The sequence below is a fragment of the Perognathus longimembris genome, chromosome 12 (assembly GCF_023159225.1).
Source record: "Perognathus longimembris pacificus isolate PPM17 chromosome 12, ASM2315922v1, whole genome shotgun sequence".
Lineage (NCBI taxonomy): Eukaryota > Metazoa > Chordata > Mammalia > Rodentia > Heteromyidae > Perognathus > Perognathus longimembris.
The window spans coordinates 32,382,991-32,455,079 of NC_063172.1; positions in this window are offsets into that span (position 1 = coordinate 32,382,991).

Genomic DNA, 72,089 nt, shown 5'->3' on the forward strand with positions numbered 1-72,089 from the left:
ATGGGATCACTCCTCATAGGCTCCCACCACAGTGGGAGGTAAATAGCCAAACGACCCTCGCCTATGGCCAAACAGAGGAGGCTGCCCACTCTTCAACATTCAACCATCAAAACCCTTAGCTAAATAAATTTCTTCTAAAGAAAAAAAAACCCTCTACCACAAGACTTTTCAATCTGATCAACATTTCAAGCAAAATAACAGGATACAAAATTAATATGCAAAAATCAGTGGCTTTTCTATACACCAATAGCAAGCTTGGTGAGGAAGAAATCAAGGAAGCAATCCCATTTACCACAGCCTTAAAAACAAAATACCTTGGAGTGAGATAAAAATCTCCTCTAGAGTTCTTTGGTATATGTTATGATGTCCTCTTTCTCATCTCTAATTTTATCAACTTGAGACCTCTGCCTCTGCCCTTCTTTTTTTTTTTTTCTTTTTTTTTGTTAGTTTGGCTAAATGGCTTGTTTAGGATCTGCTCGTGGGTGTGGCATGGTGGCTATATAAATTTTTTTGAGGGGGGGTGTTCTGTTGTTTTGTTTTGGGGGGAGTTGTGTTTGTTGTTTTATGGGGTTTGTTGTTTATGGGGCTTGAACTCTGAGCCTGGGTCCCCTATGCTATTGTGCTCAAGACTAGTGCTCTATTACTTGAGTCACATCTCCATTTCCAGATTTTTGTGGTTAGCTGGAAATGAGTTTCACAAACTTTCTTGCCCAGACTGGCTTTGAACCACAGTCCTCAGATCTCAGCCTCCTAAGTAGCTAGGATTATAGATATGAGCCACCAGCACCACTGCAGCTGATTGCTGCAGGTTTAAACATTAAAGAAAGAGAACCACTTTTCCTATTCATATCTCTTAGGAATTTTAAGAATATTTGTTCCAGTTCTGTGAAGACTGTCATTGGAATTTTGTTGGAGATTGCATTGACTCTGTAGCTCACTTTGTCAATATGACTATTTTCAAATATTAATTCTGCCAGTCCATGAACATGGAATGTCTGCCTACCTTCTAGTGTCTCCTTTCGTTCACTCATGTTTTGTCATTTTTATTGTAATCACCTCTTATTTCCTTGAATTCATTTCTAAATACCATATGGTCAATGGGATTGTTCTCTTGGTTTCTTCTTTATTTTTTAGCAAGTTCCTTATTGGTTTATAAAAAGCTACTGTCTTTTGTTGGTTGGTTTCCTATGTCACAACTCTAACGTTCATTTCAGGGGTGCCTGATGTACCTCACCATGTAAGGCTACTTTCCCATTCCTGTTCCAGAAACCTGGCATCCACTAGCCACGGAGATAGACCCTGAGGGCTCTACTCTGGGGATTGTTATAAACACCCCTGTTAAAAATATATATAGGAATTCTGTCTCCTAGAAAATTATTCCAAAATACAATAGACTTTCTCTCGTGTTAAAAAAAAGTACAAGTACATTTAAGAAAACAATAGATAAAATACTTATTCTAAAATTTTTAATTCCTTTTTCAGTGACTCACTAGTCACAAAAACTGAGGTTAATGCTTTCCCCCTCCTGAGATTTTTTTCAGGAGAAAATTAAAGAGGCAATAAAACCAACTTGGAAAGCATATGAATGAAGTGCCATATAACCCTGGGGGCAGGGTAACAGATCACCATGCTCCCTGCAGCCCTCTGATTCTAGGATTTTTCTGGATGTTCCAAGAATAGAAAAGGCTAAAGTTTGAAATCATATTCCTAGAAAATAACAGCCCACATTTTTTCTTATTCCCTAACTATTCTCAAGGCAAAATGGTCATTCTTTCCTTCATCCACCAAGCCATTTTGACTACCATACTGGGGACAGAGTGATTAACAGTTCAATGAAAATCCTCTGGAAAAGTGTGATCGGCTTCACTGGCTGTTTATCTCAAATCCATTTCCCTGCCCTCTCTTGAGGGATCTTAAGTTTCACTTTTAAAAAAATTCTACAAGCCATACACTTCATAAGTAGTGAGAACAGTCCCAGACCCAGGGACTGAGTTAGGATTGATTTAAGTCCATTTTCATAATCTCATATCCCTTGCCAGTGAGTAGATGGGCAGCTCATATCCCTGGTCAACAAGATATATAAGGAGATCTCTTGGAATGCTTCAGAAAAAGGTTTCTTATTAATAGAAAACACCCAGGAGAGAAAATCAGTTCATTGTTTGTCATGTCTGAAAGGGACACTTGGAATTGCTGTAACCATGCCACACCTATGAGCAAACCAGTCTGAGGATCTATCTCCTCACTACATAGATTTTAGACATAAAAGGTGTAGATATTTGGATTGCTGTTCCAACCCTCTGGATCATCAAAGACTCTCTGATTAAGCATGACTTGCTAAGTGGTATCTTGAATAATCAAATTCTTTCAAATTATCCAAAATAAAGACATCCATGAGAACTCATAAGGCAAAATACATGTGAATGAATCTTCAGTTACTTGCTGAGCCATGTTTTAGTTTGCCTATCTAACAAAATATATCCATAACCCCTAAATTAGAGCTCAGCCCACTTTCATAGTCATTTGCAAATATGTACCTGCACAGATTGGATGGAAAAAAAGTGAGTCGCCTAACACATGATCAGATAAGGCAATTCACCTCCACATCTAACAATCCTTAGCAAGTCACATGTTACAATGCAGGGCTGGCCCTTTGCAGTCAAAAGGCATTAGAAAACAGCTTTTTCAAAAGCAGAATGTTCCAACAAAATTCATATCTTCAACCCAGCCCTGGCTGCTTTTCAAGGTTCCTCCCCCAAAGTGAAAGAACACACCTTTGTTAAAGTGTCACTGTGACAGAGAGTCTCTTCTGTAGTGCACGGGACAAGAGTGATATGTGCCCTAAACCTAGCATTTGAGTCCAGAGGCAGAGTCCATTCTCCATGATCTGGGAAATCAGTCACACGCTCTGAACATAGCATGTGTGTATGTTCGCCAGGTCTTATTGTGTCATCTTCTTCTTCATATAGTAAGATCTTGACAGCAATCCCATTCACATGGGTCTCTTCTACTGCTGCTAGAACCGTGCGCATACAGCAGACTCCTAAAGTGAACTGCCCCAAGCTGAAGGTAACACCCAAGCAAGCAGAAAGATGAATCTCATTAGATCTGGCCCTTTTCCCATGTTAGGACAGGAGGTAGAGCTGGGCTCCTGGCTGATGCTTTCTTCCCTAAAAGGCCAAATTTCTCAAATAATTTCTTCTCACTGAACATCTGCCTCTTCTCTCATAGTTCAGTTGGCCTCAACTTCCACTATGTCATCTTAAAACTTAGAAAAAGTTTTCAGTGACTTTCTGAATCAGGAGATTTGTCAGCCTTAGCCCACAGGCACTCTTAGCATTCAACATCGCTGCTAACATCCTCTTCCCCAAAGCACTCACTTCTCTTTGCTTCTTGTTTTTCCCTCGCTTCCTTTGTTCCATTGAATCTCAGGCACTTTTGGCTTGCTCTTCTTCCTCAATTTTCTCTTGAACTCCTCAGTACATAGAACTAAGCCCTTTTTCTCCCCCAAACAACCCTATCACCACACATGGCTTACTAAGCATGTATGTAAAAGGGCCTAATTTTAGCCCAGACTTTTTGGACTTGTACATAATTAATACTAAGTTCTTCACATAGACAGAATTCATTTGGACCTCCCAGGAGACTTATGAAGTACTGTTGTTATCCCCATTTTACAGATTAAAAAAAAAGGGGGGGACACTGAAAGGCTAAATAACTTAGCCAAGATTACACAGCTACTGGTCCTGTGGGCTCCAGAGTTTTATAAACAGTTTTAACCAGTATACTATACTGCCTGTCCGTTTATTTTTGCTTGATGAAAATTACTATTTAAGCCAGGTACTTGGCTCACACTTGTAATCTCAGATATATAGGAGGCTGAAGTGTGAGGATCAAGTTTCAAAGCCACGCCAGGGAAGAAAAGTCTGTGAGGCTCTGATCTCCAATCAACCAGCAAAAATCTGGAAATGGAAATATGGTTCAAGTGGTATAGTACCGTCCTTGAGAGAAAAAAAGGTTAAGCAAGGACAAGAGGCCCTGAAATCAGACCTTAGTACCAACATACACACACACACACACACACACACACACACACACACACACACACACACACACACACACACACACACATTACTAGTTAACAGTTTATGAAAAGTTAAACATGAAATGTTTCTTTCCAGATCTAGTCTTCCTCCAGTATTCCTTTATTTGGACAAATCTCATCTGTTGATACTTAAAAGACAGTCAACATGATAGTAATAAAAGCTTTTCTGGGAGTATCAGAAGCTGGGAGACAGGGATCAGGGGAGGAAATAGTAATGGTAAGAGGGGCAATACATAGAATGCATGAAAATATCAAAATGAAACCGACTGCTTTATACAATTAGCATAATAAAAATAAATTTTAAAAGAGCCTTTCTGGCAGTGGCTCACACCTATAATCTTAGCTACTCAGGAGGCTGAGGTCTGAGGATCTCAGTTCAAAGACAGCCAGGGCAAAAAAGTCTGTGAGACTCTTATCTCCAATTAACCACCAGAAACCCAGAAGTGGTGCTGTGGCTCAAGTGATAGAGCACTAGCCTTGAGCTAAAGAGCTCAGGGACACCACCCAGGCCCAGAGTTCAAGCCCCATGCCCAACAAAAATAAATAAATAAATAAATAAATAAATAAATAAATAAATAAATAAATAAGCGAGCCTTTCTTTTCTAATCATGCTTGCTTCTCATTAACAAACCACCATGTACTACATCTGAAACTAAACTTTTGCAAACTCTATCAGATTTTGAAACAACTACCTCACCTCATGAAATGAAACTTCAAAACACAGGAGAAAAGAATCTCAAGGTTCTCTGGTTCTAGAGACTGGATTTATCAAATAATCCGGTTGTGATTATAAATACATAATAATACTCATCAAAGTCACTAATGAGAGAGCTTCACCTTAAAGGTCTTTATTTACTTTTATCAAAAAATTTTCCATTTTCCACACATTGTTTAGCAGTAAAAAGTTCAAATTACCCCACAAATGGGATGTCTCTGCACCTCTAGGCTTTGAGGGTTCCTCTTTAAGTATTAGTGGAAAATGTATACTTTCCAGAGTGCCTCAGCTCTAAGTGGGATGTGTGTAAGTATATAAAATGTCAGACTGCATTTCCCTGACCTGGCCTTTTGTACTTAACTACTAGTTCAAGAGAATAAAATGGCACTCAACACCACATTCTATACAAGTATTTTGGGTGCATTATATCCTTTCTCAGCCAACAAAAGCTGTCTGAATCAAAATGCATTGGAAATTTCTTTTAAAAAATGTAACACTAGGTACAAATCTGCAAACAAACTATCAGCCCCTCCCCATTTCCCAATGAAACCATAAATGGACAGAAAAGACAAATCAGAGCTATGGACTAGCATGTGCCCCATCAACCAGCTGAACAGAATTTATTTACCCTGGCCTCCATGTGGTTAGTAGCTTTCCATGTTTGTGTGAGTGCCCCTCTTATCTTAAAACTCATGCTTTATCTGGATCAACTTTTAATAAGGTCAGTGGTTATGTCAACAAAAGAATGGTATCTGGTCTTGAAACAAATGGGGGAAACTCTAAGCAAAGTGCAATTAACGACAAAGCAATAATCTACTCAAACCAAGAGGAAATGGCTTGAATGAAAACAAATGACTTGAATTTTTTAAAAAAATAAACCATTTTTAAATTACACAAATGCAATTTCCCACTTTTGTTTACTTTGGTCATATTATTTTTCTATTTGCAGATAAGTCAACCAGGGACTGAGAGCTGATTTCATCATAGGAAAGAGCAAAAGAAGAGTACCATGACATAGTACCTGACCAGAAATTGCTTCCATCGGTGCTCATTAGGCTCAGTGGATGCAATTATCTTGACTTGACTTTTTACCCTAACACAGTATTCATTCTTGCAACAAGCCCATGAAATCAGTACTACTGTGCCCACTTTCCAAACAAGGAAAATAAGACTCCAAAAGAGGATGAGGCAATCAGCCAACAGGGGCAGGAGAGATCACATAATCTCAGGCCTCCGGACTGATATGATCATTCTCTACAGACACTACTATGTGATAAACACAGATCAAAATGTCCTAACTTCCTGATTCTTATCACAGATAAGACTCTCCATTGCCAAATGTGAGCAAGATGGCCACACTCCTCTTCCCACCCAATAAATTGAACATAGCTCTAAAGTTTACACTAATAAAACAAACCCTATTCACTCACCTCTAAAGAATGCTCCAAAGTAAATATCTAGATTTCTATCAACACTATTGACTGCAGATTTCATTCATCAGGTATTTGTTACATTTTGTTTTCTTTGTATTAACTTTAAGCAGTTGTACAAAGGAGCTGTCATTTAACAAAGCAGTTTATGAATACAGTACATCTCAGTCAAAGTCACCCCTTTCAATATTCTTACCTATCTCTTCCCTACTTACCCTTTTTCTCACTCTTCTTAATTTTCAGTGATATACATTGAATTCTTGACGACTTGTAATACCCCCAAAAATGTTATTTCCCCTTCTTGATTCACCTGGCATGGGTGACCACCTTCAAACTACGGCTAAGGGAAGCTATGTGTCTGGGATCAGGCTGAAACTCTTAAGGAATCTCACCTGGGTAGCCATTGTTAGAATCCCAAGGTTTAGTAATATCAAACTAAAACCACAAAACTCTATTTGCAACACTGTTCTGCCACAGCAGACAGCCTTTTCCTATAGTTGTCAAAGGACTGGAATAATGACTATCTGGTTTATTGATTTACTTCAGTCAGCAAACTTTGACTACACAGAAAACCACATGTTAAGCAGCATGCTAGGTCTTAGGGAATAAGTTAGTTTACATGTATAGATGTTAAAGGCTAAGATAGAAGCTAGGTGCCAGTGGCTCATGCCTGTAATCCTAGTTTCTCAAGAGGCTAAGATCTGACAATTGTGGTTTGAAGCCAGCAGGACAAGAAAGTCCATGAGACTCTTCTCTCTAATTAAATACCAAAAGGCTGAAAGTGGAGCTATGGCTCAAGTGGTAGAGAGCCAGCCTTGAGCAAAAAAGCTCAGGGACAGTATCAGGCCCTGAGTCCAAGCCCCAGGACCAGCACTAAAAACTAAAGTAAACTAAAAGCTAACTAAGGTAGAAAAGAATACGCTCTATACAAGGGGTATCTAACACAGATTTAGGAGGCACTTTCCTCAAGGGGAAAAAATAGCTATTAAAGACAACTGGGAATTGGTAACAGGGAGAGCTTACTGTGTATTAGGTATTTTCCTTGTTTTTTTCTTTCAGACTCTTCTCATTTGACATGTGGGGAAACTGAAGCTCTGAGGGATGTTATGATTTTTAAGGGCCAACTACTGTCAGAATTCCAACATTACAAACCCAAAGCCCATGTTTTACCACTCTTCCACCACTCTTCAAGCAGAACGCTTTTTTTACCAAAGCTTCTGTGGGAAGCCATGAACATGCCACAGTTCTAGGCCAAGATCCTCCCCCATTTCTCAGTGCCTCGTTGTGTAGAAGAGGGTCTTGTTGCCCACTGCTGTTTGGCTACCATTGAAAATACAACAGCAGTGATGATGAAGAGCTAAGGCACAAACTTGGAGACTGTGCCCTTCCTAGATGGCAGACAGCCCTAGCTCCTGTAGTAGCCTGAGTTCACAACCCCTGTAAAAATAAACATTCTATGACGTTGTCTATCAAAGCTATACCTCCTTTTGTTTCAAAATCAATGTTATAGATACAAGATTGTATTTTCTTCCCCAAACTTGAAACCCAGGAGAGTGAAATGCTTTCAGAAACCCCAGCCACAACCAACAAAAGATCATTTTAGGGGTGACATTGATCAAGGTATACTGTATTCAGGCCAGGTGCCAGTGGCTCACGCTTGTAATCCTAGCTACTCCGGAAACTGAGATCTGAGGATCACGATTCAAAGTCAGCCCAGTTAGGAAAGTCTGTGAAACTATTTTTTTTTTGCCAGTCCTGGGGCTTGAACTCAAGGCCTGAGCACTGTCCCTGGCTTCTTTTTGCTCAAGGCTAGCCCTCTACCACTTGAGCCATAGTGCCACTTCCAGCTTTTTCTGTTTATGTGGTGCTGAGGAATTGAACACAGGGATTCATGCATGCTAGGCAAGCACTCTACCACTAGGCCACATTCCCAGCCCCCGTAAGACTCTTATCTCCAATATGTTACTCAGAAAAAGCTGGAAGTGGTGCTATGGCTCACGTGATAGAGCACTAGCCTTGAGCAGGAAGAGGCCCAGGGACAGCACACAGGCCCTGAGTTCGAGCCCCAGGACCAACAAAAAAAAAAGATATATTGTATTCATTCACTGTTTTGTTAAATGGCAACTCCTTTGTACAACTACCTAAAGATAATAATTTTTAGAAGCGTAATATAAAAAATAGATGATAATTTGAATCTACCACAGATATTCAGAAGAAACTGCACGGGCCTTGATGATCAGTAATGGCAGGACCCTGGTAGTTACCTAGTAGAAAATAACAACATATTTCTCCATCAACTGCTTTGATGTGGATAAGCCCAGCTATGTGTGCATGTTCCAAAGTATTTGTTCAAAAAATAGTTTTGATTGAACTTTGATGAATGCTACTAAAGCATAAGAAATTTGGGGCTGGGGCTATGGCCTGCCTCATATACATGAGGCCCTGGGTTCGATTCCCCAGCACCACATATACAGAAAATGGCCAGAAGTGGCGCTGTGGCTCAAGTGGCAGAGTGCTAGCCTTGAGCAAAAAAAGAAGTCAGGGACAGTGCTCAGGCCCTGAGTCCAAGCCCCAGGACTGGCCAAAAAAAAAAAAAAAGCATAAGAAATTTAACCTCTCTTGCATGATATTTTCATTTAGGGAAGATTCAGTTGAACAGTATTGGTCTGTCTTCATACTCCTTTGTGAAAAACCTTCAGAAGAACTTTAAAGCACACAAGATACCCTGGCATTTCTGGTGCATTGATTCCTTTGCCTTCACAGAGATAAAAGCCTCCACCAGTCTCATCCTTTCTCATACCCAAACAAGACCTAGTTGTAAGTTATACTGAAATCCAGAGAGGAATACTGGAGATCGGCCATGCTAGGCATAAAGGTCTAAAAGGTGTCCATGAAGCTCATGACTTTCATGAAGGTAGACATGTATACAAATTATGAGAGTACAACATGAAAAAGTTAAGTCTTACTAGAGTCACACACAGGCTCCTACATGAACAGACTGACATAAGACTAATATTCTCCCTTGGCCAGGGAAGAAATTTTAGGAAGAGAAAGGAATATGTGCAAAACTCTGGAGTTATAGGAGTAGAAGGCTAAGGCATTCCGAATAAGCAAGGAACACCCAACCTTTATCCACAGCTGCGCTCCTGACTTTTCCAGTCAAAAACTGGCTCTAGGAATGGGGCCAAATAATTCAGCCTGCAAGATCAGTGAAGAATTACATCAATTTCCCAGACAGTTCACGAAGCTGATCAATTAAATGAGTACCAAGGGAAGGAGGGCATACCTCGCGTACACATTTTGGTTCTATTAATATTAGCTATGTGATTTGGGCAACTGTGTATATTTTCAGAACTTTCATTTACTAATCCACAAAATGGTGAGAAATGCCTACCTCCTCAAGTTGCCTTAAGCATGGAATCACAGGAGTGGTATTTGTAAGGCACAAAGCATGGGGAGAAATAATCTCAGAGTGCCCCCTAGGAACAAAGGGAGAAGTGACTATTCCCAACCACAGCAGCATAAGGCAATTCTCCGCATCCCAGCACACTGACACTAAGAAGCCCGAAGTGGACACAAGCATAAGTCCCTATTCATCTTCAATAGGTCCAAAGGCCACAGGCACATGATTCACTTACAACAGAATCTCATATCTACCCTTTCACTTTTTCCTTGAGCAATTATTTGAGCCTGTACTAGCTAATACTCTAATTCTGCAATAACCCTTGACAATGTACCAGGGGCTGGCGGGGGGCGAAAGGGGGGGTGGGGGGGGGAGATCTAAAGAGATTTGATAGAAAACCAGGACAAGCCCTAGCTGGTGCATTGGTGTCCCCTAGGACATAAAAGATACACTGAAACATACTTTTGAAAACGCATCTCTCCCCAGGATCTACCTTTGCCTTATAGTCTTAAGACCACCTAATGACTATAGGCAAAACATAGCTAAAACATCAGGCTAATTATTGAAGAAAAGACCTCTTTATTTCTCACAAGCCACTGCATAGATTTGTTTCTAAATTTTATTTCTTATCTCCACAAACTTAAACAACACTTGTGGTTTGACTCAACCAGTTCTGAGTAACAAGCAGAGAAAACAGAGTGGAACATAGAAAGAGGGAGGGGAACATAGCCAATGAATTCAGCGAAATTTAAGTGCCCATGTGAGGCGAAGCTGGACAAAGAGGACAACTGCTTATGGTGATATTTGCCTGCATCAGGGACTGAGTTCAGGGACTAGGAAGGCCCTGCAGCAAATTAGCCTACTACTGTTGGGTTTTGCTGATGCTAATACCAGTTTACTCACATCCTCTTGGGTGCTGTCAGAGGGGACCAGAAACAAAGCAGGGTTTTCATTCATCTATTCCTTCATTGGCTACCTATTCTGTGCTCAGGGCTCACCAAGGCCTCTGTGTTAATCTCCTCAGGAAGTTGAGTGAACCTATGAGATTACTGTCTTTGGTAAGAGTAGCCCTCCTCATTTAAAACACCCTTCCAGCCAGACTGCGAGCATGCATAAAAGAAGGATCGAACTCTGTCTCACTCTTTATAACTCCCATTACCACAGAGTTGCACACCTTTGAGGTGCTAGATGGATTCTTAGTCTTTAGGTCATAATCTAAAAGACAAAGTTTCCTATCTTCAGAATAGCATGAAAAGACAATTTAGTCCACAGAAAGGCCATTTCTAAGAGTAGATTCCCAAAGAGTTCCCATGTGCTCAGGATAAATACACAGACATGATGAAGTCCATGTTCAGGATGTCCTTAAAACGTGGGCACATGTGGTACAGGACCTGAACAGGCTCCAAGCTTGCAATTGCTTTGTTTCAACCTTGGCAGCCCTTCAGTTTGGCTCCCACATTCAAAGGGATGATGTATTTCCCCATATTTATTATTTGCACTGGACTACTGAGGAAAAAAGCAGAGCAGCAGGCGATGTGTCTCAGTGTTCCTGCCAGAAATAACAGAGAGGCCCTGCACCAGCGCCTCATTAGCTTATGGAAAACAGTTCCCTAAGGAAACTGCAGGGTGTAAATAAATTTAAAACATTTCAGCCTTTTGAGGACTGTGGATGCCAAATTTGTAAAACAGTGGTGGCTCAAGAACGCAGTAACATTCTGTTGCACATCTCATAAATTTAGTGTAAGCTCTATAGCTCTGTTTATTGGCAAAATAATGTCATATCATGGATCTACTTCATTAGCATAATATGCATTAATTTGTTATTTGTATGAAATAAAAATTATTTGGTGGAGAAAATTCAGTATAAAAGAACAGAATAGTATATACCTTTCTAACTCAAGACTGTATTTAAACTAAACCTGGATTGAAAATCAACCTTTCTAATAAAAGTTTGGGTTCTCTGTAGATGCTATAGCAAGCCCTAACATATGGGCAACACTTGGTTCAGATCCATGAATTATCCATTCTGCAAACATGGTGCTAGAGAATTGTGCATGAGAGAAAATGGCTCAGCTGGTACCATAGTACAGTATCTATAATCTCAGCCCTCAGGAGGCAGAGTCAGAAGATCACAAGTTGGAGGCCAGCCTGAGCTACATAATAAGTCTCAAAAAAAGAAAAAAGAAAAAAAGACCCAAACCCTAGTGCACAGTAGGCATTCAATAAATGATGGACATGGGCTAGATGATGGAGACACAAAGTCAAATGAGGTATAGTCTTCTTCCTTAAGAGCTTCACTGTCTGATAAAGTTAACTCTGCTTGAGCCATTTGGGAATTTTTAGTCCACCTCACCTCTAAGATGTTGACTGTGATCCATACTATTCCAACCGAGAGTCAGGAATGTAGCTCAGTGGCAGAGAACTTGCCTGTTATGTGTAAGGCCCCGGCCTCCCTCATCCAAGCACCATAAGAAAACAAAATGCATACTCCTAAGAACAGCCCTTACAGCCAGAGTTCATATAAGACATTCCAAAAGTGTCAACCCAAACATGATAGCTAGCACTTAGGGAAGCCCCACTGCAACGCTTTCTGGGAAGTCAGGACTACAGTGACCGTCTTCTCAAAGGACACACCCATCCCTGTACTCTGCTTTTTCCTGTTGTTCAAAAACTTTCCTTTGTTCTCCATGACCCATAAGAGGTAGTACCAACTCATATTTTGCCTGATATTCCAACCCCATTCTATTTTCCCTCCCAGCATGGTTCTCAGTCCTTTTCTACATCAGCTCCACTCCTCCCAAACCCATCCACACATGCCCCACCTTCCAAGAACTTGTCTTCTCTGATCCCTGTGTATTTCCATCAACCATTCATCTTCTCTGGAACTTTCCATACCTTCTGAGAGCCTGTCTGTAGAAATCTCTGATCATTTCAGAAGAATTTAATCCTTCTTTTACTTTTAAGTCCCTTTGAGTTCTTACTTCTCGTCTACATATCTGGAACCACCAAATCCCATCTCGTGTTGCTGTTTATATGGTTTCAAATACCTGTGTCTTCTCTCCCAGATGACCCACACACATTGTGACTTATCCTTGCTTCCTACCATGGGCCTGACACAGAGTTCGCACTTGGTAACTATTTGTCGCTGCTGCTCATGATGAAAAACAAATGCTTGGGTAATTCTGAGGCATCTTCCATGCCCAACCCACCGGCATTCCATGTCATCATCTCCTCCACTGTAGATAAACAATGTCTCTTCCCAGGCAGGTTCTCCCAGTTCCTCCCTGTGCCCCAACTAACCCCGATAAAAAGAAACACTTGTTTGCCTCAGCCCAGGTGAAAGTCTCCAGACTTTTCCAAACTCAAAGCCTCTCACATACACCTAGCAAGCCATCTTGGTAGACCTTCTTTTGATTGCCAGCCACACAGCAACACAGTCTTCTTTAAAAAACAAAATTACATCCTGGACTCTCTAGCCAGAATATCTCTGCCCTTCTACATTGGGTTCTTATTAAGATAAATGTGATAATAGATCTAAAAACGCTCTGAAAAGTTTAAAGTTCTATGCCAAGGAGAAAAGAGTTTTTTAAGAAACCCACTTAGCCCTTTTAGATCTCTAAGAATTCAATTGTTTGGTACCTTGGCATCCTACCCACTTAAAAAGATGGTCTCCCTTTCTTATTTTTATTTTTTATATCAGTTTGTTTGCTTCTGTTTGAGGGGGTTTTTTTAGAACAGAAAAAGACTAAAGCAAGAATGGAAACTGGCTCCTAGAGGAATTGTTAGGCAAGGAAATATTTTAAGAGTTCATTGTGTTATATTCTTTTCTCTTACCACCAAATTCTGCATTTTTATATAGAGAGATATATTTTTCAGATAGTTGAGAGGAGAACCCTAAGAAACACACAAGTAGATGATAAAAGATGATTAGACAGGCTTGGAAACCTCAGATCCACTAGCTGTGTCCAATGCCAGAGGCCACAGTTCAATGTGTAGACCACCACATCTCTCCATCAGCTGAATCAGGAAACACCATCCTAGAATGCTTGATAATTATTTTTCCTAGCAGATGCTTTGACTTTGGCATGTCTCCCCCACACACACACACCTCTCCTGAGAAAACAATGTTCTTGCTCCTCTACAGGAAATCCTTATATTGTTGGTGAGAAGACTTTGACATGATTGTCTAAGTTGCTTTCAAACCTCTATCACATGCTTTTTATATGTCCAGTAGGGCCAATAAGGCTATTATGGTCAGTTGTTTCTCATATCACCAAATTTATGTTGGAAACTGGGCACCAATGGCTCACATCTATAAACCTAGCAATTCAGGAGATTGAGATCTGAGGATCTGAGGATCGTCGTGTTTTGAAGCCAGCCCAGGCAGAAAAAGTCCATGAGACTCTCATCACCAATTAATCATCAAAAAGCCAGAAGTAGAGCTGTGGCTCAAGTTGTAGAACACAAAAGCTCAGGGACAGCACCCAGGCCCTGAGTTCAAACTCCATGTCCAACACACACACACACACACACACACACACACACACACACACACACACACGGTCATGTTGGAGCTCTAATCCTCATGTAACCATATAAGTAAAGTTCTGTGTGCATGTATGTGTGTGTGTACACTGTGCACAAAGATAGCACACACAAGCACACATCAAGATGGCAACCACCCACAAGCCTAGAGAAAGAGTCCTAGAGTAACACCCGCCATGCTGACACTTTGATCTTGGATTTCCCAACTTCAAGATTTGTAAAAAATCAATTTCTATCATATCAAGTACTCAAGTTCCAGTAGATTGTTCTAGTAGACTGAGAGCTAAGGCATGCCTGTTACTTTCATGATAAATCTGTGAGGTAAATACTATCATCTCTGTGTAACTGATATGAAAATCAAGGCTTAGAAAGTTGTTAATCCCTGACAGAAGCAGTAAATCCAGAGTTGGGTTCGAGTCTACATTCAGTGGAACCACTGAGTAAGAATGCTTCAAATAGAATAACCACTGCTGCAATAATAATAGGTGGGCATGACAGCACTGTGCTGTTACGGTGTCATGTTAATGCACTTCACATTTAAATTCCCTTCTTCCTCACATCAACTTTGAGGTAAGTGTCTTACTAGTCCATCTTAATAGTACCTACTAAAGCAGCCAACAACTGCACAATCCCCTTCATCTCTGATTCCTATCAGTATATAAGTGTTCTCTCTGTAACCACCATCATCCAATATTTAGGGGGAGTCATGTGTCATCTTACTGGGTCATGATGTCTTTCCAAATACCCCTCCAGCCTTTCTGGAATGAGGAGAGTGCACCCTGACTTTCCTTCTTCTAATAGACACACCAGCAAGATGTCAGAACCTCACTGGGTTCACAAGGACAGTGTTTGGAAAAGAGCCCAACAAGATGCTTTCTGCTAGTAGTTTCTTATTTTCTGTCAGTTCACATGGGAAGCCTGAGGTCTGCTACAAAGGGAAGCAAAAATCATATCCAGGCACACGCCAAGGAACCCGTCCAACCCTACTTGGCTGGCAGAGCGGCAGCCCCACCCGGCCCTCCTCCCAGCCCCCAGGCTGGGGTGCTGGGGCAGACTGCCAGCACCACTCTTCTCCAGTTACACTGAACCGGGGAGGGGCCACCACTACCACAGCCATACAAGCCAGAGCCCCTACTCAGCTTTCCCATCCTCTCCACAGTGTGACCAGAATTTGCTAGATTATGGTCCACATGGAGTCAGAAATCCAGCCCCTGCCTTCCAGCCTGACCTTCCTCCCACAACTCCTAGAATTGTCCACATTTCCCATAGATGCCCAGGCTTCCTGGGGCTGGCTTTATCCCTCTTCCAGGCTTCAGGGTAGAGTCTAACATCACAGCATACCCAGATTGTGAAGTCACAAGTAGGCTAGGTACCAAGAAAGTGTCAAGAAAGTGTCTTAATTTCATGCTGACCACCTCCCCAGCAGCCTGAGGAAGGGCTGGGGACCTCTGAGAAGGTGCCAAGGTTGAGAGCAGTATTTTCAGGCTCCTCACTGACCTCCATTCAAGAACCAGAGTAAAACTGACCCTCTGCTGCATCTAAGTGTAGGGGACAGGAATGAATTTTTCAGAAAGGAGAGGACACCTAGTATTTCAGAGGTCCTAATGATACCTAACTTAGTCATGGTGGTTTCCTTCATATGTGCAAAAAATAAAAATAAATAGTGGACTAGCTTTTCCTAAGGACTGGGAACTTTCTGGAGGCCCCTCTGACATTAGAAGGTTGACCCTGTCCATGGCCAGGGCAGTCAGGACTCAGGTACTTAGACAAGTTGGGTTCGGTACGGCCTGTGTGTGGTCCAATCTTTCCTCCACCAGCCCACTTGTCTTCCTTCGGGAATGTCCACCCTCAGGTCACTCCTGTAGGTAGGAAAGCCAACCAGAAGAAACAAGAGTCAGAATCTATCACCATTGTCAAAAAGGGCCTCAATTATTTTTCCCAACTGGCAATGTTGGTGTCAGGATCCTAAAGTCACACACTGCCATTCCAGTGCTTACTTCCTTTATGTTTTTAGGGCTGAATGAAGCCAGCTCAAAAGTCCCCCCCTCCAAAACCAGACAAAGTAGAAAAACGGTAATAAACTGGATAGTGAAGCTTTCTCAGGCTCTTCTCATTTAGAGCAATCTCATTTAGAGTGAATATTATTCTCTCAAAATTTAAGCATTCAAGGTTATTTCTCCCAAATAGAAAATACAATAGTGGGCACAAGGACTTAATTTTACATCCTTGAAACACCAAAATCAAGCATGTCCTAGTATAAGGACAACTGTGGTATCCCTCAAGATCTAATCTCATGATACACCTGTTGACATATACAGTTTGGCTCATTGGCCTAGAAAGGGCCCAAACCCCTTCCCTCCCAGAGGCTGGATCAACCCCACCCTAGCTCTTGCTATACTATTTATCCTGTATTAGCCACATGCTTCCTCTAACCTGTGGACCATCTAACACAAAGCCCCTAAAGGCTCATTTTGCTCCCTCACCATGATAACCTCAAGGAACAATCTCAGTGGTTTACAAGTCCTACTAAAAACACAGAACCCAACCACTCTGCACCCCCTGCATTACAGGCCAGGCCAGGCCTCATAGTCTACTATTAGGATTGCTATCATGGCTACTCAATAAGCCCCTTGCCTCTGCCTTCACTTCTACAGAGTAGACTCTGTAGAATACTTCAAAGCCATCCTTTGAAAATGAAGGATACCACTGTAGTCACATCACTCCCTTGCCCAAAAGCTTCAGTGGCTCTCATTAGTATAGTGAACCATTGTACAATGCTTGACCTCAATGCAGCACTTAATGTGTGCCTATTAAGGAAATAAGTAAATATAAGAGCTTTTTCTCAATAAAAAAAGAAGGCCCTCTGGGTTTAGAATATTAGAGACTTTGAATAAACACACTACATCTAGTTACTTCAGATTATAAATAAATGTGAAGGCATATAAACAAAATTTGGGGCATCTTCCTCCTCTAAAATCTAACCTGTGTTTCATGTCTTCATATATCAAGTTTAATAAGTAAAAGAACATGACCTTCCTCTATGATATCAACCTCATAACTTTAGTCTCTTACCTTAAAGATTCATTCTCCATAACCTCACTATATGTGTCACAGATCTATTTCCTAGACCAATGTATGCCTTAAGTCCACAAGCTCAACTACCTTGCTGGCACTCCCAGCACAGCCCCACTCTGATTTTGTTTTACAAGATTTTAATCCCATGGTGCTTCAATATTCACCTAAACACTCTTGATCATTTTAGTCACATCAGTAGATCCTGGATTCTTCAAAATGTCCTGTCCCATGTGAGACAAGTAGTATCTAAATCTATCTGCAGCTCCACAACAAAGATGTTTGAGAAAAAATGGCCAGCATGCTTTTTCTCATCTCCCACACATCTTTGTAAAGCAAATTTCACTCCCTGCCACCCCTGCTTCATTCTTCCTCTTCCTCTCACTACCCCATCCTCTAGGCTAACCTCACACTTCCCATAACACAAGTCCAATCAGAAACTTACACTTTAGTGTGAATGAATCACAGATGCTCTCCCAAATTCAAGACCAACCGAACAAGGAAGAAAGGAGAGGGCCTCTCAGTATCTGAAAGAACTGGTAGGAGGCAGTAACCAAGGAGAGGAAAGGTATCAAATAGGAGGCATCAAAGAAAAAGAAATAAGATATAGTGTCTATAGACTACGCAATGTGGTAAATAATTTTATGCAAACATTTCATTCAGTCCTTTCTAAGACAGATATTCTCTCTCTCTCTGTATGCGTGTGCACGCATACGTGTGTGTGTATGCACCTGTACCAGGAGTTGAACTTAGGTCCTGGACACTCTCCTTTAGCTATTCATTCAAGGCTGTCATTCTGTCACTTGAGCCATACCTCCACTTCTGGCTTTTAGTGCTTAATTGTAGGTAAGAGTTTCAGAGACTCTCCTGCCCAGGCTGGCTTGGAATTACAGGCCTTGGATCTCAGCCTCCTGAGTAACTAGGATTACAGGTGTAAGCCACCAACACCTGGCCATAATTATTCTCATTGTGAAATGAGAGAATTCAATGGGATTTAGTAATTTTTATGAGGTCAATCCATTAACAAAAATATAATGTACTCAGGGCATTGGTATCATAAAAAATTATTTAAGATATAACCCCCATTCTTAGGAGATAAAGACCTGCTAAGGCTTGAGTTAGAAGATACCACAACCAACATCAAAATATCTGGTGTTAGATGGTTTCTTCTATGCCTATTTACCTACATCCCTACTTTTCTGGAAGCCAGCAGACATGGCCCCATCATGTGCATCTCCTTAGCTCATCTGAAGAACTATGTTCTAGTACAGGTTGGCTGTGACCAGAAGCAGACACAGATCACAAGTGCCTTTGCCTTTCTTCATGGTACAGAATGCAACATAAGACTAGGACAAGAGGAAGACTTTCTGGAATACCTGATACACCACATCCCCTTTCTCCAAATTCCTCTACATACAATTTGGCCTGAAAACTTTAAGGTCCTAAATACCCCTCCAAATAATACCAAAGAGTATAACCCACAGTCATCCAATTAATTCTTTTTTTTTTTTTTTTCCGCCAGTCCTGGGCCTTGGACTCAGGGCCTGAGCACTGTCCCTGGCTTATTTTTGCTCAAGGCTAGCACTCTGCCACTTGAGCCACAGCGCCTCTTCTGGCCATTTTCTGTATATGTGGTGCTGGGGAATTGAACCCAGGGCTTCATGTATATGAGACAAGCACTCTTGCCACTAGGCCATATCCCCAGCCCCAATTAATTCTTTAATCTGGAGACAATTGTTTCTCAAGTCAAGGAACAGAGTAGACATTTGTTTCTATGCTGTCCATGCAGAGTTTGGGAATAACCCAATCAAGGAGTTGAATTGGGAGGTCCAAGAGTTTTATGACTCACTGAAGTTCAGAGTTAACTGATATCATTCAAACATAAGCCAGTGATTTCTGCTAGTGACCATTAAACCCAGAATTCAGCCTTCAGGAATCTGGAAAGCTCCTGGAGGCTCCTCCAAGCATCTTGTTAAAGACATGTCTATTGCCAGCAATTGATATTCTTTAAAAAGATCCATAGAGCTAGCAACCTTCTTCTGGTAAGACAGGATTGGGCAAAGTGGGTAATTTTTACCTTGAAAAGTCATACTAAGGGTAAGGGAAGGGATGACACTGTAGGAAAGAAAATGTACTCGTTACTTGACTTATGTAACTATAGTCCTCTGTACGTTACAATTATAATGACAACAAATTTTAAAAAAATAATTTTTAAAAGAAAAGTCATATTAGGGGCTGGAGATATGGCCTAGTGGCAAGAGTGCTTGCCTCATATACATGAGGCCCTGGGTTCAATTCCCCAGCACCACATATACAGAAAACGGCCAGAAGTGGCACTGTGGCTCAAGTGGCAGAGTGCCAGCCTTGAGCAAAAAGAAGCCAGGGACAGTGCTCAGGCCCTAAGTCCAAGCCCCAGGACTGGCCAGAAAAAAAAAAAAGAAAAGCCATATTAAAGTATTTACTGTAACAACAAAAAATAAAGTCAGTTATAGAAAATTCTTTCTTAAAAAAACAAGACTCTGGTACTTGAGTACATTGTGTGATTGTCATGCAATGACTAAATTCCTTAAACCTGAGCCACACCAGCCACAGACTCCTCACATTATACCCTACCTCAGTCCCTTCTGATCTGTACCCCAAAATGAATTCTGTGTATCCTCTGGAGACACATATTTCAACTAGGAAAGAAAACGAAAATGACAGAGAATTTTTCTAAAGTTCAATCACTTTAAGAGAATTAGGATAGAGGAAGCAATCCAAAAGTTCATATGGAATAATAAAAGACCCCAAATAGCAAAAACAATCCTTAGCAAGAAGAACAGTGCTGGAGGAATTTCAATACCAAACTTCAAACTCTATTACAAAGCTATAGTAATAAAAACAGCTTGGTACTGGCACAAGAACAGGCCTAAGGACCAATGGAATAGAACTGAAGACCCAGAAATGAACCTGCAGACCTATGGCCACCTAATCTTCAATAAGAGAGCCAACAAAAAATAAATAGAATGGAAGAAAGACAGCCTCTTCAACAAATGGTGCTGGTAGAATTGGTTAAACACCTGTAGAAAATTAAAGTTTGATCACCCTACACCAGAATCAATTCCAAATGGATCAAAGATCTCAAGGTAAAAGCAGATAGCCTGAAAACATTACAGGAAACAATAGAAGAAACACTAGGGCTCCTTGCAACAGGATGAAACTTTCTTAATAAAGACCCAGAAACAGAACAAAGCATTAAGCTGCAGAGCTTCTGCATGTTAAAGGACATAGCTATCAAAATAAATAGAAAGCCCACAGATTGGGAGAGTATCTTCACTAGCCATACAACAAACCAGGGCCTCATATCTAAAATATACTTAGAACTCAAAAAATTAAATCCCCTTAAAACAAATCCTCAAAGAAACTGTCCCATTAATAGGTGGGCTAAAGACTTAAAGGGAAACTTTTCTGAAGAGGAAATATGAATAGCCAATAGAAACATGAAGAAAGGCTCAACATCTCTGGCCATAAAAGAAATGCAAATCAAAACAACATTGAGATTTCACCTCACCCCAGTTACAATGGCCATTATCAAGAAATCTAATAACAAAGATACTAGCAGGGATGTGACCAAAAGGGAATACTACTTCACTATTGATGGGAGTGTAAACTTGTTCCAAAAAAAGCATTATGGAGGTTCCTCGAAAGATTAAACATAGAACTTCCCCAATGACCCAGCAATCCCACTTCTGGGCATTTACCCAAAGGATCACAAACAACACCATACTAAAACTACAAGCACATTGGGCTGGAAATATGGCCTAGTGGCAAGAGTGCTTGCCTCCATTCAACAGACAAAGGCCTCATCTCTAAAATATATGCAGAACTAAAAAAACTACCTTCTTCCAAAACAAAACCGCAAAGAACCAATAGCCCACTCATCAAGTGGGCTAAAGACCTACAAAGAGACTTCTCTGATGATGAAATGAGAATGGCCAAGAGACATATGAAAAAATGCTCTACATCACTGGCCATAAAGGAAATGCAAATCAAAACAACATTGAGATTCCATCTCACCCCAGCAAGAATGTCATATATCAAGAAAACTAATAATAACAATTGTTGGAGGGGATGTGGCCAAAAGGGAACCCTACTTCATTGTTGGTGGGAATGTAAACTGGTTCAGCCACTCTGGCAAGCAGTATGGAGATTCCTCAGAAGGCTAAATATAGAACTCCCCTATGACCCAGCAGCCCCACTTTTGGGTATCTATCCAAAAGACCACAAACAAAATCACAGTAATGCCACCAGCACAACAATGTTCATCGCAGCACAATTTGTCATAGCGAGAATCTGGAACCAACCCAGATGCCCCTCAGTAGACGAATGGATCAGGAAAATGTGGTACATATACACAATGGAATTTTATGCCTCTATCAGAAAGAATGACATTGCCCCATTCATAAGGAAATGGAAGGACTTGGAAAAAATTATACTAAGTGAAGTGAGCCAGACCCAAAGAAACATGGACTCTATGGTCTCCCTTATTGGGAATAATTAGTACAGGTTTAGGCAATTCATAACAGAGCATCAAAAGGCCCAATAGCTATACCCTTATGAACACATAAGATGATGCTAAGAGAAATGAACTCCATGTTGTGGAAACAATTGTTATATCACAGTTGTAACTACTTTCAACGTCCTATGTTTATCTGTAGCTTTTATTATTGATGATGTTCTTGTATCACCTTCCTGTGGTTGTACTTACACTATCGCTGTAATCTTATCTGAGTATATTGGAAACAGTGTTTATGGGTATTGGAAGTAGGAAATTCAAAGGGAATACCAAATTTGAGAGACACAGGGTAAAAAAAAAAAAAAGAGAAACAACTACAAAAGCAATACATGCAAAACTGTTTGGTGTAAGTGAACTGAACACCTCCGGGGGGGAGGGGGGGAAGAGAAAGTGGGGGAGGGAGGGGGGTATGAGGGACAAGGTAACAAAGAGTACAAGAAATGTATCCAATGCCTAACATATGAAACTGTAACCTCTATGTACATCAGTTTTATAATAAAAACTTAAAAAATAAATAAAAAATTAAAAAAAGAGTGCTTGCCTCCTACACATGAAGCTCTCAGTTCGATTCCCTAGCACCATATATATGGAAAACGGCCAGAAGGGGCGCTATGGCTCAGGTGGCAGAGTGCTAGCCTTGAGCGGGAAGAAGCTAGGGATGGTGCTCAGGCCCTGAGTCCAAGGCCCAGGACTGACCAAAAAAAAAAACAAAAAACCTACCAGCACAGCCTTGTTCACTGCAGCATTATTTACCATAGCTAAGATATGGAACCAACCCAGATGTCCCTCAGTAGAAGAATGGATCAAGAAATTATGGTATATATACACAATGGAATTCTATGTTTCCATCAGAAAGAACAACATCACCTCATTCACGAGGAAATTGGAAGATTTGGAAAAACTCATATTAAGTGAAGTGAACCAGACCCAAAGAAACAGATTCCACAGTTTCCCTCATTGGTAATAATTAGTATATATCTGGGATAATCCTAGCAGAGGATCACAATAGCTCAATAGCTATGTGCATATGATCATATAAGATGATGCTAAGCAAAATGAACTCCAAGATATGGAAACAAGAGGCTTTTCATTGTTGTTGTTATTTTAATGTACTATGTGAAATCATTTCTTTTTTTCTTTCATTTTTCTTTTATATGGTTTATCCCTGTTTTCACTGTATTTGATTTTGGTACCCTGGGTATTGCATATTCGTTTATCTGAATTCGGGAAAGGAAGGGGAACATCAAAATGGTGAGACAAAGAATAAAGGGTGAACCAATGCAACAGTGATACTCACAAGACAATATGTTGTAAATTAACTGTACAACTAGAGGGGGCTCTAGGGCGAGGGAAGGTGGGAGAAAAATGAGGGAGGGGATAACAAGTATGACAAGAAATTTACTCACTACTTTATGTGTGTAACTGTAACCCCTCTGTACATCGCCTTGACAATTAAATTAAATTAAAAATAAATAAATAAATAAATAAGAGAACCAGGATTCAAAAGAAAATATCAAACTTTAGGGGTGATCATGTGACAGGAACAGATATTATAAAAAGAAAGAACAAAAACCCATTCTTAATTCTTCCAGGAAAATACAGAGAAAATATCCTTGAGCCAGTTCCCTTTGTGTCAACTTCTATTTTTTTCTTTGCCAGTCCAGGCACTTGAACTCAGGGCCTGAGCACTGTCCCTGCTTTCTTTTTGCTCAAGGCTAGCACTCTACCACTTTAGCCACAGTGCCACTTCTGTTTTTCTATATTTGTGGTGCTGAGGAATCGGACCCAGGGCTTCATGTACACAAGGCAAGCACTCTACCACTAGGCCATATTCCCAGCCCCTGTCAACTTCTTCTCTAAAGAGTTTTTTGAGACAGTGTCTCAACCTGGCCTGGAACTCAGGATTCTCCTACTTCAGCTTCCCAAGTTCTGGGAACAGAGGTGTGTATCACTACACCTGGCTTCCTAAGCACTTAAGATACCTGAAAACATCTACATGGCACATGCCTGTAGCTCCTCAATGTCATTCCCACCTGTGTCTTTTGCACTTTCCTACTCTAGGGGATGAAAAAGGCCATTCCAAAAGGAATTCAATTTGCAAGCCTTCCTTGCAGCTAGAATGCTCATGAGACTCATGGGTGGCCAGAAAGGTGCAAAGGCACACCCACTGAGGGTTATTCGGGAAAGATTGTTCCATCCTAATAAAACAACAGAGGCTCATGTTTCCCTCAGGTTGCATGGCAGGTTACAAGAAATACTCAGTTACCTTATAGCATGAAGGGCAGATAAAGAGAACACCAGAGATACTGGTCAGCATTACAACATCACACTAGAAGTCGTCTACCAATCCTGGAACCACCTGCCTTCAGACTTATTGTTAATAAGTTTCCTTTCCCCTTCCCTTGGAGGATCTTTGTTACCTGAAGCCAGAGCCATCCCCCAGAATACAACAGACATCCTCTCTTCTTGCTTTTCAACCTTACTTCAAGCAAACTGGAGGCCTCACTGAAGCCCAAAATCATATTCTGTCAAGGACTACCAGTTGACATTGAATTTTATCAAAAATCTATTGGTAAAGTTTAATTTTTTAAAAACTAGAATACATTTATTTGTTTGGCTGTAAATTCCAGTTTTGTCCCAGATGCTTTATTTCCTCTTAATATTTTTTTTTGCTAAAGAGTTCCCATCTTTTTTTTTCCTTTTTTTTTTTTTTTGGCCAGTCCTGGGCCTTGGACTCAGGGCCTGAGCACTGTCCCTGGCTTCTTCCCGCTCAAGGCTAGCACTCTGCCACTTGAGCCACAGCGCCGCTTCTGGCCGTTTTCTGTATATGTGGTGCTGGGGAATCGAACCTAGGGCCTCGTGTATCCGAGGCAGGCACTCTTGCCACTAGGCTATATCCCCAGCCCCAAGAGTTCCCATCTTTGCTGTCTTTAGTCTACTGGTTTCTAGAAATTCACAATTTCTCACCTCTTTTTTCTTTTCCAGAAATTTAGTTCTCCCCTCATGAATCCATATATCCATCACCCTACTTGGAAGACAAAAGGCATTAGTCATAACTGTTAGAAATGGCATCCATGGATAGTAAACAGCAAACAATCCTCTTCACAATTTTTTCCCCCACTCTACTCTGTGCCTCTAGCAGAGTTTGGTCAGCTGACTAGGAAGGAGGAAAGAAGAGGAGAAGTGAAACAGAAGTATAACTTCCTCTCATGGCTTACTTTTCTACCATTACTCTCCACTCCAAAAAGAAAAAAAAAATCCTCTGGGTACCAGTGGGTCATACCACCTATTTACTCATGAGCCTGAGATGTGAAAATCCTGGTTTTAAGTTATCCCAAGCAAGAAAGCCCATGAGACTCTTATCTCCAATGAACCAGCAAAAGGCTAAATAGGGAGGTATGGTTAAGGTGGTAGAGTGCTATGCAGTGAAAAAGCCAAGTAAGAACACCCAAGCCCTGAATTCAAGCCCCAATAATGGCACAAAAAAATAAAAATAAACATAGATTTCACTAGTTTTCCTTCTCCCTGACTTTCCTTTTCCTTCTTCTGTTAGCTGGAAAGTATTCACAGAGCCCTACATACTGTCTCTCTTCTTCCTCTCAGCCACATCCTCACTTGGTCCATGGCTTCCACCTCCCAGCTCTACACCAGCCAGCACTGCTTCAATGGAGGCTAAAACCCTATGGTGCCAAGAGAACCATTTAAATGAAATTAAATTGCCATTATGACCATATGGTACTGTTTCATTTGACATAAGTCACTATTCCAAGCTAGGACTCTATCTTCCAGTATCTTTGGAATATAGCCCAGACTAAAGAACCAAAAATATTATCTTTTAATCCCCCATTACCACCAAGACATGCATACACTCTGGAGTCACTGCATTTTCCTATACAAATGCTGCCTGGTTGTGTCAATACTGGCTCAAACTCTAAAGACCCTGTGAGGGGTCGCATCCTGCCAGGACTCCCATGAGTGGAAATGATCGCAAGAAAAAGTAGACACTGTGATCTATAATACAATAGTGACAATCAAGGATGGTGCTGAAAAGCATCCTTGGGCTTTCAGGTTTTCTGGCACTTGCTACTTCTCTACTCTATGGGCAGAAGACTTATGAGATGCTGGGAGGACTTACACAGTGCCCCTCCCCTCATTGTGGTTACACACACTGATGTTATCTTCCCTGCTGTGTATTAAAAAAATTAATAAACTATGGGTTTCAAGAAGCTTGTGCCATTTTTTTTTACATTCTTTCATAAAGCATGAAACTTCCTTCTCCAAATTCAAGAGATTTTCTACACACTGGGGTTGAAAGTTGAAAGCCAAGAGTTTGGTTCTGGTCCGCAGACATCACCACCAGCTCTGCCCATAGCCAGAGGAATGAACATGGCTGTTGGGCCTCCTTCCCTGGGTTTACAAAGGGTGCTTGGGGCTGGGGGATTGGAATTTGGAATGTTCTTTTGTCTCACAATTGCAAATGGCATGAAATTGAATCATGTGGAAAGAAGAAGGAGGTGGGGGGTGGGGAGCTGCTAGAGCCACGGGGCTCTTGTCTTGCTATAGCACCATGGCTGAGCTTAGAGCAAAATGCCTTTTCCATCCCCTGAGGTCTCAGCTTGATCCGGTGACATATTGCTGGCCTCCTCTTAGCCCAGCCATCACTTTCAACTCAATTTTTGTCAGGCATCATGAGGCCAAGAAAAAGCTAGAGGGGTAAACCAGGCATCTGTTTATTCAAGTGTTTTGGGTTTTTTAAGTCTATTTTTTTTTTCATTGCACTGTGCTCTTTCCCAGCCCCACTTGTAGAAAGAGTAGCTCTGCCAGGAAACCTGCTAGCGCCAGCTGCTTCCGAGGAGAGGTGTTTTCAACAGAGCCCAGAGGCGGCCAGTCACCTGTCTGCTTGTCTGAGACTTCACTCCTCTGATTTGTGGGACGCAAGCTGCCATACAGGGCTCACTGTCACTCAGCTGATTTGACTTTGTACACATGGACAAACTACAGAGGTTCCTTAGAAAACCCACCCTGAGGCTATCGTATATATTCCAGGGCTGTTTTTCTACACTGTACTGGAAAAGGGTGCCTGGAACCTGCATGCTAATTAATTACAAAAGGAAAAAAAGAAAATGCTGAGTATACCCTGCACATAATCCTAGCACACGCAGGGAACCTCCTTGGCTGCCAATGGACAGTTAGATATTATAACACTATTGGACAGTTAGATATTATAACACTATTCAAGCCCCATATAAAATTGTCCAAGCCTGCAGATAGTCCCCAAGCAGCCAACAACCATTAGGTGTCTGTCCCAACCTGTACCAAATGGTTTCTCAGGCTAGGCCAGGTAGTCCCCACCCCTGTAAGCCTTACTCACCTTGCTTCATCCCTCCCTCTGTCTCTCCACGGACAAGTACAAGGTCTCCAAAGTTTTCCCAGGCCCCTTTTCTCCTGCATTGGCACCGCCTTCTAGGAAGCTACTAGAACTTGCAAGTGGACCTAGCTCCTGTCTCCAAGCATTCAGATTGTTCCCTTTGTTGTCTCTAACTCTTACAAGAGTCATATTTCAGGAAAATTTTCAAGGCATATAGTCTCTCACTCCAGAACACAAACTACTTGAGGACAGAGAGTACATCCTACATATCTTCTTCATCCTGCTTCTTAATTTGGCAATGGGAGGCACTCTACAAACCAACTAAATAGGTTTATGGGGTTTTTTTAATATTCACTAAGTTCTAGTCACCAGCTTAGCTTGTATCTTTAGGCATCTCAAATAATCAAGATTATATGTAAATAGGTTTATACATAAATATGTATGCAAGCACATATATTTCTATGTAGATATATGTATACATGTATAAGAATATATGCATATGTATATATATATATATATGTACATGTAGTCTTTCAACTAGATGGTGTCTGCACAAAGAAGGATCTCAAGGACCCACAAAGCGCATGACAACCCATAGTCTCTACATGTCCTAGGCAAGCAAGCTCACCAAGGTCAAAAATCCCCTTAGGCCAAGACCTGATGAAGAACTACTACGCTATTTTTGTTTTGTTCTATAACTTTGATATCAAATAAGAATAGAGCTGGCAGTACAGGGTCCCATGCTCATGCCCTCCCTTTACTACAGCAGAACTAATGGACTAGGCAATAAGACACAGACGTTCCTCTCCATCCTGCAACATACCTTCTCCTTATGCCCTGGCACACTGGATCGTGCAACCCCCATTAGAATGTAGTAGCAAGGTCTAAATGTGTCTTGCAGTCTAGTTAAAAGACTTCCTGGAACTGGGTACTAGTAGCTCATGCTTATAATCCTAGCTACTCAGAAGCCTGATATTTAAGGATTGAGCTGCAAAGCCAGCCCAAGCAGGAAAGTCCATGAGACTCTTATCTCCACTAAACTAACCAAAGAAATCTAGAAGGAGCTGTGGCTCAAGTGGTAGAGCACTTGAGCAAAAAGGAGCTCAGGGATATCCCGCAGGCACTGAGTTCAAACCCCAGGACCACTACCAAAAAAAAGGGAGGGGCCACCCAAGCCCACCAAATAGGCACATTGTTATTTCACCACATGAAATGGAAAGTTCATTATCTTCACTTTTCTTCATGCTTTCTTCTAGCGTTAGGGCATTAGGAAAAATGTTTCCTAACATGTTAGCTCCAATGGCATCGATTTGTATATTCTCACATTTCTTCAACACTCTGACAAGTCATTTGTCTATATATATTCCCTTACTATAGCTTTGCACATAGCAAATGCCTGATAAATGGTGGTGGACATAATTTTCCATCCCTGTCTCAACCCACCTGTTCACCATAATGACTCGTCTCTTTCTGCTGCCCATTTGCACTGAACTGAAACAGGTAGAAGTCTCTCCCAAGCCAGATATTACTACTACAGTATATATGGCCATCTCTGATTGTCTAAGAATGAATATCCTACATAATGTGGACCAATCAAATTATGTGTCTTAGCACACATAATTGGAATAAGAATTCTAAGGCTGATGGGACATATATGTGTGGCTGGGAGTGCTAGAAAGTCATATTCCATCATTTAGACAGAGAAAAGGAGAAAGCTAGTCTACAGAGAGAAAAATAATAACTAGAGTGGACAGACAGGAGATGGTGCTGCCGGAGCCTCACCTGAATACCTCATGCCTCCCCATTTTAGGTCCCCCTAGCCAACCTCCAACTGCCTGTGTTTGCCTGAGAGCTTTCTCCACAGCCTTCCTCAGCACCTGAGTCTCAACTGGGATTAACATGAGTAAACAGCCCAGTTTTTCCAGGACAGTCTTGACTTTAGCAATGAAAGTACTACTTGCCCAGAAACCCTTCAGTCTTGGACAAGCCTCTAATGGAGATTCAACATTTAGAGAATTCCAGGTTAGTGGGACCTTGGCTGGCCTCAGAGGACAGTTGGAGGTCTCCATTTGAAATCAGTGTGTTTATTTCATGAGAGTGGGGAAAGAGTGAGAATGAGTGATTGGATTTATGCACTTTCCTACACCCAGAACCTTGCTGAACCCCAGACGAGCTGGATGATAGATGTCCCTGTGGGCTTCACGAGCCCCCTCACCAGTGAGGCATCACAGCCTGGCGGTGAGATCATGCTTAGAAAAACTCCTGAACAAGTGAGCTGCTGAGATTCCTCATTAATTACCTATTAGAGGGTAATCAACTAGAAGAGCTGGTATGTACAGCCAAAGGCAAACCCCCAGTGGACACCATCTAGAAACTAAGAAATTGCTTCATGTTGGACTGACATCAGCCATCCTGAGGAAAGGGGACATGGTCCAGAGTTTCCATCAGCCTCAGGCCCTGGAGGACCTGAAGCAGCATAGTAGTATTGAGGCTGGAGAGCTTGAGGATTCCTTACAGAGACCACAAAGACAAGGACTACAAAAATTAAATGTGCCAGGCACTGATGGTTCATAATTCTAGCAACTCAAGAGGATGAGATCTGAGGATAGCGGTTCAAAGCCAGCCTGGACAAGAAAGTCAGTGAGACTCTTACCTCGAATTAACCTCCAGAAAACCAGAAGTGGTGCTGTGGCTCAAAGTGGTAGAGTGCTAGCCTGGAGCAAAAGAGCTCATGGGAAGTGCCTAAGCCCTGAGTTAAAGCCCTTATAAAATAAAATAAGGTAAAGCAAAATAAAAGAAAATGGAAACCAGGCCTGATGTTGTACACCTGTAATTCTGATGTCGGCCTGGACTATATAGCAAGACCCTGTTACAAAAATCCAAGCAGTACACTGCCTTACATTTGAAACTGAAACCTCTCTGTACTTCACTTTGACAATAAAAGAGAAAAAATATCCAAGCTGTAAGCTGGACACTTGTGCCTCACACCTGTAATCCTAGCTACTCAGAAGGCTAATATCTGAGAATTGTGGTACTAAGCAAGCTCAGGCAGGAAAAGCTATGAGACTCTTACCTCCAATTAACCACTTGAAAACCAGAAGTGGGTGCTGTGGTTCAAGTGGTACAGTGCTAGCCTTGAGCTAGGCACAGATAACCCAAGAAAAAGTCAAGATTCCCAGGCCTCACATGCATTTTTTATCAGAGGCAAAACTTGTGATGCTATCTTATACAATGAACAAACATCATAAAGGAGAAGGAAAGCTATAATATCATATGACCAAAAATATTTCTTTTAAGCTAATTTTTTACAGTCAGCATCATAACTAAGATATGAAGTATAGGAAAAAGGAAGCCTTGACCAGACAGAACCCTCCCCTCCAGGGTTAGATTGAGTCTAGGGAGTCTAACATAAAAAAGGCAGCATTTACCAGTGTGAGAAACAAAGGCAGCAACCAGGAAAGCATGTGGAGTCTGAATCTCAAAGGGTGGCTTACTCCCAATGTTGTACTATACAAACTGAAGGAAAACTGTGAGTGTATAAACTGGCAGTTTGTGGAACTGCCTTCATAACTACACCTATGACCTGCTGTTCTCAAACTTCCTTCATCCATTCACTCAATAAAGTCACCAAGTTCCCCCATGACAAGACCATAGAAGACCTAAGTATAGAACATCAAGAGTGCCTATCACCTCCACTTCCACCTTAGACTTCCCCAACCCTACCCAATTAACCATTATTGCTTTACCCATTATTCTTCATGTTATGTGTGTGTGTGTGAGAGAGAGAGAGAGAGAGAGAGAGAGAGAGAGAGAGAGAGAGAGAGAGAGAGAGAGAGAGAGAGAGTATGGACCTGAGCACTGTCCCTGAGCTCCTTTTGCTCAAGGCTAGCATTCTACCACTTAAGCCACAGCACTACTTCTGGCTTTTTCTATGATTTACTGGAGGTAAGAGTCTCACAGACTTTCCTTCCTAGGCCAGTTTTGAACCATAATCCTCAGATGTCAACCTCCTGAGTAGCTAGGATTATAGGTATGAGCCACCAACATGTATGGCTATACCTGGCTATATATGTCATTTCTTAGCTTCTTTTTTTTTTTGTTTCTGTTTCTCTTTTTGTTTTTTGCCAGTCCTGGGGCTTGAACTCAGAGCCTAGACACTGTCCTTGAACTTCTTTTGCTCTAGACTAGGACTGTACCATTTGAACCACAGCACCACTTCCAGCTTTTTCTGTTGGCGTGGTACCAAGGAATCAAACCCAAGGCTTCATGCATGCTAAGCAAGCACTCTACCACTAAGCTGCATTCTCAGCCTACATGTCATTTCTTCCCAAAATATTTTTCCCCAGTGATATTCTGTGTTTTATTCTGCCAACACCTTCCTGTGGCTAATCATTCCATATTCTGCCATCCTCCTATTCACATGTCTATGTCTTCCTCTGTTCTCTGTTGCACTTACGACACTCTCCTATTACATTTAACACACTGTGTAGACATTCTTGCCCATCTATCTTCCTTCCCTATTAGAAACAAGGAAATGGCCTGCCTGGGTGTCATTTATGCTATTTCCCAGTGTATTCCCTTAGTATAGTATCAGAGGTTTCTCCAATGAGTGAACCTCACAAATGAATGAAATAGAATAATTAAAAGAAATCACACCGATGCACTGGTGACTCACCGCTGTAAGCTCTGGGGGAGGTTGAGGTCAGGAGGATTGCTATTTGAGGCCAGCCCTGGCAGAAAAATTTGAGAGACTCTTCTCAACCAATAGCTGGATACATTTGTGGGCATCATCCTAGCTATGTAGGAGGTGGATATTTGTGGTCCAAGCCAACCCAGGCAGAAAAGGCAACAAGTCTCCATCTCTGTGGAAGAAGTTAGACACCCTGGTGTACGCCTGCTTTCCAAACTACAACAAAAAGCCTAAAGTAGCCAATCACAGTCTACAGATACACCCAGGTAGGAAGCAATACTCTGTCTTAAAAATTAACTAGCACATGAAAGGGTTGAAGGCACAGCTCAAAAGTAAAGCATCTGCCTGACAAGCACAAGGCCAGTTCAAACCTCAGGACTGCCAAAACTATCTTGAAAGGTATTCCCCAAAACATTTTAATAACTATAAGAGTTGAAGTCTATTACACAGAATGTGAGAGGGAGAAGAGAAAGGGCAACTCCAGAGTTCACTTTCTAAGCCATTTGGGCTTATAGATTCAATCACATCACACCAATCTGAGGTATTTATAGTGCCCAGGTGCATTTCACCTGATCAAAAATATAAATGCCCTTTTGCACACATAGGTATGCATGACCTGCTATTTAGCCTTTTAATCACAGGAGGGGAAATACATTTATTTGCTCAGAACTACAATGTATAAGCCCCTGAAGCACTTGTTAGCATCTGGAATTCATCATTGAGGTTAGGTTATTCAAAGAGCCACCATAAGGGAGATAAGCTAAGCTTTAAAACTAACACAAGCCTGGTGCCAGTGGCTCATGCCTGTAATCCTAGTTTCTCAGGAGACTGAGATCTGAGGATCAGGATTCAAAGCCAGTCCAGGCAGGAAAATCTGTAAGACTCTTATCTCCAATTAACCACCAAAAAGACACAACTGAAACTGTGGCTCAAGTGGTAGAGCCCAAGCCTTGAGCAAAACTGCTCAGAGACAGTGCCCAGGCCCTGAGTGCCCTGATATCAAGCCCCAAGGACTTGCACACACACAAAAAAAAAACTTCTACAAACCCAGCAGTGGGCTGAGGCAAGGTAGATTACAAGTCCATCTTTAACTTTTTTTTTTACTGCTGAATAATTAATTTGCAGGTCGATGTGCATTTTCTTATAGGACTGCGACTGACAAAGCCATTAAAAACATACTGATTTAGAAGCAAAAACCTAGGGGAGGGTGAAAAAATCCAGATATTTCTCAACCTATTAACTGCTTTTTCAGAATTAAGGGTATGGATAGAGGAGGGACTTCCCTTGCTTAAAATTTGATTCTTAGGATTACAAGACCTATATAATTCTTACACTATTAAGGCAGGCTTCATTTAAGTATTTTGTTTTCAATTAATTCCACCCTTATCTGTGCAATAATCAGGTGATATTTTTACAACAGCTAAGCTTCCTGCCAAGGCCAGGTGACCCAGCTTCCACTTCCCTCACTGGACCTTCCTGCCCCTGGCTAAGATGAGTTCATACATAACACATCATTCACAGACATCACACAGCCTTGTGCCATCTAATCCTCCTGATGGGAGACAGGTAGCTCAGGTGAGCTCTTATGGTACTTTGATTGCCAAAGACCCATACACTACCCATGACAGAAAATCTTATTCCCACTACAGAAGAGTCCTTGGGATCAACAGGACAAAGAAAGCCTACGGAAGAGCTGAAGCCCACAATGAGATCCCACGTCAGGGAACTAGAACAAAGAAGAGCAGAGACTCTGGTATTGGAGCCAATTTTAGATCCCAGCCCTATATATTTACAACTGGGTTGATTTCTCTCTCTCTCTGCGTCTTTATCACCTCCCTTTTCTAATGGAAATAATAATAACAATAAATATCTCTCTGGGTTGGCAGTGATATAAATGGCAACTATATAAAAAACAAGGGACCCTGGGAGTACGCAAACTTCAATAAACATTCCTTCTTAATGTACATTTCATCATGTGTCCTAGGCAATAATAATTCAAATTCTATCCTCCAAAACAAAACTGCAAAGACAGTCCACTCAACAAGTGGGATAAAGACTTAAAAAGAGACTTCTCTGATGAGAAAATGAGAATGGCCAAGAGACATATGAAAAAGTGCTCTATGTCACTGGCCATAAAAGAAATGCAAATCAAAACAACATTGAGATTCCACCTCACCCCAGTAAGAATGTCCTATACCAAGAAAATTAACAATAACAAATGTTGGAGGGGATATGGCCTAAAGGGAACCCTACTTCATTGTTGGTGGGAATGTAAACTGGTTCAGCCACTCTGGAAAATGGTATGGAGATTCCTCAGAAGGCTAAACATAGAGGTCCCTTATGACCCAGCACCCCACTTTTGGGCATCTACCCAAAAGACCACAAACAAGAACACACTAAAGCCACCAGGACAACAATGTTCATCACAGCACAATTTGTCATAGATAAAATATGGAACCAACCCAGATGCCCTTCAGTAGATGAATGGATCAGGAAAATGTGGTACACATACACAATGGAATTTTATGCCTCTATCAGAAAGAATGACATTTCCCCATTCATAAGGAAATGGAAGGACTTGGAAAAAATTATACTAAGGGAAGTGAGCCAGACCCAAAGAAACATGGACTCTATGGTTTCCCTCATAGGGAATAATTAGAACAGGTTTAGGCTAGTCACAGCAAAGGATCACAAGAACTTAATAGCTATGCCCCTATGAACACATAAGATGATGCTAAGTGAAATGAACTCCATGTTATGGAAACAAGTGTTATATCAGTGTTGTAATTACTTTCAACATGCCACGTGAAACCCTTGCTTCTTTTGTTGATGATCCTCTTGTATCCCTTCCTGTGGTTGTATCTGCGCTATCACTGTATCTCATCTGAATACACTGGATACTGTATATACTTATATTAGAACTAGGGAAGTGAAAGGGAATATCAAAATCAAGAGACAAAGGATAAAAAGGCAAATGACTCCAAAAGCAATACTTGCAAAACCATTTGCTGTAAAACAACTGAATAACTCATGGGGGGAGAGGGAAGGGGGAGGGGGAGGGGGAATGAGGGAGGAGGTAACAAACAGCACAAGAAATATACCCAAGGCCTAACATACAAAACTGTAACCCCTCTGTACATCACTTTGACAATAATAAAAAATAAATGATTCAAATTCTCACTGTCGCACTGTAGTTACAGATTTTAAGGTTTTGAATACTGACCACAAATTCCACCCTCCCCTCCAAATAAAAAAGTCAACATCTGAAGAAACCTAGGTTGAGAGTTTTCCAGATTCTTCTTTTAGACATAGAACCTATCCTAACTGGAAGTCAGTTCTGTCAACACGGAATATTCTCATTCCCTCATTAAACCTGTGTCTCCTCAACTATGGAATGGAGGAAAACGTTATGGTGGCTTAGAGATCCTTCAGGTCTAATTTTGTACAGACGTACATTGTTTTAAAGAACTTACTCTGTTGAGTAGAAGAGATCGTTGGCCTCCAAAACCAGGTGCTACTGCTCCTTCTGTACCTTGGTCCCTGGGAAGCAGCAGCCCAGCCAGGAACTATTCCCAGACACTCTAGCATCTGTTTTGTTTTTTGTTTTTTTGTTTTTTTGCCAGTCCTGGGGCTTGAACTCGGGGCCTGAGCACTGTCCCTGGCTTCTTTTTGCTCAAGGCTAGCACTCTACCACTTGAGCCACTGCGCCACTTCTGGCTTTTTCTATATATGTGGTGCTGAGGAGTCGAACCCGGGGCTTCATGTATACAAGGCGAGCACTTAACCACTAGGCCATATTCCTAGCCCCACACTCAAGCATCTGGAATGGGCCATGTGACCGGTTGTCACCAATAGAATATGAGTGCAAGCAATGTGTCAACCTCCAGGCAAAATGACGAAGATACATTTAACTTCTCCACACACGGTTTACCTCTCCCTATCTCTTAGCTGGATACAGTAGATTCTGAGAATCTCTAGCCGAGAGAGCTACAAAATAGAAGGTTCCTGAAAATAAAGAGTTACCACATGGAGAAAGCCACCACTGATGAGACATACTCATGGTGAACTGCTATATGAATCAGAAATCAATTTGTCTTGGCTAAAACCACTTGAAATCCAGTGGCTTACTTGCTATAAGTATCTATTCTTATCCTAAGTACTCAATGAAATACAGAGCTCTGTGGAATTTAAAGCTTCCGTGCAACCTGAAAAATGTTTATCCAAAACATTATGCAAAGGGAATAACTCTTTAAGGGGAATAGCTCTTTAAGCATGGAGAAAAAATACAGTCCCCTTGTAGGCTCCAACCTAGTAAAGTAGAGAGACATATATTCAAGTAACTATGCTATGAGGCAAGTTTCATAAGGAAAGAAAACAAAATATCTGTAGAGAAGGGAAAGGGAGAATAAATTAAGGCCACCTAACTCACCTCACTAAAGACTGCTCTAGAGAGCATTCAACTGAACCTAATTAGTCACAAGATTGAGTTGAAATTATTTGTTCCACTTAAGTCATGACTCCTAATTCTCAGGGTGACCCACCCCATCTTCTGGTTAGCACACTTGATCTGGAGGTCTGCTCCCTAATACTCCTTGAATACCTGTGCTAAAAATGTGATTTGCCTCAGGACTATAGTTCATCCTTTCCTGACTCTTTGATTCTCACAGATAAAGGATTGTTGACAGGTTCACCGACCACCCAAAGGGACTGTGAGGAAATACAATTACCATCACAGAAAGTATTTCAAAAGTGTTTATTCTGAGCTATTTCAAATTTTCTAATACATCACAAAGGAGAATACTTGGTTATTGGCTGGTCACTAGTCACTCTCGATTCCTGAAGAGTTGAGAATATTGTCATTTTTTTTATTTGGGGACTTGTCAAGGCATTATTTTCATAACACCAATAAATACTGTAAATGTCAAAATAATAAATACTCTAGGTTCTGGAACTTGTCTTATCTAAATCTATATGATCTGGAAATATTTAGCAAGGGAACTCTGTAATAGAAAACAGATACAGAAAGGGTCCCAAGGAAAGCCCCCCGGGAAATGCCAAACTATTAATTACATGTTAAGTGGAAAGTCTCTTTAACAGCAATTGCCTAGGCTCCAAAGAGCAAAATCAAATATGAGGGGAGCACTTTACTACTAGGCCATATTCCCAGCAGCAAAGTCAAATGTATTCCAGGAAAAGGAGTAAGAAAGTCCAAGTTCTTTGGCTCCTTTAAGTAAAGATCTTTAAAGATGAAGCAAAATTTTGATAAGTATTTGAACTTTTCTCAGATTAAAAAGAATTCTGAGTTTTTTACTGTGATTAAAAGATATCTGACCAAAAAAAAAAAAAACCTCAAAATTGAAATTTCACCAAGCAGATTTAGGGTTCCTGCAAACCTTTCCAGAATTTTCTTCCTACATGAAATCCATGTCATCTCTCAAAATATTTCTTTTTCTTTGTGTTGATCCTGAGGCTTGAACTCAGGGCCTGGGCACTGTCCCTTAGTTTATTCACTCAGGGCTGACACTCTACCACTTGAGCCATACCTCCACTTTTGGCTCTTAGCTGGTTAATTAGAGACAAGAATCTCACAGATTTTTCTATCCCAGGTGGCTTTGAATTGAGATCCTCATATCTCAGCTTCTCAAGTAGCTAGAATTACAGGCATGAGCCACTGGTGCTCAGTTAAAATATTTCTACTTTAAATATAAGAAAAAAGTAACAATAATATATCATGAACATTCAGAAGTAATCATACTAGATACAGATATAGACAGATATAAATATATACATGAGTAAAGGGATCCACTTTGGGAGACTACAACCTATAGAGCTTTTAACTGTGTAACTTTCTCTCATTTATTTCTCAGAAGACATACTAAATAATTGTCAAGTGTCAAGCAGCAACACTGATTATGCAGATTGATTCAAATTCAGAATGAAGATGACTGCAATCTGCATAGAGAGCATGGTTTGACCTAGTTTGCAAATGGATCATAAATTAAAACCTCAACCACCCACATAAATTCTAGCACCTTACCTGCACCACTCCAGCTCAATTCTGCACTTTTTCCAAAAGCCATAACCACCTACAGTGACACATCCTTGGGCACCAATAGAGGCCCCATAATAGTTAGCATACTATACCAGGCCTTTAAAGCCTGTTTTTAAGTTTGTTTATATTTTGTTTATGTGCTGAATTCTCTCAAAGCCTCCTTCATGAAGCTATTAAGGACTCATTTTTAAAGCTGATGCAATTCTCATTTTTCCTTTGGCCTTTGCTGTTCTACTCTGGGTCTCTGCCCATGGAGCTGGGTAGCCAGCTGGCTCTTGGGTACCTGCTTGGCAGAAATCACTTCACCTTCTATTCCTACCTAGCTTCTTCCTGCCACAAGGTTTCCCCAGAGCGGATGAAAGGCATTTCACACAGGATGAGCAATTATTTATGTTGTGTTTTGCCACCAAAGTTCTTCATTGCTCTCCCAGGCAGATCTGATAGAGCTCCTCTGAACAGCTGGAAAGGACATGAACCTAAGGAAGTTCCTAGTCAATTACTTCATTAGCTATGACTGTGGCATTGAGAAATTTTATTTGTAGGGATTTTTTTCAAATCTACTCATTTCCCTGAAAAGATATTTCTGCCAAATATGAATATATTTTAACCCATAGTTAAATTTTAGTAATAAAGCAAGTATCCTTGGTGTATGCAATATTAAAAACACTTTTCAGAGTCTTCCAATTTGTTCTATGGAGGTGGTACACACTAAATGAATTTTAATTGATTGCTTCCATATTAAAGTAGGGTGTGTGTGTGTGTGTGTCTGTCTGTCTGTCTGTCTGTCTATGAGTTTTGTTTTTTTACTCAAGCCCAGTGCTTTATCACCTGAGCCAAAAGTCTACTTATGGTATTTTGGTAGTTAATTGGAGATAAGAGTCTCTCACAGACTTTCTTGCCCAGGTTAGCTTCAAACCATGATCCTCAGATCTCAGTCTTAGGATTCCAGGTATAAGCCATGGGCCCTGAATTAATACAAGTTGTATAAAACTTAGTCAAGTAGTGATGAGCTGGAAAACTTACTGCTTTCATCAAAACACATGCACGCCAAAAAAAAAAGAAAAGAAAGACAAAGAATCATATATTCTGCATTTGGCCCTACTGGCAAGGCCTCTGCTTATGGAGGTATCTTGCTTCTTTAATCACCACAAAAAATAAGCACCAAAGAGAGAGTTCTTAGTCAGATCAATTTTTTTTCATGTCAGCTCTTCACACTGATGTCAACAGGATAAGGAAGTACATACATGTTCTTTCACAAAGCAATAATAAATTATAATATATGTACTAATATAGACTCTATAGAAATATAAATAGAAAGTAAACAAAGCATGTAAGGATAAAGTAAATACTATGTGAAATGTTTTGAATATTTTACATATATGAGAACACAGACTAGCATAAATAAATTAATAAGGAATATCTATATAAAATTCAAGCATAAAAGCATATGAATTGGCCAGGCATGATAACAAATGCCTACAATCCCAGTTACTCAGGAGACTGAGGTAGGAGGATCAGGTTCTGAGGCAGGTGGGCAAAAGTGTGAGACCTCATCAGAAAAAAATACCTAAAACAAATAGGGCTTGGGGTGTGGTTTGAGTTATAAAAAACTTACCTAGCAAGCACAAGGCCCTGAGGTCAAACCCTAGTACCATGCAAAAAAAAGTAGATAAGCACATATACTTGAAGTAAATAAAGTAATAAATATAGAGAAAGTAAGTAAAAGTATATAAGCTTAAAAGTAGAAGCATATAAATAATATTTTTCAGTGATTTATTCAGTATGTTGATGCTCGTGACAATTGTTCCAACTCCTCAGTGGTAGGCAAAGGGAATATGAGATTTTTCCAGACACCAACCAATGAACTGACTGCCTGCCTTGCACACACTTTACCTGTGAACACAGAATCATTTAGAAGAGATCAGTTTTTCTTATAAATACCCCTTTTTGATCATACAACCTTTTTAGTTATTTTGTATAAATGAATGCTACTAAGAAACCTGACATAAAATGCAGTTTTGCTTATGTGATTTTGTACTTAATTTTTATAGAGAGAAAAGCATTGCAAGTATGTGCAAAAGCAAGTGATCTTATTATAGTAAGACTATACTATTTTTAATTGGTACATTACATTTCAGAATATTCACTAACCTTAGAAAAGCAGACAGTATTCTGCTGAAACCCTCAGCAGCTTCTCAATATATTTCTAAGGAAAAACCATTGAAAATCCATTTCCCTTCAGAGTATTCCTGATGTCCACAACTTCTGAGTTTCAAATCAAATTTGAACCTTTCAAGGTTCAAGTTTGTTTGTTCTCAGTGATACATGGTTTCCTGTTAAAAGGGGAGAGGAGAGAAAAGCCCTTAAAAAGCTTATAAAAAAAAAAAAAAAAGAAGAAGAAGAAGAAGAAACTCAAAAGGTTTCTTGGACCTTAAATCCCTCTTGCAAAACAACATTTTGATGAATTAAGTGTAAATAAATCTGAAACATATGATTAAATTTCCATTAAAATACACAGGGGCTTTAAAAAAAAATGAAGAAAAAATTCTGGGCATAAAAGGCTTGACCCCATAGCATTTGAAAAATGGTTGGGCGCATCTAAATCTTCACCGAGTTTGTCATCATTATGTGAATATACCTTTCCAAGTTTCTAATATAATGCTCTTCATTTTAGTGTGCCACTCATCACCCCAGGGTTTTGCCACAGCAACAAGTGAGTGTATGACCTTTGTCCAGCCATCTGGCTTGCTCCCTTCAGCTGTATCCTAGACTCCACACCCCCGCCCTCTCCTGATGGAACAGCTCCAGGCCAGGATGTCCAAATGCCAGAGGTCTGGCTACACAACTGCTCCGAAAATGGTGAAGTACATGGTGGGGACAGGGAGGGGAGTGTCTGAGCCCTCCACAGCTGCAAAAGTCTTAGGCGATCCTTTCCCACCATGAAGAAAATGACTGGATTATCCGTGCATTGGTTGTAGTAACAATTTTGGTCACTTGTTCCTCTTCGCTATATTCTAGCCTAAACTTCCCCTTTGGTTTGATTCTGCAAATATTGGCAGTGAATCAAAGTAATATAAGACCACAGATCTCATTTTCAAATTAAACATGGAAAGTCAACAGGGAGCGTAAGAGGTAAGGATCTAAAGTGTGCTCATTTTCCTAAAGGACATGTGCCTGATGACATCCCACAGTGCTGACATTGTGCAGGAACCCTCACAGGAGTTTCCAAAAGTCAATATTGGTGTCCCCAGGTGCTCTGTAAAATCCTAGTGGACAGCTAGCTGGTGGGACCTTGTATACCACTGTCACCTCAAATATGACCCCACCTGACAGGTGAAGAAACTGAGACTCAGAGACACTGAAGACACATAGACATAGCCAGTAAAGGATTCCCTAGACCTGCAGTCAGTCTTCACCAACCAGGCTTGCTGTTTGCTAAACCCTGGCCATCTGATGGGCTGACATGCTTAAGAGTGACAACACAGGAGATGGGAGAACATCTGAACAAAGTGATGGTACAGTCTGCTTCTGACCAGCTGCAGCAAGGAAAAAAGCAACTCACAGAAGGTGGGAGTTTGTCCCTAGAAAACACCATCCACTTTGTCAGCCACAAAGCTAATCTCTAAAAATTAAGGCCAACTGTCATCAACACAATTTGGTATTTAACAATGGGTGGGCGTGTAGGGGTCCTTCGCCCCCAGCGCTCTCCTGGCCAGCGGGAGAGGCGGGGAGCATACCCCATGGGGTGAACCAAGATGAGGTAGAGTCGCAAACTGCCTGCTCCCAGCCCTCCTTACTTTAATGAAGGACACTCAGACAATCCGGGGATGTCTCATGCAGTCTCCAGTTTTAATAAGGGGGGAACCACATTTATAAAGGCAAAATGGCGACAGGAAGGGGAGGGGTGTAGAGCACCTAGCTAGGTGCTGATTGGCTGCCTGAGCTGTCCATCAAGGGTAGAGCGCCGAGGGACCTCCCTAAGGGCAGCATAAATCTACATCATGGCACCCAGGACGCCTCTGAGTTCACCACCAGCAGCCATTTTGGCTGCACATGGTCCCGAGGCTGAGAGGCGGGGCTGGTTAGAGCTGCCTTTCCGGTTCCAGACCCGGAAGGCAGGCGGGGTTAACAGCCATGCTGCTCCAGAGCTGGGAGAATAGGTGGGCCGGCTAGAGCCACCTCTTAAAGCTGCAGGCCGGTCCCCCACATGGGTGGCATCTAGGAACCTGAACCCTGCTAGGTGTCACTGAAGGGATCAAATCAGTAGGAAAAAAAAAAAAAAGATTTAAGAGTAGGGGGGTGGGGGTGTTGTTGTTTTCAGTATTGAGATTTTTTTTTTTTTTTTTTTTTTTTTTTTTGCCAGTCCTGGGCCTTGGACTCAGGGCCTGAGCACTGTCCCTGGCTTCTTTTTGCTCAGGGCTAGCACTCTGCCACTTGAGTCACAGCGCCACTTCTGGCCATTTTCTGTATATGTGGTGCTGGGGAATCGAACCCAGGGCTTCAAGTATACAAGGCAAGCGCTCTTGCCACTAGGCCATATCCCCAGCCCAGTATTGAGAATTTTTTAACTCAGAACCTCATGCTTGTTTGTGTTTCTTGGCTTGTTTGCTCCTCCGGCATTCTACCATATAAGCTTTTTGCTGATTATTTTGCCCAGGCTGGCTTCAAACCACAATTCTCCAAATGTCAGCCTCCGGAATAAGTAGGGGTAGGGCACAAGCCACTGGCGCCCAACCAAACTAAATTTTTAATAATAATATATGTATGCATATTTCACAAATACTTTCAAAGGGCACATATATACCTCAGGACGTGACCCGGGCTTCCCCCCTCCCCTCTTTCCCGTTCTGAAGAGTTCTCTGCAGTGCCCTCTGGAGGCAAGAGTAGAGAATGGAGCCCCAACGTGATAGTGCTGCAAAGCCTCTACCAGCCAAGATCCTTCCAAGGTCTCTGTGATTCTACACTTCCTAGTCAGCACCCTTAACAATTAGCATCTACCTTTTCACTATTCATCTACTGTTTTCACTATTATCTACTACCTTTTCATCTACTCTTCACAAAATTGACTTTAAATATAGGTAAATTAGGAAGATGCCTTTTTCAAAAGCTCTAGAAATATCCATAGACCAAAAATATCTCCTGGTGACATTGCCCAAAAAGAAAGGTTCTCATTACCTTAACTTATGAAATAATAACCCACCCTCTACATTTTAAAATGTAAAAATCTCCTTATTTTTCTGGGAGCTAGTAACCCACATCTATAAGGCTAGCTACATGGGAGGCTGAGATCTGAGATTGAGGTTTGAAGCTAACCTGGACAGACAAATCTAAAAGATTTCTCTAACCAGCAAGAAGCCAGCAGTGGAGGTGTGGTTCAAGTGGTGGAGGGCCACCCTTGAGCCAAAAAAAAAGTGACCAAGAGTGCAAACCCCAGTAACAGAACAGAGGAAGGGAAAGGGAAAAGGAAAGAGGAGGGGAGGGGAGGAAAAAGGAAGAGAATGGAGGGGAGGGCAGGAAAAAGAAAAGAAAAAAAAACCTTCTTCTCCCTGTTCTAATATCTAAAATATTGCTGTTACAGAGTATTTATATTGTCTATGGCTACAGAGAATGCCATCCCAATTGTCAGTGGCTTAAACAACCATCATTTCTTTTGTTTATGTCACAAGCTGAAAGATCTTCTCACCCCTGTGGTGCTGGGTAAGGCTGAAGACGTCATCTGATGACCCAGTAAAGCTGAACCAACCAACCTCACTTAGCAGAGAACCCACATAGGACTCTCTGTGCAACCTCATAGCAATGATATTGTGAGAAGAAGCATCTTAGGAGTACACACTCCAAAGAGGAGGCCAAGGAAGCTGCTGGTTCTGTGAAAGGCTGGCCCAGAGCAAGGTGAAAGGTCATTTCCACTGTGTTTTGTCCATCATGCATCCACTGACACAACCCACATCCAAGACTATAAATAGACCCTTCCTCTCTCTGGGGGGAAATGACAAGAATGGGTGGCATCTTTAATACACAGTGCTTCCTTCCTTTCCTCCTGTACTTTTCTATCATGCAAAGAGAAGATAACCAGGTTAATTCTGCACAAAACCATCACTCAGTGTAAACATGGTTTGGATTATTGCCCATAAAGGTAAAAGACTATGTAATACATCAAAAGTATAACTCAATTCTTAAACCTTTACTTTTTATGCTAATATAAATTGATTTTACACAAAAGGATATTTCCACACATGTATATAATGTACTTTGGCCACATTCACCCCCTCTATTGCTCATTCTCAATCCCTGTTCATTTTCCATTTTTATAGAGTTTCACTATGCTATTGCTATTTTCATTCACATATATAATTGGCTTCAATCATAGTCACCTCCCATCATCCTCTTATTGCCTCCTTCCCATTCCAGCTGGTTCCCCACCCCCAAAATGGTACCCATTTTACTCATATTGTTAATTTGGAGGATCTAGATTCACTCATAGGAGTGAATAAATGTAATAGTTGTCTTTTTGATCTTGCTTTATCTCGTTCAACATGATTATCTCCAGTTCCACCCCTTTTCCTACAAATGATATAATTTTATTCTTCATTACGGATGAATAATACTCCACTGTGTTTATGTACCCTATTCCCGTCATCCATTCATCAGTTGCTGAGTACCTAGACTGATTTTATAACATGGCTATTGTGAATATTGTTGTTGTAAACCTCAATGTGCAGGTGTCTCTACTGAATGTTGACTTACATTCCTTCAGACATATGCCCAGGAGTCCTCACCCTTTCCAATATCTATTCCCTCTGCAATTTTGCAATGCCCTCCATCCTGGGCTTATCCATATGACTTACCTTGGCCAGTGAGACATTAGCAAATGTGATACAAGATTTGAAAAGTGCTTCCTAATCAAACCTTCTCTCCCCACTTGCATTTCTGGCCCACACTAGAAGACCATGCCTGGCTCACCTGATAGGAGCTACAATACACCTGGCACAAGCCAAGTTGCCCAAGTTGAGGCCATTTTAAATCACTGAACAGCCAGCTACTCCCAAACAGGTAAGAAAGCCTAGTCAAAGTCAGCCCTTCAGACAATCCCTAGCTAACTCCACAGTGAGCAAGAAATGTTAAGAATGCCATTAAAGTTATATAGCCATCTGTTACTCTGCATTACTGTGGCAAGAGATAACCAATAGAGAAAATATTGGAACTAGCAATGTCTTTGAATGGTCAAGGTTGTTATCAAAAGAAATTATTAAAAAAAAAAAGAGAGGCAGAAACCAAAGTTGACACCGTTTCATTGTTTGCCCAAGGCCAACCCTGACCATTGCTCTGTACAACTATTAAACACCCAATTGATTGAATGATATTTCCCAGAAGTGATTTGTATGTAACAGGGAATCATTTGGCACCAAGAGAACGGCTCAGAAACAGCTTTGGATGACCACAGAAGAGTGCAGAGAAAGAGTCCATTTGGTTCTGCTGGAATCAGCCACTTCCATGGGCACTTGGGGCTAGATGCTGATTAGCAGAGCCCAGAGCAACGTGACAAATGGCACCACTGAGTGTTCATACACCAGGGGAAGCCTGGCCTTTGGCTATGGTTCACTAACAAGATTGAGGTTTCTCCTTGAAAAACCTGGGCAGCAGCTTTGAGAATCTTTCCAGGGATTTAGTCCTGAGTTTAACAGGCAGATGCAAAGGTTCCTTTTGTCTGAGTTTGGGTGTTTCACAAGGTTTTAGTCATTGAGCTTATTTATTTTCTTTGCCATAAATTACAAGCATAATGTGTGTGCACATAATATATGTGTATAAGTGTATAACTATATACACATCTGTGTGTCTGAATATACATCCATCTCAATACATGTGAGCATACTAGAGTAAGTCCTATAGGAGCTATAATAAATAATGGGAAATGCATGGAGCCCTTAAAAAACAGTAATAATCTATGATTCACATTGTATGTGACAGCTACATAGAAATTATGGCCTCTTTGCAGGTGCACTTTTACAGATATTGCTATCTTTTCTTTCCAGCCAACAACCTCTGTTATCACAATGACTGTAAATTGTCTTATTATGTAACGAACTGCTCTGAGCTTATATAATACAGTTTTAACAAGGGGGTCTCAGTAGTGAATGGCTATTTTCCATTGCAGATACACCACCACCACCCCCATTGCAGTGTAACTGTGTAATGTATAAGAAAACTACAACTTACCATAAATTTGGGAACAATAAAATAAACTGGGTTCTCATGGTAACATTAAATTATTGCCATTTAGTCCTCCTATTCATTTAAAGTATATAATTAAATAAAATATGTATTCTGCCACATAAATGAACAAATGGCTATGCAACAAGTAACAGAAAAGATTCCCATTCCATTTCTCGGGTATGACAGATGTGTTTTCTTTGATACATGATGCTCAGGGTCATACAAATAAATCTGAATATGTAAAGAAGCTACAAACATAAATTTTTAACAGAACACATACTTAAATGCTCCTTTTTTTTTTTACTTTTCAAATATCTAAGGAGCACTTACCATAGAATAGCAAAAGTATATACTCAACTCTATGATGGTTGGGTACTTTGGTTAAAACTCTTCTTTTGCACTGTCTAGATGGAAAAAAAACTAAAATATTTTTGGTGCCAATACTAAGGTTTGCACTCAGGGCTTGGGCACTGTCCCTTAGCTTTTTCAGTCAAGTTTAGCACTCTCCTGTTGGAGCCACAGCTCCACTTCTGGCTTCTTGGTAGTTCACTAGAAATAAGAGTCTCACAGTTTTTCTTGCCCAGGCTGGCTTTGAGCCACAGTCCTCAGATGTCAGCCTCCTGAGTAGCAGCTAGTTTTATAGGCATGAGCTACCAGCCTCTAGCTTAATACTATTTTTTTTTAAGAAAAGCAAAAGTCTGGGCACCAGTGATTCATGCCTATAATCCTAGCTACTCAGGAGGCTAAAATCCAGAGGGTTTCAAAACCAGCCCAAGCAAAAATAAATAAATAAATAAATAAATAAATAAGAAGGCTATAGGGCTCCATTTTCAAAATAATCAACAAAAAGACAAGCTGGAGGCACAGCTCAAGTTGTAGAGCATCAGCTGAGCAAACAGGCCATATGAGTAGATGGCCCAAAAGAAAGATTTAATAATTAAATTCCCTCCTCAGTGTAAGAGTCATTTGCCCTTATATTTATTTCCAATTCAATTCCAAATTTAGTCTTCTGCCCAGATGCAAAGAAAACTTCCTTCTTCTCTCCTCTCCTCTATGCCATCCTCCTGGTGCTTTGTGAGAGACAGTTAGCTCCCCTTTAATTTATAAATCTTAGAACATGGGGGTTATGTCAAAGAATACAAAAACAATCACTTCAATGGTGAGTTCCACCATCATCTCACTTAACCTTCCCAATGCCATTACAAGGTTTATGGTAATGCCCATGTAATGGATGTGAAACTGAGGCTTGGAAAAACCTCAGGAGGGCTGGGAATATGACCTAGTGGCAAGAGTGCTTGCCTTATGTACATGAAGCCATGGGTTCAATTCCTCAGCACCACAGATATAGAAAATGGCCAGAAGTGGCACTGTGGCTCAAGTGGCAGAGTGCTAGCCTTGAGCAACAAAGAAGCCGGGGACAGTGCTCAGGCCCTGAGTTCAAGGCCCAGGACTGGCAAAAAGAAAAACCTCAGGAGTCATGAAGCACATTCTTTTGTCTTGGGAAAAGTTGTCTTGACCAATCTGCACCAACAGGGAAGGAAGTGGTAGTGCTTTGATTAAAATGTAGACCCACTGTGTGTGTGTGTGTGTGTGTGTGTGTGTGTGTGTGTGTGTGTGTGTGTGTGTGTGTTGAATTCCGGGACAGCCTGGATGCTGTCCCTGAGCTTCTTTGTTCAAGGCTAATGCTCTATCGCTTGAGTCACAGCTCCACTTCTGGCTTTGTGGAGGTTAATTGGAGATAGGAGTCTCATGGACTTTCCTGACCAGGCTCTTTTCAAACCAGGACCCTCAGTTCTCCATCTCTTGAGTAGCTAGGATTACAGGCTTGAGCCACTAGCATCTAGCTTTGTTGGTTATTTTGGAGACAGACTTTTCTGCCTGGGCTGGCTTTGAACTGCAGTCCCCCAGATTTCAGCCTCCTTCGGTTGATAAGATTGCAGGGGTAAAAACGGGCACCTGGCTAAAATATAAGTCTTCTGGCCAATAGCCAGACCTCTCTCCTTTACAATATTGTTCCTAGAACATTCTCCAAAGGTGGAAATGAACCAGTATCTAGGAAAGAAAAACATCTTAGCAGCCAACATTGTCTAGAAAGAAGAGAAAAAAACTAACTTGTCATTCCTGAACTCTCCTTCTTTCCCACCTCTTCCTGCCACTCCCATCCTATCACCTAACATGGAAATCCACCAACAATGCCTGCCGTGTCCCCATGTGAAGGCCCGGCCCACCCACTGCAGAAGAGGGTCTCTATTTTCCTTTCTTTCCTGACAACGCTACAATATGTGCTCTGTGCCATCCTGCTATTGGCAACACAGTTCCAACTGTTACCAAAAATTTAGGGTTGGGTTTGGACAAACCTAAAAAACATTTTGCCTTGAGCTTTTTTCCCATAATTTTTAAACCTTAATGTATTTTATGAGAAATTTAATCCGTATGTTTCTGATTAATTTGTAAGAGCCATTTGATGTCCAAGGGCCTTTTAAGTTTTTATAAGCCTTTTAAAGACTTTCACTTCAAGAAATTTTGCCAACAGAAAATAAATTTAGATCCCCCTATAGTTCAAGCTCAGTCCCAACCCCAACAAGGATGGAATCTGAAAAATCAGTATTCCTTGTTACTCTAAAGTGATCCCCCACAGCTGTTCCAGGTGCACCAAACTCATCATTTATTCCTTTGCTCAAGGCTTCCAGTGAAACATTGCTTATCACATAAATGGAGTGATGGTTAAGTTTCATTGCCAAACACATATCTCACCTATGTCTACACCTAGCTACCAGGGAGACCATGCATTAGAGTAGGATGATTAATTCAGCAAGCATGAAGAGCAAGCCCCATAGGAAAGTTAAAGATTTTCTCCTTACTGTTTAGGATTATTTCTGTATTGACAACCTAACTCCTATTCCCACCTGTATATTTTACTAGCAACCTGGCCCTGGATAAGCCACTTGCTATCTTTAAACCTCTATCCGTTCACTAGAAAACAGAAGTTACCATTCATGACATTTTAAGGAGTCAAGATATAATATCTGCCAACTGCTTGAAATATAGTAGACCAGTGGTTCCTAAATTTTAGTTCTGTAGACAGCATGAGAAGGAGATGTAGAGATAGAAGGAAATAAAGAATAGAATAAGAGATGTAAAAAAAAAAAATCATCTGGGGCTGGGGATATGGCCTAGTGGAAAGAGTGCTTGCCTCGCATACATGAAACCCTGGGTTCAATTCCCCAGCACCACATATATAGAAAAGACCAGAAGTGGCGCTGTGGCTCAAGTGGCAGAGTGCTAGCCTTGAGCAAAAGGAAGCCAGGAACTGTGCTCAGGCCCTGAGTCCAAGGCCCAGGACTGGCAAAAAAAAAAAAAAAAATCATCTGTAGTAGCTCATGCCTGTAATCCTAGCTATTCAAGAGGCTTAGGTCTGAAAATCATGGTTCAAAGCCAGCCTGGGCAGGAAAGGCTGTGAGACTCTTATCTCCATTAAACTGCCAAAAATAAAAAATAAAAAGCCGGGAATGGAACTGTGGCTCAAGTGGCAGCACACTAGCCTTGAGCAAAAGAAGCTCAGGGATAGCACCCTAGCCCTGAGTTCAAGCCCCAGGACCAGCAGGAAAAAAAATCATCTGTGGAGCATACTTGAAATGCTAATTCCAGGACCTCATTCCACATTCCAAAGTCTGCTGCAGTGTATCTGGGGTAAGGCCCAAGAACTTGAATTTTTAGTAAGTATCATCAGTAATACAAGTGGTTTGAGAAGCACATCTTGAGAACTAATAAGTTATGGTAATGTGAGGAGAGATTATCAAATATAATAGAGGTTATAATGAGATATTGATGATGAGAAGACATTGCAAATGAAATCAATATGAACACTGTAAGAAAAAATGATGCCCTACAGTTTCTGAAAAACTGATTTGTTATTTTGTTTCTCAAAGGAAAAATAGAGGCATACACATAAAAGTAAATCATGGATATGTTTTAGTATATAATTGTGTTTGTGAGAGTTTTCCAGATTATTAGAGGTAATAGTGTGTACATAGACATATAAAAGAAAGTATGTATTTTAGGAACTGGCTCATATAATTAGAGAGACTAAAAAGTCACAACATATGCCTTCTGAAAACTAGAGAACCAGGAAAGCCAGTGGTTAATTCTCTTCTTGCATCTAAAGACTTGAGAACAACCAGGAGGTACAGGTTGCAAGTCCCAGTATCCTGAGAATCAGGAGTTGCATGTCCAAGGGCAATAGAAGATGGATACCTCAGCTTCAGAAGAATGTATTTTCTCTTCCTGAGCCTTTTTGTTTTCCTAGGCTGTCAATGCGCTTTTGATCTTCTTTTACTTTTTCTACTATTGGGTTACTACCATAAAACTGCTAGTTATTACTATAAAGCTGCATTCTTTTCAACAGATATTTAATCTTCTTAATTCAGTTTCAAAGGCTAATCTCCTATGGAAATACCCTCAAAGACATACCTAGCTACCTGGGCATCCAGTAACCCAAGCAAGTTGACATATAAATCAAACCAACAAAATAATGCCACTGTCTTTCAAAAGAAAAGATTTGTCACTTCCATGGTGAAAAACTAGCTCGAGAAAAATTCTCAAGTCTTGACTGAACCTATAAGTTTAGAACAAAGTGTTACCGTTGGTGTTTAGAAAAGCTGTTAGGGGGGCTGGGGATATAGCCTAGTGGCAAGAGTGCCTGCCTCGGATACACGAAGCCCTAGGTTCGATTCCCCAGCACCACATATACAGAAAACGGCCAGAAGCGGCGCTGTGGCTCAAGTGGCAGAGTGCTAGCCTTGAGCGGGAAGAAGCCAGGGACAGTGCTCAGGCCCTGAGTCCAAGGCCCAGGACTGGCCAAAAAAAAAGAAAAAAAAAAAGAAAAGCTGTTAGGCCAAAAACAAGCTTTTTTATTATTCCCAAATAAAAAGATCTTGTTTGCACCAGATTATCACTTAAACAAGCTTTTGAGCTCAGTGAACAATGGTGAGTTTCCCCACTCACCTTTAAGTAATAATATCCTTTCAAACAGTGCATCCATGGTTTGAGTTGCAGTGTTTCTTTTTCCAGCATCTTGATCTTGATTTTCCTGTGGCTTCTTATAGCCTTTTGCAGTCTGGATCATTTGATCTTTAGTGACCTTCCAGTGACGTTCTATGTTTATCACACCCCATGGCACATAGTCTCTGCACAAGCTCTATGGCTGTTAACATGTCCCTAGTTACATACTTTCCCATCTAAAGCCATTTCAAGTTGACAGGCTGGGAAAGTTCACCAAAGTGAAGCTCTCCTATATTGGTGGTAAGAAGATAAAGGGATTACAACCACCTTTTGGTTGAGAAAATGTTGAATAACACCTTCTAAAGCCAAACATGTGTTTGTCTATGATCTACCATTCCCGCTCTTAGGCATATTTCTAGAAAAAAAAAACAGAATTTCTTGAACACTAAAGGACTAGAAAATAATGCTACTAGCAGCTTTATGGTAGTAGCACACTAGAAAAAATAATAATAATAATAATTCATCAACAGTGAAATATGACACATATATGAAAAAAATAACCACTACCAACCCTCTCAACAACATGGATGACCATCACAATGTATTTTTAGGTCATATTGACTCCCCTATTCAAGATCTACAGAAGCTTCAGGTTGTCTTTAATGGTATCCAAGTGTTCATTTACCACCCTCACCCCTGCTTCCAGGAAACAAATTCCATCTCTTACTCTACCTCAAAGGCATTTTGCCTTTCCACAAAGGACCATACTCTTCAAAGTAAAGTGGACCTGAAGCTTAGTATCAACTCCAATTCTAGCTCTGTGTGTGTGCGCGCACGTATGCGTGCATGCGCACGTATGCGTGCATGCACACGTGTGCATGCTAGTCCTAGGGCTTGAATTCAGAGCCTGGCACTATCCCTGAGCTCTTTTGTTCAAGGTTAGCACTTAAGCGACACCTCCACTTCTGGCTTTCTTTTAATAAAACCATTTTATTTATTTTATTTATTTTATTTAATGTTATTGTGAAGGTAATGTACAGCGGGGTTACAGTTACATACATAAGGTAGTGAGTACATTTCATACCATACTTAGTACCCCCTCCATCATTTTTTTCTCACCTTCCCTTTCCCCCAACCCTCCCCCCCCAAGTTGTACAGTTAATTTCTAACATATTGTCTTGTATTGCTGTTGCAGTGGTTCACCCTTTATCCTTTGTCTCACCATTTGAATGTTCCCCTTCCCTTCCCTAATTCAGTTAAACATATATACCCAGGGTACCAAAATCAAATACAGAGATAACAGGGGATAAACCATAGGAAAGAAAAACAAAAGAGAAAAGAAATTATTTCACATATACATTAAAAATATCAACAACAATGAAAGCCTCTTGTTTCCATATTTTGGTTAATTGGAGCTAAGAATCTCACAGATCTTACTGCCTGGGCTGGCTTTGCATTGTGATCCTCAGCTCTCAGCCACCTGAGTAGCTAGGTTTTACAGGCATGAGCCACCAATGTCCCGCTCACTGTTTGCTTTAAGTGTGACCTCAGTCTTAGATTCCTCCTTTAAAATAAAGAGATAACTCTTTCTACCATATTGTGAATCAATTAGAGAAAATTAAATTGGTGAAGATGTATAGGAAAGTACAATGCCTGGTACATATGGCTAGTTCACAATGATTACTATCCTTGCTTATTTAGCTTTTTCATTCCTGTCTCTTCTCAGCCATCTTCCCATCAATAATTCATAGTAAGAAATATGATCTTGCATCATCAGGAAATCTAATAATAACAAATGCTGGAGAGAATGTGTCCAAAAGGGAACTCTACTACATTGTTGGTGGGAATGCAAACTTGTTCAACCCCTCTGGAAAGCAGTGTGGAAGTTCCTAAGGAAGCTAAACATAGAGCTCCCCTACAACCCAGCAGCCCCACTTTCGGGCATCTACCCAAAGACTATAAGCAAGACCACACTAAAGCAACCAGCACAACTATGTTCATCACAGCACAACTCGTCATTGCTAAAACATGGAACCTACCGAGATGCCACTCAGCAGATGAGTGGATCAGGAAAATGTGGTACATATACACAATGGAATTCTATGTCTCCATCAGAAGGAATGACACTGCCCCATTCATAAGGAAATGGAAGGACTTAGAAAAGATCATACTAAGTGAAGTGACCCAGACCTAAAGAAACGTAAACCCTATGGTGTCCCTCATAGGGAATAGCTAGTACATGAATAGGCTAGTCATGGTAGAAGACCAAAATACCCCAATAGCTACACCCATATGGCCACATAAGAAGATGCCAAGTGAAATGAGCTCCACGTTATGGAAACAAGAGTTATACCACTGTTGTAATTATTCTCAACATGTCATGGAACTCATACTACTTTTTTTTTCCTCTTTTTCCTTGTCTGTTTGTTTGACTGATTGGTTTGTTTAATTTTGTTTCTCTTATACTCCCTTCCTGTGGCTGTACCCTCGCCACCACTGTATCACATCCAAATACCCTGGTTACTGTTTATATGGGTATTAGAACTGGGGAAGGGAGAGGGAATACCAAAATTGAGACACAAAGAACAAAAAGACAAACCATTCAAAAAGCAACACTTACAAAACCATTTGGTGTAAACCAACTGCACATCTCTTGGAGGGAGAGGGGAGTGGGAGGGGGAGGGGAAATGAAGGACAAGGTAACAAGTAGAACAAGAAATGTACTCACTGCCTTTCATATGAATCTGTAACCCCTCTGTATCACACTTGGACAATAAAGAAAAACAAAAATAAATTTAAAAAATTTAAAGAAATGTGACCTTGCAAAACTTAGCCTGTCCCCATTTTTATTTCTACTCAATTTGTAACATATAGAGTCTGAACTAAATATAAACAAGTACCTTCAGCCTTCTTCCCAAAACTCTCGGTTGCTGCTTGGGCCATTTGAACCAGGAAATGTAGAAAGAACTGGTGAAATATACAGCCAGAACATGAGGGAAACGGTAACAATGTTGGACAAGAAATGTACTCATTACCTTACATATATAACTGTAACCCCTCTGTACATCACCTAGACAATAAAATTAAATTTTAAAAAATACAGCAGGACAGTAATGACGGCCTGTTAAACTGGCTTGAAAAGAAGGACTTGGACATGTTCTACACTTTGGTAAGTATTCATCAGCTTGCCCAACCAACCCAAGAAAATATCTCTTTTGCTAAATTACAATAGTAAAGAATTAATATAATAACTATCCCATAACAATGGCAGAAATAAGTGGCTCTCTTGGCTTAATTTTATAGATACTTTCCAAATTTTATATTTTACGCTTTACCAAAAAAAACTTAAAAAGTATTATTGTTGCTTGGATTTTTACTAATCCATGAACTCCTGGGAAGAAAGCCTTAGATTTAGCCTATAATGGCAAGTAGCCATTTTTTTGTGTGGACATAAAAAGAAATTCAATTTCCCTAGACACTTTTTTCCTCTGCTACCAGTGAGCACCAGGGACTGGTAAACTCCTAAAGGAAAACCATAAAAAAAAATCAAAATCCAGAGCAAACAAAATCCAGCTAGTTAAACTATCACCAATAAGAAGCATAAACAGGAACCATTTTCAATTGCTTGGAATCAAAAGCTCAGTTTTTAAAAGCTTCAAAACAAGAGTTTACTATTTCCCGGACATCTGCAGTTGAAAAAACACAAAAACGGTTCTAAAAAGTACAGTGTTTTACTTTATGCTGAGTGATTTCCAGGTGCAGAGGGGAATAGTAGGGCAAAACAAAAAAAATGGCATGAGTATGAACCAAAAGTTTCCAGAACCATATTCATATGCACCTATCTACAGTCTGGTTGGTGACTCTTGTGTCTAAGTGTGGCTTGTGGCATTCAGTGCTACTTATTTGAGAAGAACCGTATCCTAGAGACAGTTAAATATTATCTATAAATTACACACAGATAGACTTCTAGCTCAGAGATCCCTGGGAGAAGAGTTTATCTTACTATGTCACTGTCCCCACATCTGGAGCAGTAAGCAAACTAAGAGCCATTAAGATGGTGAGTGCCACCACCTTAGAAGCAGAGCTGCCAACCAGCTGTGTAGGTGTCTCAGACTGTGGAGCAAGTCATAAAAAGAAAAAAAGAAAGAAGAGCAACACCAACTGCCTGGAACATGGAGCCAGAACTGGAAGCCAGGCTGGTCATTTTTCCACCCAGCCAGCTTCCAGGTAAAGAGGCTTATATCAGTGAGGAGAACGACATGGGAGAATCTCCTGCCTACGTGACAAAGTTGCTCGAGAAATGCCACTGATGACACAAGAAGAAGCAAAGGGGGATTGGTGTCACTTTTTGCTAAGTAGACTTACTCTTAGTTATTCCCAGTCCTGGGCCTTTAACTCTGGGCCTGGGCACTGTCTCTGAGCTTTTGTGCTCAAGGCTAGGACTCTTCCACTTGAGCAACACCTCCACTTCCAAATTTTCATGGTTAATTGGAGATTGAAGTTCTTATGGACTTTCCTACCCTGGCTGGCTTTGAACTGTGATTCTCAGATCTCAGCCTCCTGAGTAGCTAGGATTACAGGCGGGAGCCACTGGCACCTAGCAGACTACTACTTTTTGACCAACCAAACAGACTTTGGTTTAGGTATATCACTTAGAGTTACTAATTTTCAAGCAGAAAAAAATCGATGTTATCTGGCATTGTGGACTGAAAGTTTGTACCCTCCAACCCCCCTCAAAATATAATAAATTCATACATTGAAGCCCTAACCTCCAATGTGGCTATATTTGTTTTAAGAAAGTAATTAAGGTTAAATGAGGTTATACGGGAATGGAAAGGACCCTGTTCTAATAGAATTAGTGTCTTTATAAAATAAGGGATACCACTCCTCATTTCTACCCTCATTCTCTCCTCATGCATTCAACTTTGCATTGGTTATATGAAGCCAAAAGCAGCCATCTGCAAGATAAAACAAGAGCCACACCAAGCCAAGTGCTAATGGCTCATGCCTGTAATTCTAGCTACTCAGGAAACTGAGATCTGAGGACTGAGGTTTGAAGTGAACCTCGGCAGGAAAGTCCAAGATACCCTTATCTCCAATTAACTACCAAAAAGCCAGAAGGGGAGCTGTGATTCAAGTGGAAGAGCACTAGCCTTGAGAAAAAGAAGAGGAAAAGGAAAGAAAAAGACAGCATCCAAACCCTGAGTTCAAGCCCCAGTACCAAAAACAAAGGCCCACACCAGAAACCAATCCCTACTCAGGTCTTCATCTTTGACTTCCCAACTTCCATAACTGTGAGAATATAAATTTCTGTTGTTCAAACCACACTATTTATGATAAACTAATATAACTTGCCCACTTCAAGCAAGTGTATGAGCTCTTGCTTAGAAAACTGGGGTGTTTCTAGTGCAAACATTTTAACTATCCACTACATTAAATAGTATTATCCCAAATCCCTGATGTGTTCACTGTTCTGGTACACCCACTGCATGCATGTACCACATGTGGCTACTGATTCAGGAACCGAGAATTCCAGAGACACAGGTAGAACTCTGTGGAGGGAGATTTTTCATCTGATCTGTACATTGATATGGTGCCTATGTCTGTAACTAACATCTGATTTCAGAGATACACAAAACTTAGAGGTCCCTGATTGACCATGAAAGCTAAAAGAAATGCAACTGAGTACTATCTGCTGTCTTTCACCCATCTGTTTTGGCACATCTATGTGCCTTCCGATCATCTAGCTGTGTACATTGAAAAAAAGGCTGTGCATCAGGTGGTTTGCAAAGAAGTTTATCCATGATGGTTTATTCATTCTTCCAATGAGCCCATGAAGTCAAAATCCACAGTAAAACACGGAATATGGTTCAGTTTCTATCCTCTATGACTCAGAAAATAACAGAAACTACAGATATCTTCAATAGAAAATAATCAGAAAGTAAATAAGCAACAGAAGGAAAAGCAGAACATTAGTGCAAACTAATCATATCAGTGCTGATATAGGTGGAAAAATCCTGGATAAAGGTCTTGAATCTTCCACTTGATTTCAAGCAGATAATGATTACTCTGGGCCTTAATTTCCTCCTGCTTGGAGAGGCTGGGACCAAATGACCTATAAGAGGGCCTACGGTGGCAGCGCCCGCTCTGGTAGGAGCACTTCACACAGGTAGGCAGGGCCCCCCAGCGGCAGCACCCACTCTGGTGGACACACTCTGCACAGGTGGGCAGGGCCCCCCTGAGACAGCGCCCACTCTGCTAGGCGCATCTCGCATAGGTGGGTGGGCCGCCTCTCAACAACACTGACCCCAGAGCAACCCACACAGGTGGGCGAACTGCCTCTCAGCAGCAAATCTTAATCTGAGAGGTGAGTCCTCTGGCCAAGGTACCGAGTGGAAAAAAGAACCAAAGAAGAGAAAAGCCTCCACGCCAGGCAGAATCAGCGACCCGCAAACCCCCACCAGGGGCACACTAGGGTCAGCACAACACAGCAGCAGCACACTATCCCACAGAGAAAGACACAGAACCTACCCACCCCCAAGTGCAGTGAGGGTGACCACCCCAGCAACAACCGAGATGGTCACGCTTACCCATTGAGCAGTAAGATTCAACAGCCAAACTCAAACCCAGAGCCAGGACACAAACAAGTCTCCCACTGACAGACCAGCGGGAACCAGCACAAAGCCAACCCAAAGAAACCACCTACAGATCCCCAGATGCGCAAATCACAAAGAAATATTGCAAACTACATGAAAGGGCAAGCCAGCTCATCAACTCCAAAAAGCAGTACGACCAAAGAGGAGATGGAGAATAAAAAAGCAACCGAGGCTACGATAGCAGAAATGATGGAAAGCCTCAGGAACAAAATCACAAAACAATTCCAGGAGTTTAGAATGGAAGTCTTGAAGGACCTTCAGGAAACCAAGAAAGAAATGGAAGCAAAAATGGATACAGTGCAAACCTCCATTAAAGAAGACCTTAACATCCTGAGAAGAGAAATGCACAAAAAAATAGATTTAAAATACAACTCTTTGAAGGAAGAAATTTCCACAATCAGAGCTGATCTGGCAACCATAAATAGCTCCCTGGCATCCATAAACTCCACACTTGAACCCACAGCACAAAAAATTGACCATATTGAAGCCAGAATCTCTCTTTTGGACGATGATGCAGCCGACAAGGACCAGAAAATTACCACACTCCAAGAAACGGTAAAGCTCCAGGGCAGACTAATCCAGGAGCTAGTGGACAAAGACAAGAGATATAATCTGCTCATAATTGGAATAGAAGAAGAAGCTGAATACCAGAGCTGAGGGCTTCAACATATTTTCAATAAAGTGATTGCAGAAAACTTCCCCAATCTCACAAGGGACCTCACCCAGGTAACTGAAGCCTATAGGATGCCTGGCAGACCAGACCCTAGAAAATCCTCGCCCAGGCACATAATAATCAAGACTACAGATCTCAAGAATAAAGAGCAAATTTTGAATTCAGCCAAAGCGAAGAAAGAAATTTATTACAATGGGAAAGGGATCCGAATAACAGCAGACCTCTCCATACAAACCTGCCACGCGTGAAGAGAATGGAAGAACACCATCTAAGTCCTACAGGCCAACAACTGCCAACCCAGAATAAAATATCCAGCGAAGCTAGAGTTCATAGTCAAGGGAAAAAAACAGATCTTTCCATAGCAAAGAGGATCTAAAGGAGTATGTGAATAAAAAACCAGCCTTACAGCGAATTCTAAGAGGGGAACCCCACCCAACAGAAATCGTACAGGACACACAGACAGAAACAGAAAGAAACTACAATAGCCAGAACCCAACAGAAAGAACAGCTCACTAAAGACAAGAAAAAAAAAAAGAGGAAAAACAGCCTAACAGGAAAATGGAAGGGGAAAAAACACTCTCATCCTGATCTCTTTGAATATAAACGGTATAAACTCTCTGATAAAGAGGAGCAAACTGGCAGAGTGGATCCGCAAACAAAAAGTTGACATCTGCTGTCTACAAGAGACCCATCTTACAGCAAGGGATAAAAACAGGCTCTGAATGAAAGGATGGAGAAAGATCTTCCAAGCAAACGCACCTACCAAAATGGCAGGAGTAGCTATCCTGATCTCAGACAAGCTGGACTTCTCATTAAAATCAACTCAAAAAGACAAAAAAGGACACTACATTTTAATACAAGGAAAAATCCAGAACCAAGACATCACAGTGATAAATGTATACTCACCAAACAAAAGAGGCCCTACATATGTCAAGCAAATTCTCACAGAACTACAGAACAAGATAGACCCAAATACAATCATAGTGGGTGACTTTAATACCCCACTCTCTCCAAGAGACAGATCCAACACCCAGAGGATTAGCAAGGGAGCTGAGGACCTAAGTAACACCATATCCCAAATGGATCTGACAGCTCTATACAGAATCTTCCACCCTACAGAGACCCAATACACCTTCTTCTCAGCAGCCCATGGATCATACTCCAAAATAGACCATGTCATAGCCCACACATAGAACCTCAGCAAATACAAAAGAATCGACGTCATCTCCATGTATTATATCTGACCACAGTGGAATAAAGGTAACCCTCAATAACAACAGTTACCACAGAGGCTATACACATTCTTGGAGGCTAAACCCCTCACTGTTATCTAACACGTGGGCCACAGACCAAATTAAAGATGAAAATAACGAATTCATAAGCCACAATGACAATGAAAATGCATCACAAAGGAACCTATGGGATACAGCTAAAGCAGTACTGAGGGGCAAGATCATTGCCCTCAGCACTCACATTAAAAGAATGGAAGCAGAGCAGGTAAATAACCTCACGATGAAACTAAAACAACTGGAAAACAAGAAATGATCAAATCCAAAATGACTAGGAGGAGAGAGGTCACAAAGATTAAAGAAGAGATAAATCTGATTGAAAATAGAAAGACCATTCAACAAATAAATAAGACTAAAAGCTGGTTCTTTGAGAAAGTAAATAAAATCGACAGACCCCTCGCAAGACTTACAAAAAAAAGAGAAGAGAAGAGACTCATATACGTAAAATCAGGGACTCCACCAGAAAAATTACAACAAGTACACACAATATTCAAACAATCCTAAGGAACTATTTCCAGAACCTCTACTCACTAAAAAACAATAATTTCACAGAAATGGATCAATTCTTAGAGAAGTATAAACTCCCCAAACTGAACCAAGAAGAAATAAATCAACTAAATAAACCAATAACTTACAGTGAAATACAGGGGGTAATCAAGAGCCTCCCAACAAAGAAAAGCCCAGGCCCAGATGGATTCACCAACGAATTCTATAAAACCTTTAGTGAGGAGCTAATACCAATAGTCCTCAAACTCTTCCGTGAAATAAAAACAGAGGGAGAAATCCCAAACTCATTCTATGAAGCTAATATTATACTCATCCCCAAACCAGGCAAAGATCCAACAAAAAAGGAGAACTACAGACCAATATCACTAATGAACAGAGACGCAAAGCTTCTCAATAAAATATTAGCTAACAGGATCCAGAAACTGATCAAGAAAATTATACATCATGACCAAGTAGTCTTCATCCCACAGTCACAAGGATGGTTCAACATCCGTAAATCAATCAATGTAATTCACCACATCAACAGAACTAAAATCAAGAATCACATTGTTATCTCAGTCGATGCCCAAAAAGCCTTTGACAAAATACAACATCCATACTTATTAAAAGCTCTGGAGAAAACAGGAATAGATGGAACATTCCTCAAAACAATAAAATCCGTATACAACAGACCAACTGGTAACATCATATTAAATGGAGAGAAACTAAAATCATTCCCCCTAAACTCAGGAACAAGACAAAGATGCCCACTCTCCCCAATTCTCTTCAATATAGTGCTGGAATCCCTAGCCATAGCAATAAGGCAAGAGGAGGACATCAAAGGGATCCACATCGGCAAGGAAGAAATCAAGTTATCCCTATTCGCAGACGACATGATCTTATATCTGAAGGACCCAAAAAACTCAGTCCCCAAACTCCTACACCTAATAAACCATTTTGGCAAAGTAGCAAGATACAAAATCAATCCACAAAAGTCAGCAGCTTTTCTGTACACCAGCAATATACAAGCAGAAAAGGAAACTATGGAAATAATTCCTTTTACAGTAGCCAAAAAAAGAATAAAGTACCTAGGGATCAACCTAACCAAAGACGTGACGGACCTATTTAATGAGAACTATAAAAATCTAACAAAGGAAATCAAAGAAGACACAAGGAGATGGAAAGACCTCCCATGCTCATGGCTAGGCAGAATCAATATAGTGAAAATGGCCATATTGCCCAAATTGTTATACAAATTCAATGCAATCCCCATCAAAATCCCAGCTACATTCTTCACTGAAATAGAGAAAGCAACTCATAAATTCATATGGAACGGCAAAAGACGTAGAATAGCCAAAGCAATTCTAGGCAAAAAAAAGCAATGCAGGAGGTATCACAATACCAGACTTCAAGCTCTACTATAGAGCCATCATAACAAAAACAGCCTGGTATTGGTATAAAAACAGACCTGAAGACCAGTGGAATAGAATTGAAGACCCAGAAACAAAACCACACTCTTACAGTCACCTGATATTCGACAAAGGAGCTAAAGACATACAATGGAATAAACAAAGCCTCTTCAACTACTGGTGCTGGGAGAATTGAGCAGCCATATGCAGAAAACTCAAGGTAGACCCAAGCCTATCACCATGCACTAAGATCAACTCAAAATGGATCAAGGACCTCAATATAAGGCCTGAATCCTTGAAACTACTGAAGGATAGAGTAGGAAAGACGCTAGAACTTATAAGCACAGGAAGGAACTTCCTGAATAGAGTCCCAGGGGCACAACAAATTGGGGAGAGACTCGAAAAATGGGACTACTACAAATTAAAAAGTTTCTACACAGCTAAGGACATAGCCACCAAAATAGAAAGACAGCCAACCATATGGGAAAGGATATTTACCAGCACAGCAACAAAGGCCTAATATCTGTCACCTACAGAGAACTCAAAAAACTAAGCCCCTCCAAGCCCAGTAAACCAATTATTAAATGGGCAAAGGAGCTAAAGAGAGACTTCACAAGAGAAGAGATAAAAATGGCAAAGAAACATATGAGGAAATGTTCAACATCCCTGGCAGTAAAGGAAATGCAAATAAAAACAACCCTGAGATACCACCTCACTCCAGTTAGAATTGCCTATACTCTGAACTCAGGCAACAACAAATGCTGGAGGGGATGCGGGGAAAAAGGAACCCTCCTCCATTGTTGGTGGGAGTACAAATTAGTACAACCACTTTGGAGAACAGTATGAAGGTTATCAAAAAGCTCAACATAGACCTACCCTATGACCCAGCCACACCACTCCTAGGCATCCATCCTGAACAACAGGTCCCAAGATATCAAAAAGACATTTGTACTTCCATGTTTATCGCTGCACAATTCACAATAGCCAAAATATGGAAACAACCCAGATGCCCCTCCACAGATGAATGGATCCAAAAAATATGGTACCTATACACAATGAAATACTACATAGAGATTAGAAATGGTGAAATATTGGCATTCGCAGGGAAATGGTCAGATCTTGAACAAATAATGTTGAGTGAGACAAGCCTAGAACACAGAAAACAAAGGGGCATGATCCCCTTGATATATGACTGTTAAGGTGGGGGGGAGTGGCGACAGTAGAGACCAGGTCTGTGAAACCAAAAACTTCTTGTCAAATGGTTTTTCCCACAGGTTTGGGTCAGCGACCCAACATTATGTAACTAAAACCAAACAACTAATCAACATATAAAGGTCAAAAATTGACCTCTCAGTGGATCACAATAGCTCAAAAGCTATGTATATACGTTCATATAAGACTATTGTCGGGGCTGGGAATATGGCCTAGAGGCAAGAGTGCTTGACTCGTATACATGAGGCCCTGGGTTCGATTCCTCAGCACCACATATACAGAAAATGGCCAGAAGTGGCGCTGTGGCTCAAGTGGCAGAGTGCTAGCCTTGAGCAAAAAAGAAGCCAGGGACAGTGCTCAGGCCCCGAGTTCACGGCCTAGGACTGGCCAAAAAAAAAAAAAGACTGTTGTCGACATATTGTCTATTGTCGACATTACATTTAAAGCCCTAGGTGAATTTTCTTCGGCGTAGGCCACGTGGCTATTGTATATGTTCTTGGTACATTGTGTATTGTATATATGTCTACCGACCTAGGGAAGGGAAAGAAAAACAGGATGGAAGATATCACAAGAAATGTACACACTGCCCTACTATGTAACTGTACCCTTTTTGCACAACACCTTGTCAAAAAAAACCTGTTCTTTAATTAATAAATAAATTACAAAAAAAAAAAAAGAGGGCCTACAGCTCAGAGAAGGTATCATCGAATGCCTTCTAGTGAGTTCAGTAAACTCATCAGGGAAAGTTTCTTAAGAATGGGGAACTTTTTCAACCTAGTCACAGACTCTCCACAAATTTCATTATACAAATTCAATAAACCCACCTGGAAGCCAAATCCAGATACCAATGTTCAATTCAGGCCTTACCTTATTTGACTCTTCTGTTGCCTTTGCCTGGCTGGTCAGTCTGATTTTCATCAAACTCCCTCCTCTTGAATGTCACTGAAACTCTCCTTCCGTGGCTTGCTTCTTGTTCTCTAGTCTCTCCTCTTCTTCTACCCACACACTAATGATGCCTGAGGGTTCCCAGATCTCCAGGCCCCTGAGCTGGGTAGGCCTTTGGCTTTTCTCTTACTCTTCTATGTGTTCTAGCTGATGAATTCATACACACTTGTGTCTTCCATTGCTGGCTACAAGTCCAGCTTCATCTCTAATGGACATCTCTTCCTCCAGTACCAGATCCATGCATCAATCAGCTATTTGTCACAACTGCAACCACAGGTTCAAAACTGAACTCAGTAGATGTCCATTCATAGTCTTTCCTGTCTCTAATTTAGTACAAGATGCCACCATCTTCGTAGATAGCTGAAAGTCATTAGAGCCTCTCGCCCTTCTTCAAGATCTGTCATTCTTCCTCCAGTATATCTCCTAAGTCCAGTCTTTCTTTATCATACTCACTGCAGCATTTTGGCAATAAGCACTCAGCCTATGTTATAACCATCCTATTTCCCTGTATACCCATTCAAAATATAACTTAATAAGATTGCTAAAATAATATTCATCAGGCCCTCATACCAGCTCAATATTCTTCAATATTCAATATGTTGTCAAACACAGATGAGCAAAATCCAAACTCCCTTGCAGGGCAAATTCCATGCACAGTTTATGTGGATTACTAGATCAGTGCACCTGCCCCCATCTTTGCTTGCATCACACTGAATTGGGTTGTAACTGCTTGGCTGTGACCACTTTTTCATACCCAGTGTTTAGCACCATGCCAGAACACAAGTTTCAAAAACCAGTAAGTACCAACCAAAATGGAAGAACAAATGTGCAGATGTTCCTTAACTTTTAAAATGGGGGTTACATCTTGATGGATCATCACAGCTGGAAATGTAAGATTAGAATGCATCTAATGGTCTGAGAAATACATACTAAAATCAGGGAATGAAGGAGAAAAGGCATCTACACAGAGATTCAGACTATCTCTCCACAAGAGATAGTTTCCTCTTTACAAAAAGGAAAGTAGTAACTTTATAGTGAAAAAGTCTGGCAAACTCCATCTTCACCAAGTGAGAAAATTTATCACCAGCCATCACTAATGACACAAACAACACTGGGTCCCTCCTGATCTAATGCACTTACAATGGTATGAACGCCAAAAATGTGCCATTTTCATTGATTTATGAGAAAAGATCAAACAATTCAAAACTGAGGGGCAATCTATAAATATATCCTTTTTAATGTCTAAGCCTTTTTCATAATGTCAAGATTATAAAAGAAAAGGCCCACAGAGCTGTTCCAGCTTAAATGCTATGGCTCAGATGGGCAGGTGCTCGAAGCTTTGGAAGCCTGGACCCCATTGTGGCAATATGAAGGAGGTAAAAACGTTAAGAAGCAGGAGCTCAGTGAGAGATAATTAGATCATGGAGACAGTATACTTACGAAGGGATTAATGAGGGTCTCCATGAATGGATTAGCTCCTGTGAGAGTGGATTGTAATAAGAGTGTAAGAATTGCTCCTTCCTGGTTTCTTGCTTTCTTATATCACCATGTGAGTTTTTCTCCCTTTCCTGTCTTTAGCTTGCAGGAGACCATCTGCCATGTTTTGAGGTCTTCGCCAGTGGTGAACAGATCTTGGACTTGGAGCCTCCAAAACTGTCTTGTAGATAAAGTAGCTACTGTGAAACAACACAAAATAACCTAAGACAACCACTAAGTGCAATTTGTAGTCCCAAATTATATACAGAACCAGGAAAAGGACCTTAGTAACATAATTTGTGAAATTCTAACACAGTGTATAAATTAAATAATTGCACTACACTAATTTAATGGCCTGCTTTTGAGTATTATACTGTTGCTATTTAAAATATAATTTTAAAACCTGAATAGAGAATATTCAGAGCTTTACTGAGTGTGTGTGTGTGTGTGTGTGTGTGTGTGTGAGAGAGAGAGAGAGAGTGTGTGTGTGTGTAGTACTAGGGCTTAAAATCACCTTTTCCCACTCAAGGCTAACACCATACTACTTGAGCTACTTCCCTCTGAACCCTGAGCTTCTTGTTTTTTGTTTTGTTTTGTTTTTTTTCTTAAGCCTAGCCCTCTACCAACTTAAGTCACAGCTCCACTTCTGGATTTTTGGTGATTAACTGGAGATAAGAGTCTCACAGACTTTCCCTGGCTGGCTTCAAACTACAATCCTCAAGTCTCAGCTCCCTGTGTCCCTAGAATTACAAGTGTGAGTTATCAGTACCCAGCTTGGATTACTTTAAAAATTAACTTGAAATTTTACACTATCCCAGGAAAAGGATTCATGGGATTTTTGATAGTACAGCTTATCTTTCTATATCAGCTACACTTAGATAAATCCCACATTTACCACTGACACAGAGGAACATGAGAAAGAGACCAGGCCAAAGGTATTTAATTTGCTTGTTCAAAGTTATTGAGAACATTCTAAGAAGCTTTTCAGATGACTCAGAGTTAAAATCTGATAAACTATTTGACTAACCATATATTTTCAATATAATTTTTCCTTCTTTTTATACAGATTAGTAACAATGGAAATGTTGAGATATACATTGACTCTACCTCCACTGTAATGAACTACACAAACTTCTTTTTCTGGTTGGAGTTGGCAAAGCTGTCAATAACCTCTCAATCAGCCAGGCTCTGGTGGCTCACACCTATAATCCTAGCTACTCAGGAGGCTGAGATGTGAGGAGTGTGGTTCAAAGCCAGCCTATGAGACTCTTATCTCCAATTAACCACCAGAAAACTGGAAGTGTCACTGTGGTTCAAAGTTGTAGAGTGCTAGCCTTGAACAAAAGAGCTCAGAGATCGTGCCAGGCCCTGAGTTCAAGACCAGGACTGACAAAAAATGTAAAAAAAAAAAAAAAAATGACTTCTAATTCATTAACTCAGGCCCTGGCTCTTGGCCTTGTTAGTTTCTTATTATTCCATTCAAAGGCTGATGGGCCAACCCAAGACCCTTTAGAACTCATTTCCAGCAATCGCATGGTGTCATCTGCCTGTCCAAATCATTTTGATCAAAAGACTTCAGAAATGTCCTGCCCTGTGATGAAGCATTTCTTGAGAGAATGGTGCCTAGTAGACGGAAAACAATGCCAAAAAACAAAGATTTTTTTAATCCTTCTTTGAAGATGCACAAACTTCCCAGATATTTGCAGATAAAACAAAGAGACGTGGCCAGGCTGCGGTGTCTCACACCTGTAAGCCTAGCTACTCAGGAGACTGAGATCTGAGGATCATGGTTCAAAGCTAGCACAGGTAGGAAAGTATGTGAGACTCTTATGTCCAATTAACCACAAGAAAACAGACCAGATGGTTATCCATGGAAAAATAAAACCTTTTACAGCAATAAAAAGAGGAAATCCATTAAGACTAAAATAGAATTATCTCTGTTATAGTCATTCTAAAACTTAAAATAAGGATAGTATCTGATTCATATAAACATACACATATATATGTGCATAAAACATCTCTAGAAAGTTGTGAGGAAAGGAAACTGTAGCCAGAGGAAACTGTAGAAAGGAATAAGAGACTTCTTCTCATAAACCTATTTGAATCTATTTTATTTGTATCACCTTAGTTATATGGTAATTTAAAACAATTCTGTTATGAATGTAAAAGCCTCTGCTTCAAAAATTCTGCCTTGGATCGTTATTTTTGTATTTTTGATTCTTTTTTTAAAAATCTATTATTTGTTCTCTCTTTATTCTCCAAAGGCACCTCAATTTCCATTCCTTCACAAGAACTGTTTGTCCCTTCTTTATTTTTATTTTATAATAAACTTGCTGCTGGCTTTAAGTTCAATTGCCTGACATCCAATAAAATCCAAATCAGCACAGAGGAGAACTGCTTCCTGATGTTTTAAAACACATCTCTCATGTCACTCCCCACCCTTTGTCCCTCTCTCCAAGGATGCCAGATCCTTCTTTTAGTGCCCTTATCCAAGTGCATCACAGTTGCACAGTGGCCATGTCTGAAGTATTTTTCCAGGAATAATGATTAGGCCCCAGTACTTAACAGCCTTCGAACATCCAGTCAGAATATGTTCTACATTCTTCAAACTAAAACCTCCTTCTTTAATCTTACCCCAAGAACAATTGTGATCTTAAATTTATGTTATTTATATCAATCCCTCGGCAAGTATTAGTGTAACTATTACATTACATCCCATATTTTGTGTTCCAATAACTTTTTATGGGTAGAAGGTCAGGGCAGTGCTGGGAATCTCACCCTGCATTGCCCCCTACTGGTCATTTTAAGAAGCAGCACAACTTTCTAATGGTGCTGAGGGAATCATCCAAATGGTAAGAGTTTTGTGTCCTTCCCACATACCTCTCAATTTGGGTATCTCTTGTGTACATATCCCATCTGGTTATAAGTTAACTGAGAATGTCTATGGAGTCACGTCAATGGCAATGGAATGTCAATAGAGGGGAAAAGTACTTCAAATTACAGGAGGCAGAAGAAGAGGACTCTCCCTACAGAGAAAAACAGGTGCCTAGATTCTTCTTGGTCCTTGCTCTCAAGTGGTGCTTTGCTCAAGGCTGACACACTACCATTTGTATCTCTATTTTGGGTTTTTTTGTATAATTGGAGATAAGAGTTTCTCATTCTTTTCTTCCTGGGCTGGCTTCAAACCACGATCTTCAGATCTCAGACTCATGAGTAGCTAGCCACCATGGTCTGGCTGAATTTTCTTTTTTGCAACATGAAAATAACTGTGGGAGGGCTAGTTGGGTGTTCATTTATTTTCATATGACTGCATCTCACCAAATAGGTTTTATCTAACAACTAGTGGAAAACACCTCAGTTGGGGATTCAAAATGACTAAGAATTAAGACCAATGAAGGAGTTTGTACGTGCAGCAACTGGGCCCAAAGGGCTCTAGGCATCCTTTGTCCTGCCTGTACTCTTGTGAACACTTGACCTAGGCATGGTGAAACATGATATTTAGAGAAACTCCTCCCATCTCAGTATTTTTCCCATGGCCTAAAGCTGAGGCAACAAATGCCAAAGCCATTCCTATAGGGTTTCTCAAAGCACAACCAAGAACATTGTTTCTCCAGTGGGAGACCATCACCCACATGCTGACAATGTAAAACAAATGAGATGGCCACCAGTGGCTCATCCTAGCCACTCCAGAAGCTGAGATCTGAGGACTGCAGTTCAAAGACAGCACAAGCAGAAAAGTCTGTGAGACTCTTATCTCCACTTAAACACCAAAAAGCAGGGGGTGGAGGTATGGCTCAAGTGGTAGTCCCAACTTTGAGCAAAAACACTCAGGGACAGCACACCAGCCCTGACTCAGGGCTGGCAGAAGAAGGAAGAGGAAGAAAAAAGGAGGTGGAGGAGGAGGAGAAAGCTGCCTTTAAGCCTTTGTTAAATATAACAAGAAGCAAGTAAGAATCAGGGATATTCTTTGAAGAATGTTACTGGTATCCCAAAGAAATCTTCCATGCCAAGGACAAGGAGAAGCTGATTCTACCCACTTTAAACCAGTTATGGGGGGAGTCTGTTGTTCTCTGCAAACTGTCATTTGAGTGGCTTATCCCCTAAGTGTTAAGAATGAAAAGATGGCTGGAAAGACCTAGCTCATAGCAAAGAAGCAAGACAACGAAGGGAACAGGCAGACTTGTCTAAAGTTTGGTGGGGCTATGACAGTCACAATTCTCCCATTCGGTAGTTATAAGAGAACCAGACTTCATTTATCTTAAGTGAATGTCCTAAGAACTAGGAGAGCTCAACAAAGAAGCAGAGTGTCAAGAGCCAGGAACTCAGCAGAAAGGTACAAATGCCCAGCTGCTGGAGCTACTGCCCACATGAAAAGAGCAATGGGAAGGTAGGAAAGTGCTAGGATCAGAGTCCCTGAAAACTTCCTTTTCCTTCGCAAGAATCAATCACCATGGCAGGTTACATTGTCATGTCAAATTATAACTGTCTGATTACACTTCCAGCCCCTTTCCCCACCTACTCCCGCCCACACAGGGTCAAACAAGCAGGATAGAAATGAAAGAACAGGTAGACAAATAGACACACTAACCATGTTCACCCCTCCCCACACAGGCCCTCCACCCAAGGAACCTCCACCAAGGAACTGATGAAAAGCTTGACTTTAGCTTTTTATAGCTATTGTGATTATTTGTGTATTTTTCATTAACAGTGAAGGAAGAGAAACTTGGATTCAGATCCCAGAAGTCCCAATGTTGTTCTGCACATAACCTAGGGTTCTTGTTATCTAAGTAGAGTAAAAACCAAGACAAGCCAAATGTGAAGGCACACACCTGAAATCCCAGTACTCAGGAGGCTGAGGCAGGAGGATCTTGAGTTTGAAGCCAGCTTGGACTACATAATAAGTGTCAGGCAAGCCTAAGCTACAGGACAAAACCTTGTATCAAAAAAAAAAAAAAAAAGAATGAAAGAACAAGAAAAAAGGAAGGAAGGAAAGAAGGGAGGAAGGGAAGGGGGGAGAGAGGGAGGGAGGAGGGAAGGAAGACACATCTTGCTAAAATTCACAGCCTTTATGTATTGTTCATTTGCAAAAAAAATGTTAATGATAGTTTAAAGAAAGATATAAGAATTAATGACTGCTTAGACCACTACATAAAATTATAGTATAATTTTTTAAGAGCTTAGAAGGACAGCCAGAGCTTATAACTATGGCTGTCCCAAAAAGTGACTCTGAAAAAAGTGTCATGAACAAAAGCCAGCCACAGCACAGCTAATAAACTCCAAAGTAATAGCTACATCAGACAGGTAAGGCGATAATTGGACAGGGAGGTGAGGACTCTGTTTCTCTCTAGAGTGACACAAACATGGCTGATGTTCTCTTTTGTTTTCCCTGCCAGAATTCCCTGGGGCCCTTGGATTTTTATTTCAGACACAAAATCTTCCATCCATACTAATACATAGATCAGAAGCTGGAAAAATAAAGCCAGTAAAAGGGAAAAATGATGCAATGTCAATGACTAGTGCGGCCTACTAGAACTCATCTAATTCCTTCATCAAAGTGTTCTTCATTTAGGGGTTTGTATAACAGAGCTAGCACACAAACATATCAAATAATGACTCTCATTGAAAGCTTGCTGTATATCACAGTATTTTCCTATCCACTCCAGTTCCTTAATTCATTTGACTCTCAGGAAACTGACATTATAAACTCCATTTTACAGGTGAGGAAAGTGAGATGTTAAATGTTGCTGTAACTTTCCCAAAGTCTATAGTAAATCAGCAGCATGGGTATTAGCTGATTTACATGAAGACTCATTATAGAGCCAAACAAAGATTTTCCCTTAAATAATGCACTATGAAGTCAAATAATAAGAAATTCATTGGTATCATTCAGCCTGGAAGCCCCTGCTTTGCAAAGAGGCAAGTATCTGGGCCTATGAAACAAATCTATTGACATCTTTTTGTTATTGTTGTTCTGTCTTAAGAACACTTAACCTGCCCTACCCATTTAAGAAATGTTTAAGGATACAATACATAATTGTTGAGGATAGCTACACTGTTATACAATAGACTGTAGAGTTTATTTATCTTCCCTTTATACCTTCGATTGTAACTCCACATTTTCCTCTCTCACCCCTATAAGTTGCCCTTGGCAACTACCATTCTACTCTGTTTCTTTGAATTTAAGTGTTTTAAAAGCCATCTATACATGGAATTACACAGTATTTGTCTTTCTGTGCCTTGCTTATTTCACTTAACATACTGTCCTCACAGTTCACCCATGCTGTTGTTATGTATTATAGAAATTCCTCCTTTATTAGGGTGAGTAGTATTCCACTGTATGTATACAATGTGTTCTTTAACCTGTCATTGTTCAGTGGACATTTAGGTTGTTTCCACATCTGGCTATTGTGAATGGTACTGCAATACCATGGAGTATGTATGGCTTGCTCTCTCTCTTTCAGCTCTTTTTTTTTTTTTTTTGGCCAGTCCTGGGCCTTGGACTCAGGGCCTGAGCACCCTCCCTGGCTTCTGCCCACTCAAGGCTAGCACTCTGCCACCTGAACCACAGCACCCCTTCTGGCCGTTTTCCATATATGTGGTGCTGGGGAATCGAACCGAGAGCTTCATGTGTAGGAGGCAAGCACTCTTGCCACTAGGCCATATTCCCAGCCCTCTTTCAGCTCTTAATTGTAATTTTTTCAGATAAATACTGAGAAGCAGGACTGATAGATTATATGGTAGTTTTATTTTTAATTTTTTTGTTGTGACAATATTTGAACTCAGGGCCTCATGCTTGATA